At 41.0% G+C, this 60948-nt stretch overlaps 2 long non-coding RNA genes across 2 annotated transcripts; both read right to left on the minus strand.

The window, feature by feature from the left end:
• Positions 1 to 26805: 26805 nt before the first annotated feature.
• LOC107796707 (uncharacterized) lies at positions 26806 to 31860 on the minus strand. Its single transcript, XR_001650468.2, has 3 exons — positions 31242 to 31860; positions 28789 to 28867; positions 26806 to 27043 (listed from the first exon to the last, which is right to left on the minus strand). It is a non-coding gene; the product is annotated as an uncharacterized LOC107796707 (long non-coding RNA).
• Positions 31861 to 56677: 24817 nt separating this feature from the next.
• LOC107775942 (uncharacterized) lies at positions 56678 to 59889 on the minus strand. The gene is made up of 2 exons (XR_001645839.2): positions 59432 to 59889; positions 56678 to 56971 (listed from the first exon to the last, which is right to left on the minus strand). It is a non-coding gene; the product is annotated as an uncharacterized LOC107775942 (long non-coding RNA).
• Between the last annotated feature and the right edge of the window lie 1059 nt (positions 59890 to 60948).

The following is a 60948-nucleotide window of genomic DNA, read 5'->3' on the forward strand; positions in this document are numbered from 1 at the left end:
GAATAGCCGGTAGACGATAGGAGCTCTTTGGACTGGCACTGAAATAGGGTCGTACTGGAGAACCCCGAGAAGGCGGCAGTGCTGGATATGTGGTCCTGCTAGATTGGCCCCTTACAAAATTACCTCTGCCCTCAGACGGAGCATCACTAAACCCTCTAAAATATCGAGACCGGTTATCCCTCGGCGCCTGCTCTCGACCCCACTGACGAATACCTTCGATCCTCCGAGCTATCTCCACAACCTGCTCGTAAGGAGTCCCTATCTCAATCTCTCGGGCCATAGTGACCTGGATACCATAGTGTAAGCCCTCAATAAACCTCTGCACTCTTTCTGCATCAGTGGGGAGTATCATAAGTGCATGGGGAGACAACTCAAAGAATTTTGCCTCATAGTCAGCCACAGACATCTGACCATGCTGGATCCGCTCGAACTGACCCCGTAACTCTTCCCTCTGAGAGGGTGGGATATATCTTTCCAAGAAGAGACGTGTGAACTAGTCCCAAGTCAAGGGAGGAAAACCTACTGGTCTGTTGAGAAGATAGGACTGCCACCATCTACGGGCCCTAACCTCAAGCTGAAAGGTGGTAAAGTCCACCCCATGGGACTCCAATGCTCTCATGTTGTGCAGTCTATCCCTGCAATGATCAATAAAGTCTTGGGGGTCCTCATGTCGCTCACTGCCAAAGGCAAGAGGATATAGCCTGGTTCATCTATCCAATAGCTTCTGCGGCTCACCAGTTGCGACTGGTCTGGGCTCTGGTATAGCCACTCTAAATGGCTAAGCCCCGCCCACGGGTAGTGCACCTGGGGTTTGATAAACGGCAACAACATGCCCTGGAGCCTGAGCGTCATAGAGTCCATAAACTGCAACATGCGGCCCATAACCTCCTGGAATCCTGGTGCTGACATGAAATCCGCTAGGGCCGGCTCAGTTGCAAGTACCTTGCCCTACTCATCAATAACAGGATCTTCCACTGGATCCACTGGTGGCATGACTGGAGCAACTCTAGGACTCTCTCGCCCTCTAGCAGGAGCTGGAGCCCTCCCTCGGCCTCAACCTCTAGCAACAGGGGAGAAGCTCCTCTACCGCCGGGCACATCTGCCCACGCGTTCTTACCATCTATGAGAGAATAAGAAAAATATACTTAGCACAACATCAACTGCAGGATAGGAGATGAAGAAAGAGAAATTTCCTAACATCCTATAGTCTCTTGAAGATAAGTACGGATGTCTCCGCACCGATCCGTAAGACTCTATTACTTCTTCTTATGACTTGTGAGACCCATGTGAACCTAGTGATTTGATACCAAGCTATCACGACCCAATTTCCCCTACAGGCCATGATGGCGCCCAACATTGCCGCTAGGCAAGCCAACGGCAAACTAGCCATGTTTTCTTCTTTTTAATAATTTCAAAGTATTTGATTTTTTTATTTATTAAGAGAATTATTAGTAGGAATTTTATAGAAAAGTAAAGCATAAACTAAGGAAAGAGTAAATACAATTAATCTAATGCTCAAAATCATAAAGTATCTAGTAGAATATTCCCAAAACCCGGTGTCACAAGTGTATTAGCAACTAGTAGAATCTACAAAATCACTTATACTACTGCCTGGAATAAGATAGACAGAAAATAAATACAAAAGAGAGAGTGCGGGTGCTGCAGAACGGACACATAGAGTAGCTTACCACTATGCCTCGGGGTAACGAGGTATGCGCCTAAATAACTGCCAGATGCACCTGCCTCAGATCCTGCACGATTAATGCATAAGTGTTGTGTAAGTACATAAACAACATGCACCCAGTAAGTATCTAGTATAACCTCGAAGAAGTAGTGACGATGAATCGACATAGACACTTACTATGGGCCAATAAATAAAGTACAAAAATTCTCAATAGGCTTGGAATACATTAATAATAATAAAACAATAATGGATAGTAACTAAGTGATTCTTTAACTAGATGTCATTTAAAATATCCAATTAGCACGTACTAACTTCAACGAATGCGAGCCATCAAGTAAATTATAATTTCTCAAGTCATGAAAGAAATATCAAGTGTAATCAGACTCCGAGCATTATCACACACGATTTATGCCGAGGTCATACGACCCGATCCTGAATAAAATGTACACTGCTGAGGGTCGACCGGCGCGAACCATAGATGCATCTATTATACTACCGAGGCGTTCGTCCCACTCCACAAGAAGAGAGAATACTCTACGAACTCCGATTTAATGGCTACTATAAGACTAATACACAAGGAGGCACAATTTCTACTAACGGTCAAGTAACCCACCAAAACTCAAAGTAAATGAAGTTCGGTCTTTACAGTTCCTTTATCAAGTTTAAATATGATTTAAGCACTTAAATTAACAAGTATAGTGCAATTAATACTAGTATTACATGATAGAGTCCTAAAACTACCCGGATATAAGCATGATTGATAGCTACGTACGGACTCTGATCACTTCGTGCGTACGTAGCACCCACAATTAGTAGCAAATAGTAATTTAAAATACCTATGGGGTATATTTCCTCTTACAAGGTTAAGCAAGAGACTTACCTCGATTCCAAGTCCTTAATCTAGCTCTTCAACCTCACTAGAATTCTTCAAACGACGTTGAGGATTCTGAAACAAACCAAAAGGCTTATAAACTAATAAATATATGCTCAAAAGTTTATAATTTAGCTATTAGAGTAATTACCCAACCCAAATTGGAAGATTCCTAAAATTCACCCCAGGCCCACGTACCCGGATTTCGAAAATTTTGAAGATAAAGGTTATCCATGACCTCCCGAATCCAAATATATAATTTATTTCAATTTCCACCACCAAAACAATTATCATATCCCAATGTTATCTAAACCCTAGTTTCTACACAAAATTCCATTAATTTTACCATTTTTTCATGTTTAATCTACCTATAATTCGCGTATTTAGATAAAGAATTGATAGGGATTACTTACCTCTTGATGTTGATGAAATTCCCCCTAAAAATGCTTTCAAAATCTCCTAAGACCAAATGGGAAATGAGGAAAATAAAGCTAAGTCCGGCAATAAAAAGCCGTTGCACCAGTCGCAGATGTCACATTTGCGACATTTTGTTTGCAATTGCGATGGTCGCAAATGCGAAGACTGGCCATCTCTGCCAAGGTTGCAATTGCAACCAAAAACTTTGCAAATGCGAAGATGGGCAGCTCGCAAAAGCAAAAAATGTTTGCATATGCGAACCCCTTGGTGTTTTCCCCAACCTTGCAAAAGCGAATGCCTCCTTGAAAATGTGAACAAAACCTCGCATTTGCGAGATCTGCAGCCCAGAACAGAAAACAAGAAAAACTAAAGTTCTCCAACACTCCCAGCGCACTTAAAACTCACCCGAGCCCCCCGGGGATCCACATCAAACATACACACAAGTTTAAAAACTTCATACGAACTCGCTCGCATGATCAAAATACCAAAATAACATCTAGAATCACGAATGGACACCAAACACATGAATTCAATCATGAAACTCAAAAACCTCTAGAAACACTTCCGCGCATCCGATTCCTATCAAATCAACTCGGAATGACGCCAAATTTTTTGTACAAGTATTAAATCACCATACAAAATTATTCACAGGCTTAGAATCCTAAACAGACCTTAATAACACCAAAGTCTACTCTAAACCAAATTTAAAGAACTAGAAAACCTTCAAGGTGCCAACTTTAAACGTTAAGCGCTGAAACGCTCCTGGATCATCCGAAACCCGATCCAAACATGCGTCTAAGTCCAAAATTATCATACGAACCTATTGAAACCATCGAATCCCAGTTCTGATTTCGTTTACTAAAAACGTTGACTCAAGTCAAATTTGGCCATCTTAGGCTACTATTAAGGAATCAAGTATTCTGATTTCAACCTGAACCTTTCTAAACCTAAACTAACTATCCCTGCAAGTCATAAAATAGTAAAGGCACATACAAAGATTCTTAATTAGGGGAACATAGATCTAAAAAGTAAAACAATTGGTCAGTTCATTACAATAATATTAGAAATGAACGTTTCTTTCTTCGTTTCAAAGTGTCTTCTTTAGGTTCATGAATGAACCTATTTATAGATACTATTGCATTGTTACATAATTTCCTAAATCTACTTATGAATCTTAAAATCAACACAAATCTAGACATGAAGACAAACAAGATTTCCAAATCTCAAGTTGGACATCCACCTTCTGTGCAAGTGAATTTATAACACTCCCCCTTGAATGTCCATTAAAAGATAATAGTGCTTCGTTAAACCGTTCTAAGAAAAATCCAGTGGGAAAAGTCTAGCGAAAGAAAAAGAGTATATATCCTGTAATATTTTGTAATACGTATTGAGATCTGCCTCATTAAAAACCTTATCAGGAAAACCCAATTGAGACAAAACCTTGGTTAAGGAAAAAAGTCCAAAGTGTATTTCTCTCCCTGATGAAAATTCTATTTGATATCTTAGAGACAACACATTCCAATTCCATATTTCAACTTCTTAAATGTTGATGTCGGTAATGTCTTAGTAAACAAATCTTCCAAATTATCACTTGAACGAACTTGTTGAATATCTAATTCACCATTCTTTTGAAGATCATACGTGAAAAACAATTTTGGGAAAATGTGCTTTATTCTGTCTCCTTTGATATATCCTCATTTTAGTTGAGCTATACATGCAACATTATCTTCATATAATGTTATTAAAATCTGCCTTTCTAGAAGAATATCACATATTTCCTGGATATGTTAAATCTTTCTCTGAGCCAAATACTTGCTTCATAAATCATCTTGGCATAATCTCTTATGTATCAATATTTGATTGTTTTGTATATCAATATGAAATGATTGCATCCCAATGCAAATAGATAACTTGTCTATAAAACAAACTTCAGGTAATGAAAAGTTTCCTGCATTTGCATAACCAACAAAACCTTGACAATATTTGTTAGGATAAAATACACCTATATCAATGGTTTTTTTTTTGCAATGTATTATCAATCTCATTCAAATATCTCCACATAGTAATTAAAACTATACCATGCTAGCACATTACCATGTGTTCATAGTTTTAACAAGATAATTAAGTGCAGAAATCGCACTAGATATGATGCTCCAGACCAAGAAATACTTATCATTTCATGAGGTTTTAATAGATTTTTATTTATATCAAGTGTTTTCACAATCATTGGGGTATTCAATAGAATAGCTTTAGAATCTTTTGTAATTTTGGATCTTTTAGAATTACTCATTTTAAATTCATTCTGTAGATAATCTACTGCTTTCAAAACTCTCCAAGAATTCAAGTAATTAGGATACGCAAGATTTTCGTTGAATCATATACAAATCATTTTGTAAAGACACTAGTATAAATTATGTTATTTTTTACCTTCTTTTAAGGCAATTATATCACATGCACCCTTATTGTTTCAATCCATAAGGATTTCTGAAGCTTTATTGAATAAATTTTTTGGGAACTTTTATATGCTTCAAAACAAGATTAATCCTTCAAGAATTCTCATATAAACTTTGTTATCTAGCTAGCAATATTAATAAAGACAACAATCCAAAATGCGCATATTAAAATTTTTATGTATTGCCAGACTCTATCTGAATACAATTACATCCACCAGAAGAGAATTTGTCTCCATATTATCAATACCAAGATATTTGCAAAATCTTGTGCCATAAGTCGTATTTATATCTAACAATTTTTTATTTTATTTTTTATACAAAAACTTAATTGTACCCCATGAACTTTATACTTTCATGTGTTGGGACAATAATCCCAAAATTTTAGATTTTTCAAGTGAAGCAAATATAATTGGATTGCATATTTTTTTTCTTTTTTTTAGCCAACCATTAATCTATCCATATTATCCGACAAATTTGAATTCAAGATCCTAATCATCATTTATGACTGCTACATTATTTCATGATATCGTCGACGATCATTTTATATCAGTTACATCGTCACCCAATAAAGATATAACTTATTGAGATCTTTTTATCTCATTTTTTCAAGTACCCGAGTCTCTGCCAAGAGGTCTTATGAAGTGTTATGTCATGGTGCTCTTCTATAATGACCCGACCGGTTGTTCTGAGCTCTAGTGCATCGTTTGGTAATTTGAGGCCACGAGCAGTTTCACTTCAAGTACTATGACTTGTACGCATGGTCGGAATTGAATTTCAGGAAATTCAGAGTTGATTTGGAGAGAAAATTCTCATTTCGAAAGCTTTAAGTTGGAAGAATCGACTAAGTTTGGATTTTTGAGTAAATGACGTCAGAATCGGGATTTGAAGGGTCCAACAGATTCGTATGATGATTTCGGACTTGGGCGTATGTTCGGATCAGGTTTTGAATGACCCGGGAGCGTTATGGCGTCTATTATGGAAATTAGCATTTGGAGTAATTTACTAAATTTGGTTGGAAGTGCATTTCAATGTTATCGAGGTTCGTTTGAGTTTCGAGTTTGGGAATAGCTCCGTGTGGTGATTCTGGTGTTGATAGGGCGTCTGAAAATGGATTTAGAGGTCCGTAGGTCATTTTGGGGTCATTTGGCGAAAGTTAGAATTTTGAAGGTTTTGAGGAGTTTGACTGGAAGTGGACTTTTTGATATTTGGATCGGATTCCGATTCTGAAAGTTGGAGTAGGTTCATAATGTCAAATGTGACTTGTGTGTAAAATTTGAGGTCAATCGGACGTGATCTGATAGGTTTCGGCATCGAATGTAGACGTTTGAAGTTTTAAAGTTCATTAAGCTTGAATTGGAGTGCAATTCATGGTAGTTGTTTGATGTGATTTGAAGGCTCGACTATGTTCGTAATGTATTTTGGGACATGTTGGTATATTTGGTTAAGGTTCTTGGGGCCTCGGGTGGGTCCTAGATGGTTAACAGAGCATGTTTTGGAGTAAGGGGTGCTGAAGGGCCTGAGTTCTGCTGTAATCGCACCTGTGCAAAAAGGGCCGGAGGTGCGATGCTGCAAAAGAGGAAAAACAATCACAGTAGCGGAGGATGGCCAAAAGGCCTGAGCCGCAGAAGCGGACGCAAATGCACAGGTGTGCAAGAGCAGAAGCGCACTAGGACCGCAGAAGCGGAAGCGCAAATGCGCTACATGGGGCGCAAGTGCAAGAACTGTTGGTAGAAGCTGGAGCCGCACCTGCGATGGAATTTCCACAGGTGCGGAGCCGCAGAAGCGACTACTGGACCGCAGGTGCGAAGGTCGGGCTGGGCAGTGTGTTTCTTTAAAATGAGGGTTTGGCTCATTTTCACTTCATTTCCTCCCTGGGAGCTGGTCTTGGAGCGATTTTGGAGCTCCATCTTCATCATCTACATCAAGGTAAGTGATTCCCATCTATTGCAAGTTAAATACATGGTTTATATATAGATTTAAACATGGAAATCTGTAGAAATTTGGAATTTTGAAGAAAAACCTAGAAATTGGTATTTTTGAATTTTGACCACGAATTTGGGCATGGAGATAGAAAAAAATTATATATTTGAGTTCATGGGGTTATGAGTAAATTTTATCTTTGAAAATTTTGGGAATCCGGACACGTGGGTCCGAGGGTAATTTTTATTGACTTTTCGATCGGAGTTGGAAATTGTTGTAAATAGGATTATAATGAGTATTTGAATATATATTTATGAAATCGCTCAATCATTGACTAGTTTTGGAGCATTGGACATCGGTTCGAGTTGTCGGAAGGGATGGGGAGCCGAATATGGAACTTCGGAGCAAGGTAAATCTCCTTTCTAACCTTGTAAGAGGGAATTAACCCCATAGGTGAAATAATTTAATATGTGCTTCTATTAATGGGGGTTACGTACGGACGAGGTGACGAGAGCCCGTGTGTAGCTACTATTATGCTTAAGTTCGGGTAGTCTAGGACCCAAAAGCATGCCATACTTACGATATTTGTAACCTTATTGTCAATTTAAATTGCTTAAATTATATCGAACTTGGTAAATGAATTTCTAAAAGTTTAAACTTCGTTTTCTTGATCGTTAAAAGAAGATTGCCATTTCTTTGGATAATTGCTCCTTGATGAATTCTTAATTGACTATTTGATTGTGTTTTCCTTTTGTGGAACTAGTTGAACGCCTTGGAAGATTAAATAGATGTATTTATGGTTCGCGCCATTCGACCCTCCGACAGTGCACAGTTTAAATATTATATTGGATCTGGTCGTACAACCTCGTCATGATTTGCGCATGACTTAATTGATTGTTTTGGAATTATTGATGATTGATGTAGCCTCCTTGGCCAGAGATATAAATTGTTAAAAGATGAAAATAAATTTGGAAATCTCCTATTAACAAAAGAATTGTTTACCTGTTTCATGTTATTGAGTTTATAGTCGTCTTATAAAATATGTGATTTAACATATTATCGGTATATTATTGTTGGCCATATTAAGTATCGGAGTCGACCTCTTGTCAGTACTTCTTCGAGATTAGACTGGATACTTACTGGGTACACGTTATTTTCTTACTCATACTACACTTGCTATACATTTTGTTGTACATGCACATCGGGCGCAGCGGCATGGTTGACACGGGAACTTAGGTGGGTTGCATTCCATATTACGACCCGCAGACAATAGAGTCTCCTTCAGAGTATTTACATTTTCTTTCCTATTCAAATTTGTATTCCGAACAGTGCTGTATTTTATTTTATTTCCTAGTAAATGCTCATGCACTTGTGACACCGGTTTTTGAGATGATTATGGGATATTCAGTATTGAAATTGGAAAACATTGTTATTTATCCTGTAAAGTTCATCTTTTACTTGTTAAATTGAAGGAAATTTATGATTTCAAAAATATTAAAATGAGAATTTAATTAACTATTTAGTGTTGGCTTGCCTGACAGTGGTGTCCAGCGCCATCACGACCTTTAATGCATTTTGGGCCGTGACAACATTGTATCAGAGCACTAGATTCACTTAGCTCTCACAAGTTATGCAAGTCTAGTAGAGTCTTGCGGATCGGTACAAAGACGTCTGTACTTATCTTCGAGAGGCTACATGGCTGTTAGGAGCACTTCCCTTCTTGATTCCTCACTGTGCGATTTGATTCCTTTAAGGCTTATGCCTTCATTTCCTTCCTATTCAATCTTACGCGACGTTTAGCGCTTGTCATAAATTAGGAATTGAGGAATTTTAATGGTACTACAAATGTGGTGCAGGATGTTCCTCCCTGTGTAATTTATTGGGCTATTGTCATCGACTCGCGGGAAGCCTTGCTGTCGTTTTGGCTCAGTATCAATATTACCTAAGGTTTTGAGACTTTTTCATTGATTGTTATGACGATTCGCGCGTTGCTATCACACAGTGTTGGTGTAATGGTAGGATGTTTGTCTACGCGTCGAAGTAGTGAATGACTTGGAAGGAGGTTTACTCAGTGCATGATTCGGAGATCCAGTGTTTTACTTCCGGTAGAGGAAAGACAATCGGACTATGAATGTTCAGGTTTAGATCGATGGAGTAGTGGGATTGGTATTTTCGATCATGGTAGAATTTTCGTGTGTGATGTGGTGTCGTTGTCCTTGTTGAATGTGTTAGGTTCACCGGTGTCATGGCCTTCTTCAATTCGCCTTTGGGCCAGAGTATTGTGAAGTAGTGTCGGGAAATTGGCTGTCAGAAATCGTGGTGTGCGGTGCTTCAGGAATGAATCAGTGTTCCTAGTATTGATGTCTCGAGAAAGATGCTCTTCGGAAAGGTTAAAGTTGGTAGCGATATATTGGTCCAAGTGCTACAGAGATGGATTTTTTATTTAAGGCAACAACTGGATAGCGAAGGATGAGGAAGGACATGTGGGAAGTGTCATGCGGTGGTCAAATTTCTAGAAGGCCAAGTGTAAGAAGCAGAAATCGAGTAGTTGCTTAAAGGAGAGTGTTTGACCAAAGTGGGATAGTGGCAGAGTAACATATGGGTTCAGTGGTAGGATAACTACACGCCTTGAGGAAAGGTTAAAGTGAATTGGGATTCATGGTGGATAGTGACTAGGTCTACGGGCTTAATTTGGAATATTGGCTATTATATGGAGAAAGGTTGGATACAACAGAAAGGAGTTTGCTTGATATGAAGAGGAATGCAACATGATTTTGGATTGGAATGTATTGACACACCTTTAGTTGATGTCCATGGGAAGTGAACGGACTTGTACAACTGGTGAATGAGCACGGGCTCAGGATGGTTTACTGATTTTGTAGCAATTGTAACCAGTGCAGCGATGTTAGAAGATGACGGCATATAATTGCCATAAGTGGGTTATCTCATGTGATCTGGTTAGCGGTCGTATGGTTTTGACGAAGCTTTTACGAAGAATTCTACTGGCTATCCGGTAAGAGGTCGAATATGTGAATGTGGTTAGTGATTCAGAGTGTTCATGAAATGCTAATAGAAAGATTTCAAGAAATTTAGTGGGTTGATTGTGCAAGATCATGTCAACGATGAAGAAAGAATCTTTGTGGGTTCCAGGTTTATGCAATGGTAGCTTCAAGCTAATTGGGAGAGCCCCACCGCCTACGATTGCATTGTATGGTTATCTACTTGTGAGGTTTCTGGTTATCGGCATATTGATGGGTTATTACGATTAAGGAAAAAGAACATCAGTGATAATTTGAGAAAAGGATCTAAGGGATGTGTGCTATAATTAGCCTTATCGATTCATGTTCAAGCTTTGGAAAGACTCAAGATTTATGCTTCATGTAGAGGTGAGTTACAAGGAAGGTGATTCGGCCAGGTGCTTCTTTGAGAGAGCATTCATGTGATAGTAATGCCTTGGAATTGATGATAGTCGGGACCAAGTCGGAGTGGGTGACTCTCAACAGCGGTCCTAGTGGATTCAAAAGTTAATGTGCGGTGCCTAAGGATTTCGAGTCCGTAGTATGGTTGAGTATCAAGCTTTTGCAGCGGATCATGAAAATAGGCTTGGAGTGTTCTGTGTTATCTTTGTTGTGCAATGTATCATGAGAGGAATGGGAGAAAAATGATTTCGGATTCATAAAGGAAATATCATAATGGGTGTACTAGTTGAAGATGTGAATATGCGCACAAAAAGGGTATGAGATGATTCGTGGGAATTGAGACCGCATGGTCTCGTGAAATAAGGCCACTCAGGATGAGCGTGTATGTGAGTTCATTATGCTTGAATAGAGCTACTATTATTTCTAAGACAAGTCAATAATGAATTGGGAGAAGACGGGTCGGCTAGTAATGGTTGGATTGGCATGGTGGTGGCAATGATCAGTTCCTTCAGCGCGTGGAGTCATGCCTGTGATTTGTGGCGGTACGTGCGAGGCTTGATGACTGCTGTAATTGATTGTATTTGGATGCATTCGAGTATTATGGCCTCTTATGTTTAGGTGGATCCCGGAAGAGTTATGGCAGTTTAGACCACTACTTGAGGATTGTATTTTCTGAGATTATAGGAATTCAGTCGCGTGTTGAAATGATTCTCCTAAAACGAGTAAACTAAAAGGGTTATACAAAATGAAGTGTGTATCCTATTAGTGGTTCAAGAGTTATGATGAAATCCTTGTACTCTTGTGTATTGGCATGATTAAGTGCATCGAGTAGCATGGGATTTGGAAGTTGAGGATCAAGGTTGCAGTTTGGTGTTGACAAGAATGTCACTAGCTCAGATGAGCAGGGAAAAAGGATTCAGATGGTTAGAGTAAGCTGGTATTGTCTTTAGCGTCACCTAAGATCGGTGTCCTGTGTAAGAGGCTTTGAGTACTGATTTTGGATTTTTGATTTGCTTTACCACATTAGTGCCGCTGGTGGTATGGATGTGCAGACTTGTTACCTGGTGCGGAAGGTCGTGGGAGCGTGTCCCACGGGAAGATTGTATAAATGTGACATATAGTCACTTAATTGATTAAAGATTGAAACCAAGTATGGAGATTATGATACTATCGTCCACGAGCACCTTCACTTAAGTTATTATGACTTGTACGCGTGGTCGGAATTGAATTTTGGGAAGTTCGGAGTTGATTTGGAGAGAAAATTCTCATTTCGGAAGCTTTAAGTTGGAAGAATCGACTAAGGTTGAATTTTTGAGTAAACAACCTCGGAATCGAGATTTGAAGGGTCTAGCAGATTTGTATGATGATTTCGGACTTGGGCATATGTTCGGAATGGGGTTTGGATGACCCAAGAGCGTTACGACGTCTATTATGGAAGTTAGCATTTGGATGAATTTAATAAATTTGGGTGGAAGTCATTTCAATGTTATCGAGGTCCATTTGGGGTTCCGAGTCTGGGAATAGCTCCGTATGGTGATTTTGGTGTTCGGAGGTCCATAGGTCATTTTAGGGTCATTTGGTGAAAGTTATAAATTTGAAGGTTTTGAGGAGTTTGGCCGGAAGTAGACTTTGTTATATTGGAGTCAGATTCCGATTCTAGAAGTTGGAGTAGGTCCGTAATGTCAAATGTGACTTGTGTGCAAAATTTGAGGTCAATCGGATGTGATTTGATAGGTTTCGGCATCGAATGTAGAATTTTGAAGTTTTAAAGTTCATTAAGCTTGAATTGAAGTGTTATTCATGGTTTTAGCATTGTTTGACATGATTTGAAGGCTCAACTAAATTCATAATGTGTTTTGGGACATGTTGGTATATTTGGTTAAGGTTCCGAGGGCTTCGGGTGGGTCCCGGATGGTTAACGGAGCAAGTATTGGACTAAGGCGTGCTGAAGGGCATGAGTTCTGGTGTAATCACACCTGCGCAAAAAGGGCCTTAGGTGCGACGCTGCAAAAGCGGCAAAACAAGCATAGAAGCGGAGGATGGCCAAAAGGCCTGGTCCGCAGAAGCAGGCGAAATGCGCAGATGCACAAGTGCAGATAAGAAAGCATAGATGCGCTACATGGGGCGCAGGTGCGAGAACTGTTGGTTGAAGTTGGAGCCGCACCTGCAATGGAATTTCCCCAAGTCGGGCTGGGTAGTGTGTTTCTTTAAAACGAGGGTTTGTCTCATTTTCACTTCATTCCTCCTTGGAGCCGGTCTTGGAGCGATTTTGGAGCTCCGTCTTCATCATCTACATCAAGGTAAGTGATTCCCACCTATTGCAAGTTAAATACATGGTTTATAAATAGATTTAAACATAGAAATTGGTAGAAATTTGGGTTTTTGAAGAAAAATCTAGAAATTGGTATTTTTGGAATTTGACCACGAATTTGGGCATGGAGTTAGAATTAAATTATATATTTGAGTTCGTAGGGTTATGGGTAAAGTTTATCTTCGAAAATTTTCGGAATCCGGACAAGTGGTCCTGGGGGTGATTTTTATCGAATTTTCGATCGGAGTTGGAAATTGTTGTAAATAGGATTATAATGAGTATTTGAATATATATTTATGGAATCGCTCAATTATTGACTAAATTTGGAGTGTTGCGCATCAGTTCGAGCTGTCGGAAGGGCTGGGGAGCCGAATATGGAACTTCGGAGCGAGGTAAGTCTCCTTTCTAACCTTATAAGAGAGAATTAACCACATAGGTGAAATAATTCAATATGTGCTTCTATTTGTGGGGGCTACGTACACACGAGGTGACGAGCGTCCGTGCATAGCTACTATTATGCTTAAGTCCGGGTAGTCTAGGACCCAAAACCATTCTATACTTGCAATATTTGTAACCTTATTGTCAATTTAAATTGCTTAAATCAAATCAAACATGGTAAATGAATTTCTAAAAGGTTAAACTTCGTTTTCTTGATTGTTAAAAGAAGATTGTCATTTCCTTGGATAATTGCTCCTTGATGGATTTTTGATTGATTGTTTGATTGTGTTTTCCTTTTGTGGAACAAACCAAACGCCTCGGCAGATTAAATAGATGCATCTATGGTTCGTGACGTTCGACCCTCCAGTAGTGCACAGTTTAAATATTATATTGGATGGGGTTGTACGACCTCAACATGATTTGCGCATGGCTTAATTGAGTCAGGTGAGGCTAGATTATTGGGCACGGACTTGGTACATGATGTTTTGGAGAAGGTTAAGGTGATTAAAGATAGACTCCGTATAGCCCAGTCCAGACAGAAAAGCTACTCAGACCGGAAGGTTCGTGATGTTTCCTATATGGTTGGAGAGCGGGTTCTGCTTCGGGTTTCGCCTATGAAGGGCGTTATGAGATTTGGGAAGAAAGGAAAGTTGAGTCCGAGGTTATTGGTCCTTTTGAGATATTGCGGCATGTTGGGGAGGTTGCTTATGAGCTTACGCTACCCTCAGATTGCCAGGAGTTCATTCGGTATTTCATGTTTCGCTGCTCCGGAGGTATCACGGTGATCCATCGCACGTGTTGGATTTCAGTTCAGTCTAGTTGGACAAGGATCTATCCTATGTTGAGGAGCTAGTGGAAATATTGGACATGCACGTTAGAAAGCTGAGGTCAAAGAACATTGCATCAGTGAAGGTTCAGTGGCGGGGTCAGCCGGTCGAGGAGGCAATCTGGTAGACCGAGCAGGATATGCGCAACCGTTACCCTCATCTTTTTACTATTTCAGGTATGCCCCTATGCTCGTTCGAGGACGAACAAATGTTTAAGTGTAGGAAGATGTGACGACCCGACCGCTCGTCTTAAGAATTAATGCCCCAATTCCCTATTAACTGCTTTCCCTATGTTTATTTCTGCTATTTTGATTTGCCGGGATGTTCGATTTTGAGTTTCGGAGAGTTTTGGGACACTTAGTCCCTTAATGAGAGCTTAAGTGTTGGAAATTTGACCGTAGTCAGAACAGTGTTAAGCCTGCCTCGGAATTGAATTCCGACGGTTCCGTTAGCTCCGTTGGGTGATTTCGGGCTTAGGGGCATGTTCGGATTGTGTTTTGGAGGTTCGTAGCTAATTTAGGCTTGAAATGCCGAAAGTAGAATTTTGAAGTTTCTGGTTCGATAGTGAGATTTTGATCCGAGGGTCGGAATGGAAGTCCGGAAGTTGGAGTAGCTCCGTATTGTTGAATATGATGTGTGTGCAAAATTTCAGGTCATTCGGATGAGGTCTGATAAACTTTTTGATCAAAAGTGTATTTTTAGAGTTTTGGAGTTTTTAGTCTTGAATTCACGGTTGATTCATCGTTTCGATGTTGTTTTAAGTGTTTTAAGGATCGGTACAAGTTTGGTCAGTGGTATTAGACTTGTTGGTGCCTTTGGTTGAGGTCCCGAGGGCCTCGGGATGGTTTCGAAAGGTTGTCGGAAGAATTTGGAATTTGTTGAGCAGCTTTAGCTACTAGTTTTCTGTCATAACCGCACCTGCGGTTGGGTTCTGCAGGTGCGTTGCCGCAGAAGCGGCATCGCCATCGCATAAGCAGAAAAGGGAGAAGCCGGCAAGGACCGCAGAAGCGGCCCCGCATCTGCATAAGGTTAACCGCAGGTGCGAAAGCTGGGCTTTAAGTGAAATGTCGCAGATGCGACCATGTCCTCGCAGAAGCGGATTAACTGGACAAAAACATATAAATACTTGCCTTTGTGAATTTGAGTTATTTTCACCTCTTTTCAAACGGGAAGAAGCCTTGGGGAGCATTTTCAAGAGAGATTTTCGGAGGAATTCATTGGGGTAAGGTCTTTGGTCCCTAAACTCGTTATTGGAGTGATTTTTATCATTATAAGCATGAAAAATTAAGGAAAATCAGTGGTAATTTTGGGGTTAGGGCTTGACTAATTAAAGGCCTTTGAGTTATTTTTTGAGGGACCAATTGACGTTCGATTTTGGTACTTTTGGTATGACTGAACTCATGAGAGTGTGAGGATTCTGGAAATGTAAATTTTACCTGATTCCGAGATGTGGGCCCGAGTGGCGTTTTGGTCATTTTACCTAATTTCGCGTATTAGCTTAGAATTTCTTTGTAGAATCAGTTGCTTGAAGTGTTATTTACATTATGAAATTGAATTGAATAGATTTGGACCATTTGGAGTTGAGTACTCGTGGCAAGAGCATGGTTTCAGATTGATTTGAGCTGGTTCGAAATAAGTGGCTTGCCTAACCTTGTGTGGAGGACCTTCCCCTTAGGATTTGATATTGTTGTTAATTGAAATGCCTTGTACGTGAGGTGACGAGCGCGTACTTGTGCTAATTGTTGAAAATCTGGTTTTCATTAAGTAGTTACTAGTATGTTTCCTTCCCTGGTTATGTTACTTGCACTTTAAGCCTGTTGTTAGCGTAGGAAATCATGTCTAAGTGATTTAATTGCTTTATTTGCTCAAACTGCTTTACCTGAATTCTGTGCAGCATGCTAGACTAAAACTACTTGATTGCCTTAATATGAAATTGACATTGCTGAATATTTTCCTGTTGCTGCTATGTATTTACATTGGGACTACGGACGTGGGATTCCGATAGATCCCCTTTGTCTGTTTATTTAGGACTACGGATGTGGGATTCCGGTAGATCCCCTTACATAGTTATATGGAACTACGGAACTACCCCCGGTAGATTCCCCCAGTACTGGGTATTTATATTTGGGACTACAGATCGGGATTTCGGTAGATCCCCGCTCACTGATAGTTGGACTACAGGATGGGATCCCGGGAGATCCACTGGATAGGTGTAATTGGGACTACAAGACGGTATCCTGGAAGGTACCCCGGTTGTTATCTCTGTGTTGAGTTGTATTTCCTCTCCGTGATTATCTTGTCTCTGTTCTAGTGGTTGTTGTTCTTTCTATTCTATGTTATTTCTTATCGTTGCACTTAATTATACTGTCTTATTCTACACTGTAGAACTTTATATTTTATTTAACCTCAGTAGGTCCCTGACCTTCCTCGTCACTACCCGACCGAGGTTAGGCTCGGCACTTACTGAGTACCACTGTGGTGTACTCATGCCCTTTCTGTGCATGTTTTTCTTGTGCATATCCAGGTACTTCGACTCAGTCCTATCACCCTTGAGGCGAGACGACTATTCCAGACACTTCGAGGTATATCTGTCGTGTCCGCAGACCGAGGAGTCCCGTTCTACTCTCCCTATTGTATTAGCCCTTCTGTATTTCTTTTCCTTGTTAGATATTCTGGAGTTAGACACTGGTAGACATTCCAAGGCTTGTGGTTTCATGAGATTTCGGGTTTTGGGAAATGTTGTTAGTTTTGAGAAGTTGTATTGTATATGCCGAGCGACATTTTAAATACTGTTTCATTCGATTATTTTGGCTTTTAATTATTTCTTCTACAAGTTTTGTTTACTTTCTGTATTTGTTAGGCTTACCTAGTCGTAGAGACTAGGTGTCGTCACGGCAGTTCACGGAGTGTGAATTGGGGTCATGACAAGTTGGTATCAGAGCTCTAGGTTAATAGGAGTCATGAATCATAAGTCGGTTTATTAGAGTATCGCTGATCGGTACGGAGATGTCTGTACTTATCTACGAGAGACTATGTAACTGTTAGGAAAATTCCACTTCATTTGATTTCCTTGTCGTGCGAGATTTGATGTCACAATTCTAAACTTCTGTCTTCTATTCTCTCACAGATGGTGAGGACACGCGCTACCCGAGATGATCAGGCACCCGCTCCCCCTACTGCAGCCATCATAGGCCGGGGCCTGGGTAGAGGCCGAGGACGCGCACGTGGTGCAACCAGAGCACCTGCACGAGCTGCCACCGAGGTACCGCCAGCAGTTCCAGCCGGAGTCCAGGCACCTGATACGTCTACTGCTACTACTACTCCAGCACTTCAGGAGACTCTAGCACGGTTCATGAGCATGTACACCACTTTGGCTCAGGCAGGGTTGCTTCCCCTTGCTGCAGCTATGTCTCAGGCTCGGGGAGGAGCACAGACTCCCGCCGCCCGCACTCCTGAGCAACAAGTTCATGTTGAGCAAGTCCCTAAGATTATTCCTATATAGTCTATAGTCCGAGATCAGCCCGAGGACAGGGCAGTGGTTTATGAGGATGAGCAGCTGAGTCTTGAGAGGTTCAAGAAGTACAAGCCTCCGATATTTAGTGGTCTAGCATCGGATGATGCTCTGGGATTTCTAGATGAGTGTTATTGCATTCTCCGTACTATGGGTATATCAGGGTCGAGCAGGGTTTCCTTCACTACTTTTTAGCTTTGAGGAGCCGCCTATGAGTGGTGGCGCACCTATGAGTTAGATAGTTCGGATGAGGTTGCTTCACTGACTTGGACTCAGTTTTCAAATCTGTTCCTGAGAGAGTATGTTCCTCAGAGCCTCAGAGACGCATGGCGCGCAGAGTTTGAGAATTTGTGCCGGGGTACTATGACTGTCTCAGAGTATGCTGTCCGTTACACTAGTTTGACTAGACATGCACCAGCCTTGGTTTCTACTGTTCGCGAGAGGGTTCACCGGTTTATTGAGGGCCTTATTCCCAACATCAGGTCTAGCATGGCTCGTGAGTTGGAGATGGATATTTCTTATCAGCAGGTGGTGAGCATTGCTAGAAGTATTGAGGGTATGCCTGCTAGGGAGAGAGAGGTTAGGGAGGCCAAGAGGTCTCGAGAGTCAGACCATTATTCTGGTTCTCGTACCCCAGCTGTAGATCGCCATGGTAGGAGTTATATGAGTCACTATGTTCATTCAGCTCTTCCAGTAGCCAGTGGTATTCCAGCTCCTCCTAGGCCTCAGGAGCCTTATTATGCACCTCCGGTTTCTAGCGCGTCTCCTGCGCGGGGTGCTTTTAGAGGTCAGTCCAGCAGACCTGGCCCGAGCTAGTCATAGCCGCCATGTCCTCCCAGAGCTTGTTTTGAGTATGGTGACACACGCCATATGGTGAGTGATTGCCCCAGACTTGGGAGGGGTGAACCTCCGTAGACTTCTCAGTCACAGCATGCCTCGCAAAGTTCTCAGGCTATGGTTACAGCTCCAGTTGCTACCCCACCTACTCAGCTAGCTAAAAGTGGAGGTTGGGGAGGTAGAAGTCACCCTAGGGGTGAGGCCAGGCCCAATACTATGCCCTTCCTGCCCGTACTGAGGTTGTTGCCTCCGATTCTATCATCACAGGTATTATACTGGTTTGTCACAAAGATGCATCGGTTCTATTTGATCCAGGCTCCACTTACTCTTATGTGTATTCTTATTTTGCTCCGCATTTGGGTGTACCTCGAGATTCTTTGAGTTCCCCTATTTATGTTTTTACTAATGTGGGAGATTCTCTTGTTGTGGACCTCATTTATCGGTCGTGTTTGGTTGCTCTTAGTGGTTTTGAGACCAGAGTCAATTTATTATTGCTCAGTATGGTAGATTTTGAATTTATCTTGGGTATAGACTGGTTGTCGCCCCATTATGCTATTCTCGATTGTCACGCCAAAATCGTGACGCTGGCTATGCCAGGTGTACCGCATGTTGAGTGGATGGGTACTTTAGATCACACTTCTAGTAGAGTTATTTCTTTTCTTAAAGCTCAACATATGGTTAAGAAGGGGTGTGACGCGTATCTAGCTTATGTGAGAGATGTCAGTATTGATACCCCTTCAGTTGATTCAGTCCCAGTAGTACGGGATTTTCCCGATGTGTTTCCAGCTAATCTTCCGAGCATGTCGCCTGATAGAGATATTGATTTTGGAATTGATCTGTTGTCGGGCACTCAACCTATTTCTATTCCTTCATATTGTATGGCTCCTCCTGAGTTGAAGGGGTTGAAGGATGAGTTATAGGAATTGCTTGATAAGGGTTTTATTTGGCCAGTGTATCACCTTGGGGTGTTCCTATCTTGTTTGTGAAGAAAAGGGATGGTTCTATGCGTATGTGTATTGATTATCGCCAGTTGAACAAGGTTACAGTGAAGAATCGTTATCCTTTCCTCGTATTGATGATCTGTTTGACCAGCTTTAGGGCGCACGGGTGTTTTCTCAGATTGACTTATGCTCAGGTTACCAACAGTTGAAGATTCGGGAGCCAGATATCTCGAAGACTGCTTTCAAGATTCGGTATGGTCATTACGAGTTCCTTGTTATGTCATTTGGGCTGACCAATACCCTAGCAGCCTTTATGCATTTGATGTACAGTGTGTTCCGACCATATCTCAACTCGTTTGTCATTGTCTTTATTGATGATATTCTAGTGTATTCCCGGAGTCGGGAAGATCATGAGCGGCACTTGAGGACAGTGCTTCAGACCTTGAGAGAAAAGAAGTTATATGCTAAGTTATCGAAATGTGAGTTTTGGTTGGATTCCGTGGCATTCTTAGGCCACGTGGTATTGAGTGAGGGTATTCAAGTGGATCCGAAGAAAGTAGAGGCAGTGCAGAGTTGGCCAAGGCCATCCTCAGTTACAGAGATCTATAGTTTTCTCGGCTTGGCGGGTTACTACCGTCGTTTTGTGGAGGGGTTTTCATCGATTTCAGCCCCTATGACCAGACTGGCCCAGAAGGGTGCTCCATTCCAGTGGATGGAAGAGTGTGAGGCGAGCTTTTAGAAGCTCAAGACAGCTTTGACTACAACCCCAGTGTTGATATTGCCTACAGGTTTGGGGTCTTACACTGTCTATTGTGATGCCTCGAGGATTGGCCTTAGAGCGGTTTTGATGCAGGACGGTAGGGTGATTGCCTATGCATCCAAACACTTGAAGGTGCATGAGAATAACTACCATGTCCATGATCTAGAGCTTGTTGCCATTGTTCACGCCCTGAAGATCTGGCGCCATTATTTGTACGGTGTGTCGTGTGAGATTTATACTGATCATCGGAGCTTGCAACACCTGTTCAAGCTAAAGGATCTTAATTTGCACTAGAGGAGGTGGTTGGAGTTGCTGAAGGACTATGATATCACTATTTTATATCACTTGGGAAAGGCCAATGTGGTGGCCGATGCTTTGAGTTGCCAGGCAGAGAGTTTGGGGAGTTTGGCTTATTTACCAGCATCAAAGATGCCTATAGCGATGGATGTTCAGGCCTTAGCCAACCAGTTTGTGAGATTGGATATTTCGGAGCCCAGTCGGGTTCTAGCTTGCGTGGTTTCTCGGTCTTCCTTATTTTATCGTATCAGGGAGCGTCAGTATGATAACCCTCATTTGCTTGTCCTTAAGGACAAGGTTTAGCACAGTGATGCCAGAGATATGACTATTAGTGAGGATGGGGTATTGAGGATACAAGGTCGGATATGTGTACCCAATGTTGATGGGCTTCGGGAGTTGATTCTAGAGGAGGCCCATAGTTCGCGGTATTCCATTCATCCGGGTGCCGGGAAGATGTATCAGGATTTGAGACAACACTATTGATGAAGGCGGATGAAGAAAGATTAGTTGGATTTATAGCTTGGTGCCTCAACTGTCAGTAGGTGAAGTATGAGCACCAGAGACTGGGTGGGTTGCTTTAGCAAATAGAGATTCTGGAGTGGAAGTGGGAGCAGATCACCATGGACTTTGTAGTTGGGCTCCCACGGACCTTGAGGAAGTTCGATACCATTTAGGTGATTGTGGATCAGCTGACCAAGTCCGCGTATTTCATTCCTATGTGTACTACCTATTCATCGGAGCGTTTGAAGGAGATTTATATCCGGGAGATTGTTCGTCAGCATGGTATTCCAGTTTCCATCATTTCAGATAGAGGTACTCAGTTCACATCACGGTTCTGGAGGACTGTTTAGCATGAATTGGGTACTCTGGTGGAGTTGAGTACAACATTTCACCCTCTGACGGAAGGATAGTCCGAGCGCACTATTTAGATTCTTGAGGATATGCTCCGTGCGTGTGTGATTGAGTTTGGAGGGTCTTGGGATCAGTTCTTGCCATTGGCGGAGTTTGCCTACAACAACAGTTATCAGTCCAGCATTCAGATGGAACCGTATGAGGCTTTATATGGTAGGCGATGTAGATCCCCGGTGGGTTGGTTTGAGCCAAGTGAGACCAAATCATTGGGCACGGACTTGGTACAGGAGGCTTTGGAGAAGGTTAAGGTGATTCAGGATCGACTCTGTATAGCCCAGTCCAGACAGAAGAGCTACGTGGACCGGAAGGTTCGTGATGTTTCCTATATGGTTGGAGAGCGGGTTCTACTTTGGGTTTCGCCTATAAAGGGCGTTATGAGATTCGGGAAGAAAGGAAAGTTGAGTCCGAGGTTTATTGGTCCTTTTGAGATATTGCGGCGTGTTGGGAAGGTTACTTATGAGCTTGCCCTACCTCCCAGTTTGGCAGGAGTTCATCCGGTATTCCATGTTTCGATGCTCCAGAGGTATCACGGTGATCCATCGCATGTGTTGGATACCAGTTCAGTCCAGTTGGACAAGGATCTATCCTATGTTAAGGAGCCAGTGGAAATATTGGATATGCACGTTAGAAAGCTGAGGTCAAAGAACATTGTATTAGTGAAAGTTCAGTGGCGGGGTCAGCCGGTCGAGGAGGTGATCTGGTAGACCGAGCAGGATATGCATAGCCGTTACCCTCATCTTTTCACTACTTCAGGTATGTCACTATGCTCGTTCAAGGATGATCAAATGTTTAAGTGTAGGAGGATGTGATGACCCGACCGTTGTCTTAAGAATTCACGCCCCAATCCCCTATTAACTGCTTTTCCCATGTTTATTTCTGCTATTTTGATTTGCCGGGATGTTCGGTTTTGAGTTTCGGAGAGTTTTGGGACACTTAGTCCCTAAATGAGAGCTTAACTGTTGGAAATTTGACCATAGTCAGAATAGTGTGAAGATGATTCTGACGGTTCCGTTAGCTCCGTTGGGTGATTTCGGGCTTAGGGGCATGTTCGAATTGTGTTTTGGAGGTTCGTAGCTAATTTAGGCTTGAAATGCTAAAGTCAAATTTTGAAGTTTCCGGTTCGATAGTGAGATTTTGATCCAAGGGTCGGAATGAAATTCCGGAAGTTGGAGTAGCTCTATAGTGTTGAATGTAATGTGTGTGCAAATTTTCAGGTCATTCAGACGAGGTTTGATAGACTTTTTGATCGAAAGTGTATTTTTAGAGTTTTGGAGTTCTTAGGCTTGAATTCGCGGTTGATTCATCGTTTAGATGTTGTTTTAGGTGTTTTAAGGATTGATAGAAGTTTGGGCAGTGGTATTAGACTTGTTGGTGCCTTTGGTTGAGGTCCCGGGGGCCTCAGGATGGTTTTGGAAGGTTGTTGGAAGAATTTGGATTTTGGTGAGACGCTTTAGCTGCTGGTTTTCTGTCATAACTGCACCTGTGGTTGGGTTCCGCAGGTGCGTAGCCGAAAAAGCGGCATCGCCATCATAGAAGTGGAAAAGGAAGAAGCTGGTAGGGACCTCAGAAGCGGCCTCACATTTGCGTAAGGTTAACCGCAGGTGCGGGAGCTGGGCTTTAAGTGAAATGTCACAGAAGCGACCATGTCCTCGCAGAAGCGGGACCGCAGATGCAGTCCCAGGGACGCAGAAGCGGATTAACTGGACAGAAATATATAAATACTTGCCTTTGCGAATTTGAGTTATTTTCACCTCTTTTCAAACGGGAAGAAGCCTTGGAGACCATTTTCAAGAGAGATTTTCGGAGGAATTCATTGGGGTAAGGTCTTTGGTCCCTAAACTCGTTATTGGAGTGATTTTTATCATTATAAGCATGAAAAATTAAGGAAAATCAGTGGTAATTTTGGGGTTAGGGCTTGACTAATTAGAGGCCTTTGAGTAATTTTTTGAGAGACCAATTGAGGTCCGATTTTGGTACTTTTGTTATAAATGAACTCATGAGAGTGTGAGAATTCTGGAAATGTAACTTTTACCTGATTTTGAGACGTGGGCCCGAGTGGCATTTTGGTCATTTTACCTAATTTCGCGTATTAGCTTAGAATTTCTTTGTAGAATCAGTTGCTTGAAGTGTTATTTACATTATGAAATTGAATTGAATAGATTTGGACCATTTGGAGTTGAGTACTCGTGGCAAGAGCATGGTTTCAGATTGATTTGAGCTGGTTCGAAATAAGTGGCTTGCCTAACCTTGTGTGGAGGACCTTCCCCTTAGGATTTGATATTGTTGTTAATTGAAATGCCTTGTACGTGAGGTGACGAGTGCGTACTTGTGCTAATTGTTGAAAATCTGGTTTTCATTAAGTAGTTACTAGTATGTTTCCTTCCCTGGTTATGTTACTTGCACTTTAAGCCTGTTGTTAGCGTAGGAAAGCATGTCTAAGTGATTTAATTGCTTTATTTGCTCAAACTGCTTTACCTGAATTCTGTGCAGCATGCTAGACTAAAACTACTTGATTGCCTTAATATGAAATTGACATTGCTGAATATTTTCCTGTTGCTGCTGTGTATTTACATTGGAACTACGGACATGGGATTCCGATAGATCCCCCTTGTCTATTTATTTGGGACTGCGGATGTGGGATTCCGGTAGATCCCCTTACACAGTTATATGGAACTACGGGACTGCACCTAGTAGATTTCCCTAGTATTGGGTATTTATATTTGGGACTACAGATCGGGATTCCGGTAGATCCCTGCACAATGGACTACAGGACGGTATCCCAGGAGATCCACTGGATAGATGTAATTGGGACTACAGGACGGTATCCTGGAAGGTACCCCGGTTGTTATCTCTATGTTGAGTTGTCTTTCCTTTCCGTGATTATTTTGTCTCTGTTCTAGTGGTTGTTGGTCTTTCTATTCTATGTTATTTCTTACTGTTGCACTTAATTATACTGTCTTATTCCACACTGTCAAACTTTATATTTTATTTAACCTCAGTAGGATCCTGACCTTCCTCGTCACTACCCGACCGAGGTTAGGCTCGGCACTTACTGAGTACCGTTGTGGTGTACTCATGCCCTTTCTGCGCATGGTTTTCATGTGCAGATCCAGGTACTTCGACTCAGTCCTATCACCCTTGAGGCGAGGCGACTGTTCCAGAGACTTCGAGGTATATCTGCCACGTCCACAGACCGAGGAGTCCCTTTCTACTCTCCCTATTGCATTAGCCCTTCTGTATTTCTTTTCCTTGTTAGATATTATGGATTTAGACACTGGTAGACATTCCAAGGCTTGTGGTTTCATGAGATTCCGAGTTTTGGAAAATGTTGTTAGTTTCGAGAAGTTGTATTATATATGTCGAGCGGCATTTTAAATACTGTTTCATTCGATTATTTTGGCTTTTAATTATTTCTTCCTCAAGTTTTGTTTACTTTTTCATTTGTTAGGTTTACCTAGTCGTAGAGACTAGGTGCCGTCACGGCAGTTCACGGAGGGCGAACTGGGGTCATGATATTTACATTTTCTTTCCTATCTAAATTTGTATTCCGAACAGTGCTGTATTTTATTTTATTTTCTAGTAAATGCTCATGTACTTGTGACACCGGGTTCTGGGATAATTATGGGATATTCAGTATTGAAATTGGAAAATAATATTATTTATTTTGTAAAGTTCATCTTTTACTAGTTAAATTGAAGGAAATTTGTGATTTCAAAAACATTAAAATGAGAATTTAATTAACTAATTAGTGTTAGCTTGCCTGACAGTGGTGTCCGGCGCCATCATGACCTTTAACGAATTTTGGGTCGTGACAACTTTTATAGTACTTACCTCCTTATTATGACCATCTTGATCATTTGCTCCTCTCCTTCTTCAAGGAATTTTATCTTTGAGACCGACTAGTCTATTACGATTCATGCATACCATGGACTCTATCCGTCATGAACTTTATTCTATTTGGAGCATTAGTAGCTGAAATATGACATTTAGCTTTGAGTTAGCAAATCTCCTGGCAATATTTTGCAAATGAATTATCACTTGAACTTTAAGTTCACATTTTCTTGTACGAGAATATAGGTGTATAATAATTTATTCTATGTGTTACTTTTTCAACAGCCCATTTTCTCCTCTTAATATTGGGATCACCAACACATATCCCCAACCTTTTTTGGAGACCCATCTTTGTGCATTATGGTGGAATAATTAAATCATATAGTATATCCATATATCTAGATAGAAATTATTTGTTCTTGACCCTGAACCACTAATGATAAGGAGAATTTACCATAATTTGTTGGCTAGATGCGTACAAGTGCTGCTATATATTAAATAATACATATCATACCAAATGTTTTTGGGGAGTTTTGTTCTCATAACCAATGGATTAGCTATAATTGGAGGCATATAATTTCTGTTAAACCAACTTGGATTTAAACCAGCATTATCAAGATAATCATCATAATTTACATTCTGGAACTATGCTTTAATAATTTGAGCAAACAACCTTACAAAAGCCAAACTACAAGTTGATAACAAAACACTTGTGACCATACAATAGATGCATCTATCAAAATCATACAATAGTAAACGGTCCACATGTCAGGTGACTGGGCCCCCTTATATATCACCTTTTATTCGTTTGAGAAATCAAGAGATTCAATCCCAACCTTAATTGGTATATTATGAGAATAATCTAGAGAATTCTTGAAGAATCGTCTATTTCTTCAATATATGCCATTGTGAATTATCAATTAATTTTCACATCATAATTAAATCGCGATGGCCAACCGGTCATGCCAACTAGCATTTGTTTCAGTAAACCTCTAGTTTACTTGTGTCATGTGATTCCATCATCATGCTTATACTTATGTAGTATAAATAGAAGGAAAGTCGGGTAACTTGTTATACTTATCCAGTATGATTATAGTAATATGAAAATATTCAATCTTTCTTTCATTTATAGTTTCAATATGCCAACCATTTTGGCTAATATATTTGAAACTCAAAAATTTTCTTTTGAGATTTACTACAGTATCAATGTCATGAACAATTTCATTCATCCGGGTAGTAATAAATTAGTTCTTTCGGAGCTCTTAATTGATTTTGTTGTCACGACCAAAATTTCTCTATGTTGGGTATCATGATAGGGACTATGTAAGCCTAACATTAATTGAAACAACAATAATATTTAATAACATCTAACAATGTGAAATAGAAATCACTTTAAAATTTATAACCCAAAACCGGTAGTACAAGTCATAAAGCTCTACAGAGTTGCTAGAAAACCTCTAAATACAACTGTCTCGAAATAAGAGTGAACATTGTAAATACAAAATAAGAAGGTGACTATGAAGCCTGGGAACGCGGCAACAGGTTTACGTTGAGTCTCCTCAATAACAATCCACACAACTAGCTAAAGATCAACCGACTTCGAAATACCTGGATCTGCACAAGAAATGTGCAGAAGTGTAGTATGAGTACACCACGATGGTACCCAGCAAGTATCAAGACTAACCTCAGTGGAGTAGTGACGAGGAACAATCAAGACACCTACTGGACTAAATAACCTGAACAAAGTATAATAATTGAAACAACAGAGTACGATATCTATATAATAACTACGCATAATGATAATGATAATAATACGGTAATTGCAGTAAGAAAGGAAAACAACAACTAACAACGGAACACCATAATAATGACACAATAGGGTAAGTTGAACACTGTTTAAATCCGTAAGCACGATTAAAAAGAAGGCAGGTAGCAACCAGATAAAAATAACCACTTTTTCATTGGGATTTAGCCAATAACCTTCACGAGGTCACGAACCTCAATTATTCATAACTTAGAACACTTGGCACCTTGTGCCCTCACTACAACCAACAACTGAATGGACGACGCACATGCCAATAGAACCAGATGAGGATGTGTAGAAATGATCAATAACATCAAGGTCCGTTGTCTACACCAGTAAGAGTGATTAACTACATGTATGCTTGTTCAAGTGTTCTAACATAGTTCATGCCAGCTAGTAAGTATAGAAAAAGGAATGGACAACACGTAAAATATTTTCCCACAAGATAAAACTCACACATGTAAGTGCACCACCACACAAATATCAACAACAAGAATGCCCCTAGGCCATCGCAAGTCATCATAAATCAATCCCTGACATAGCCACCTTGTCTCGCCAAGTGTACAATAATATTATAAATACCCGCCTTGTCTCGCCATGCGTGCATAATAATGTTCCCACCTTGTCTCGCCACATGCACAACCTATATATATATATATATATATATATATATATATATATATATATATATGTACCGCCTTGTCATGCCGCATGTGCAAATATCAACAATAACAATAGCACGGCAGATACTTCGTGCAACCCAATAACACAAGTACGACAGAAACCTCGTGCATCACAATAACAACAACCGCACGGCAAAAACCTCGTGCATCACAATAACAAGTACAATAGCAACAATGATAATAAATACAAAAGTATGGCAAGTAAATCAACTCAAGAACTTTCGATCACAAAGAAATGGTAGAACTAGCTCACAAGGAAAAACCACAATAGAGAATACTAGGCATAATAAGAACAACCCAACAAGGGAGGAAATAATATGTAACAACGATCCCATAATATAAAAGTTAAACAACAAGGGAGCTAATACAAGTCAAATTATTTCAAATAAGGGCATGTCAACTAAGATATAGGATATCTAAACTTCTTTTAAGATTGGGCAATTACGAAGAAGATACAACAAATTCACTTAAGGATAAGCAGCGGAAAGAAAATCATAACCTCAATTAAGACCAAACAATTACAGGAGAGATAATAATAATTTCAACTAAAGATAAGCAGTTATGAAAATATAGCATGACAATAGAAGAGGTAAAAATCTCCGGTTCAGTCAAATAAGCAATGAGAGTGGATCATGAAGCAACTAATTCCACTTAAAGCACGTAGGGGTGAAACTAGTAATTAAGAAACTTTATCATAACAAAAACAACTTCATACTTAGTGAATATAAGGACCCAAGAATCCTAAAAGGCCAACTTTCTACAAATAAGTCCGAGCACGTATTCGTCACCTCACGTACACGGACTACAATTAGCATAGAAGACTCAAATCCTAAGAGGTAGTTCCCCCACATAAAGTTAAACAAGATACTTACCTCAAGAAGACAATTCGATATTCAAAAATGAACTCCTCGGATGAAATAACTCCAGACGGCTCAAATCTAGCGAAACTAACTTCAAAGCATAAATAAAACTTATAAGAAACGATTCCAGATCATAAAGCCTCAATCTTTATCAAACACTAAAAATCATCCCAAAATTGACCCCCAGGCCCGCACCTCGATAACCTGACAAATTTTACAAAATCCGAACACCCATTCCGATACGAGTTCAACCAAACAAAAATCATCAAATTTCGATATCATTTGGTCCCTCAAATCATCATTTTTTATTTTTAAAGTTTTCTTAAAAATTCTCATTTTTCCTCAACCCAAAACAAAAATTAAATAATAAAAATAAAGATAAAATCATGGAATATAATAAATTCTAGGTGAAGAATACTTACCCAATTGTTTTGCTTGAAAAATCCACAAAGAATTGCTCAAAACCGAGCTCTAGAACTCCAAAAATGGTGAAAATGGAAAACTCTTAGAATAGAGTAATATTTATTCGGCCTAGGTGCTAAAGCATCGCGAACGCGGAAGGACAATCGCATTCGCGAAGAAGAAAAATGAAAGCTGCCCAGAAGACCCTTCACGAACACTAGCAAAGGGACTCAAACGCGAAGAACAAGGGACATGAACTTACACGAATGCGTAAGGGGACATGCGAACGCGAAGAGGAAATGATCACCAGTGCCCAGGGCCTGGTTTGCACTACGCGAACGTGAGATGGAGAATACGAACGCGAAGAAGGAAGTGGAAGAACTTTGACAACGCGAGAGGATATGCGAAGATGAAATATTTCATCCTCCAAAATAACACTACGCGAACATGAAGGCAAGGAGGCGAACGTGATAAAGGAAACTAGATGACAGAAAACAACAGTCCAAAAATAGAAGGAAATGGCCCGTAGCCCATTCGAAACTCACTCGAGGCCCCCGGGACCTCATCTAAGCATACCAACAAGTTCCATAACCTAACATGGACTCGCTTGAGGTCTCATATCATATCAAACAATGTCGAAACTACGAATCGCACCAAAAATCGAACTTATGAACTTTTAAATCTTCCAACTTCTAATACTTGTCACACCTCCTTTTTTTACCCCCGAAAGGGGAGTATAAGAGAGTTTTTTCAATTAAAGTGACAATGACCGAAACAGAATTTATTTTATATTAAATCAGAGTCGCCACTTGGGATAATTTATGGTGACCCAAGTTACCGGTTAAAATTCCGAATCGAGGAAGTTTGACTCTGTTATACAGTCTGCGAAACATAGAAATCCGGGTAAGGAATTCTGTTAACCCGGAAGAAAGTGTTAGGCATTCCCAAGTTTTGTGGTTTTAGCACGGTCGCTTTGATCATACTTGGCTTATTAAATTATGTAATTACTTATTTTAAAACCTATGTACATTTACCTCTTACCGCTTTTAATTAAGAAATTATCCTAAAGCGAGTCACGCATACGTATACTCATTTTATTTGGCGCGTAGAAATCATGTCACGCGTAGGTGTCCACAATTAATCATGCTTTATTAATATTAAGAAAGTTTGGTCGAAGTTGCGCGAACTCATACCTCGATTTATTTTAAAAATCGTAATTATGTCACGCGAATGTGTATACAGTTATGATACTTATTTATTAATACGCGCCTAAATCATACTAGCAATTATTCAAGTAAATAAGTAACAAACATTGAAGTTTTGATTTTCATTTCAGTTTAGTTTAATGCCTCCACGGCCAATTTCCAACAAAGAAACACACAAACAGTGACAGATATGAACAGAATAAACGAAGTCAAAAATCCAAGCAAAGAAAGTATCTAAGACAAAATAGTCATCTAAGCAATTAGGAGTAAATACAGAAATCGATGGTAAATAACCAAAAGGGATTAAAACATGATCTCAGTCCACTTTGTAACAATAGGAGACCATTCTGACTCTACTGACCCACAAAACTTAAATGATAAAATACTACTAGTAGTACATAAGCTCAAGATTGATGGGGAAGTCTGCATTTGTTTTGACGTGATGGACCTTGTAGACTTAGCCTTTAGAAACTTTATTAATTGAAAATCTCTTTCACATAAGAGAACAAAACCTTTTATATGTTATGGACACTTTTAAGAAAAGATGACGAGGATGCTTATTAAAGAAATCTAAACTTAAGAAAAGCTCTAACAACAAAACCTCTTACTTAGAACTATAAGAATTTAAACTACTCATGAAAAGCATTTTAAAAGAAAACTAAACACTAGATGACAATTCGGATCTAACATAGCTTAACACAATTAGAGTGTAAGAAATAGCAGAAGAGAAATAAACGAGCCTAAGAATAAACTTGACATTAATCCCAATAATTAAGGATAGTTTCATGGATTTAATAGCACATTTTACTATTGTACCACACAAAAACGAAAATAGTGAAAGGAGTGTGAAGAATAAACCTCATATGAGCTTCTTTAATTTAGTGAAAGATCCAATAGCTACAAGCAAATCTGGATTCTTTGAATAGAATCTTTCTTTATTTTAAACATGAAGAAACTCCATTGAAGGTCTGATCTTTGAATCAACGACCAAAAAACTGGCCAGAAAACTTGAGCTAAATGTACGAAAATCTCGAACCAAGACTGGAGCTCGAACGACGGCGGCGAACTCGACTCGATCCGGACAGAATACCGCAGCAAACGACCGTGACAAGGCCTGTTTTATGACTGGCTTTGAAGGTGGCAATAGGGGTATTTTGAAGAGGGTAGGGTGACTGAAGCTTTTTGAGAGGAGGTGAGGTGAGAATCTGGCTATGGAAACGATCGAGAAATTTTCATTTTTGGGGAGGTGCCGCTGCTCTTCTTGGGGGAGCTAAAATGTCTAATAAAAGGGGTGAAGAAAACGACAGTCCTCAGTCTTAGGTTTAGGGTCTTGGTTTTCCAATCTTCTAGACTCTTCCTATAAAAATGCTCATGGTAGAAAATTCTTGGAACCTAAGAAACGTGTGAGCCCCTTTTAATGTCAGGTGAGATGAATGAAAGGGATCTAAGTTTGTGAGGGTAGTGTGATGTGCCTATTTTCTGAGGGGAAGGGATTAAAATGTGAGTTGGTTAGAGTGAGAGATAAAGGTAATGATATAATAACAACAAAATAGAAAATACTACAAATACTAATATTAATTACAAGCAATATTATTATTAAACATAAAAGAAAGGTAAATAACTACTTAAAGTTATATGATTCCCAAGAAAATTGTGAATGCCACACATTGCTACTTGCAATCGCCAAAGGTCATGACTGAAGCAAAACATTTTCCTTTTTCTTGTTTTTGGGTTTGCTTTTTTTTCCATTCATTCTTTTCTAATTTCCTCTTCTTCTTCTTTTTTGTAAAGATAAACCCCAAAATGCTAATTATTTAAAATAATTGAGAATAGTTAAAAAGAAAAATAAGATATCTATATTAAAAAAAACTTAAATACTACTCAATACTTATATAAGACCTACAACTTAAAATTCACACTACTAAGTAAAAGTATTTTTTGAAACTTTTCCTTTTTTATCTTTTGTAAAAATAAAATAAAACTAACTAGTCAAAATATCAATAAGCTAAACAAAGAAAATATTTTTGTAGTTTTTTAAATTTTAAGATTAAATAAAACAAAAACGTTTAAAAAGGTCAAAATAGTGATATTAGGCCTAAAACCAACATCTAAGCACTAAACGGTATAAAATTTCGGGGAGGGTCAAAAATTACATGTCTATAGCTGCCCCTCTTTGACTGAAAATACAAAGAGTTTTCAGACAAAGAATGACGAGACAGGTTTTTTGACCTGAACCTTATTTAGAGAGACCAAAAACTAAATGAAAAGGGAATGTGACTGAGCCCTGGTATCTGAGCTACCTACATATCCTTGGCTATAAAAGAATCAGGCCACGTGTAGTTCAGAGTGAATGAGGTGAAGGAGTGTGTGGAGAGGATGAGAGAGTCGAGTGAGATTCCGTCGAGATTCCGGTCTGTGGTCCTGTTATTACATAAAAAAACAAAATTAAAAAGACTAACTAAGCCTATCAGCTACGAGTTACAAGATTCCTATCTACGAGTCTTCTGAAGCTTGATCTTGAGTCTTGGTTGGTTCTTTATGCGGACTCTGATCTAAATTTTAATGCTTGTTAGCTGCAGGTGTTAGTTCATTTTTCCACGGCTTCTTCGAATCAAGATCGGACATGCAGTGCTCGTGACTTTAGCCATGTCTTGAGCAGTTCACATCTTTTATCTACTTCTGCATTCACTTTTTTTCCTTTCTTTTATTCTGGATTGAGACTCCTTTTGGTCATCTCGAACTGTCGACTCACATTCTTGAAGCGAACTTCTGCTACTTCTAACTTAAATTGAATTCTGAAATGACTTCTCTCGTTCTCCAAGTGGGCACCTGCTGCTGAATATTTTGAAATGAATTCCCTTGTTTTCCAGGTGGGCGCCTGATTGCCAAAACTTGAATTGTATTCCTTGTTTTTCAGGTGGGCGCCTGATTGCCAAAACTTAAACTTTATTCCCTCGTTCTCCAGATTGCCAAAACTTGAACTGTATTCCCTGATTCTCTAGGTGGGCGCCTGATTGCCAAAACTTGAACTGTATTTCCTTGTTCTCCAGGTGGGCGCCTGATTGCCAAAACTTGAACTGTATTCTCTTGTTCTCCAGATGGGCGCCCGATTGCCAAAACATGAATTGTATTCCCTTGTTCTCTAGGTGGGCGCCTGATTGCCAAAACATGAACTGTATTCCCTTATTCTCCAGGTGGGCTCCTGATTGCCAAAACTCGAACTGTATTCCCTTGTTCTCTAGGTGAGCGCCTGATGGCCAAAACTTGAACTGTATTCCCTTGATCTCTAGGTGGGCACCAGATTGCCAAAACTCGAACTGTATTTCCTTGTTCTCCAGGTGGGCGCCTGATTTCCAAAAGTTGAACTGTATTCCCTTGTTCTCCAGGTGGGCACCTGATTCCCAAAACTTGAATTGTATTCACTTGTTCTCCAGGTGGGCGCCTGATTGCCAAAACTTTAACTGACTTCCCTTGTTCTCCAGGTGGGCGCCTGATTGCCAAAACTTTTAACTGACTTCCTTTGTTCTCCAGGTGGGCGCCTAATTGCCAAGATTTGAACTGTATTCCCTTGTTCTCTAGGTGGGCGCCTGATTGCCAAGACTTGAATTGTATTCCCTTGTTCTCCAGATGGGCGCCTGATTGCCAAAAACTTGAACTGTATTCCTTTGTTCTCCAGGTGGGCGCCTGATTGCCAAAACTTGAATTGTATCCCCTTGTTGTCCAAGTAGGCGCCTGATTGCTAAAACTTGAACTGTATTCCCATGTTCTCCAGGTGGGGGCCTGATTGCCAAAACTTGAAACTGTATTCCCTTGTTCTCCAGGTGGGCGCCTGATTGCCAAGACTTGAACTGTACTCCCTTGTTCTCCAGGTGGGCGCCTGATTGCCAAAACTTGAACTGTATTCCCTTGTTCTTCAGGTGGGTGCTTGATTGCCAAAACTTGAACTGTATTCCCTTATTCTCCAGGTGGGTGCTTTATTGCCAAAACTTGAAACTGTATTCCCTTGTTCTCCAGGTGGGCGCCTGATTGCCAAAAAGTTGAAACTGTATTTCCTTGTTCTCAGCTGGGCACCTGATTGCCAAAAACTTGAACTGTATTCCCTTGTTCTCTAGGTGGGCGCCTGCCATTGCAACAAAACAGATAAAACAAACGAAACTTTTCTGCCCCAGTTTGGTATTGGGAACATCTGCGAGCATTAATCGAATCATGTTACCCAAAAGAGCTCTAAGAATTTAAAATCTAAATCCTATTATCTAGAAAGGCCCTGAAAACTTCAAATTAAATCTCATCTTAATAGTGACAACTTTAAAGCTGAATTATATTTTCTAAAGGTAGAACTTACGGTAAATCTTGTTATCTATGAAGGTCTTGAAATTTAACTAGGTCCCATTATCCAGGAGGGTCCTGAGAACTTTTAAAATTAAATCCCGTTATCCAGGAGGGCCCTGAAATTTTTTAAATTTAATCCCATTATCCTGGAGGGCCCTGAAAAGTCGAGAATGAACTTACGTGGGCCATGCTCTCTTCCTGGAGGGTCTCTGCAAAACGAACAAAATTCCTTGCCCCTGAACCTTGCTTTCCTCATGGAGGGTTCCTGCAGATCGAATAAATTTTCTTTCCCCTTCACAAACTGCCTTTGTGCTGACAAAATTTGGGCACGACACTTGAAAAATTCAATCTTCCAAGCTTTGATTTGGACATAGTTTTCGTCCATGTTTCAAACAAAGAAAACTTGTGAGTTTAAACATGGTGGTTGGTTTGTGGCCTTGACTTTGAGGGCGATTGCTCCTTCACTTCCCATGATAACTTTGATTTCAACTCGAAAGACCTTGCTTGTTTAATGACTGACCACTTTCTCTATCACTCTTATTATGGAAAATACCTCTGATCCATTCAAACCCAATACCATTTATCTGTTGCGTTGTGCTCATGCATTGACATACACCTAACCTTTGTGTTTCACATGAATCCCAAAGCACGTCAATTGTCACCCACTCAGTGCACATACTATTCTTTCCTGACTTAAACCATTGGCCTTGGCCTTGAGGTCTATTGCTCCTTCACTTGCCATGATAACTTTGATTTCCACTTGGAAGACCTTGCTTGTTATTGGTTAACCACTTTCTTTGTCAACCTTATCACAGAAAATACTTTTGATCCATTCAAACCCAACGCCCTCTATCTGTTGCATTGTGCTCATGAATTGATATATACCGAACCTTTGGGTTTCACATGAATCCCAAAGCACGTCGATTGCCACCCACTTAGTGCGCATACTATTCTTTCCTGACTTAAACCACTTTGATGTACTAGCCAGACTCCGCTTTGTGCAATTGGAAAGCTGGTAGCAAATTTTGAAGTCATTTCTCACTTGTTCTGACCAAATAGACTCAGGAAGGGGAAGTAAACAAGACAAAAGGAACAGAGTAAGGACAATGGAAAGAGATGATTCCTAACAAGAAAACTACAAAGTAGCAACTTATCAGATGTGGATACCAACTCTAATAACCATGACATGCACCTTTGGATTAAGTGGCCTAATCTGTTAAGCAAGCCTGATGTTCAACTCCTGTTATACCCATAAATCGTGAAACTGGGCTTCAATGCTCCGATTATCCAATCTGATTCACGATCCTTATTCTATTTGTAGTTTTCACCATCAAGCCTCTCTCATTTTGTTCTTTCTCTGAACTCACCATCGCCTTATGGTGCCTGTGAAGGTTTTCACCAATAAGACTCTCTCATTTTGTTCTTTTCTTCTTATTTCCTCTGATTCTGCAGATGGCAAGGCATCAACCATGGTAAAAATATCATGTGCTCCTGGCATGGCTAAGTCGGCACTCTCAAAGATTATCTGGGAGGTTTTTTTTGGACTGTAATGTGGCTTTTGGACAAGGTTAGAAAGAAAGGATATCATAAAGGCTCAAAATAACTAAGACAACCAGGTTAATTTATTTACAACTTTTGGAATCCATTCTAAAAACTTTGCCCCAGTTTCTAATACAAGGGAATTTAATTCTTTTTTTTCTTTTTCTTTTGATGGAGTTACTAAGAAAGGCTGCCCCACTTTCGACTTCGTAGGATTATGAAATATTTTATTTGGTATGACCGAACCATAATGCTGCCTACGTATCTTGTGGTGACAAGAATCAGGTCAAACGTAGTTCACAAGACTACTTTTTGTTAGTCTCTGTACCGATCCGCAAGACTCTATTAGGTTTGCCCATGACTTGTGGGACCTACGTGAACCTAGTGCTCTGTTACCATGTTGTCACGACCCATTTCCATAATAGGTCATGATGGCGCTCAACACCATTGTCGGACAAGCCAACGCAGAAATTACTAAATCAGCTCTCATTTACTTTTATCCAAAAATAGTTTCAATGATTCCTTAAGTTGAAATAAAATCAGAAATGATCAGTAAAGCCGAAAATAATCATACAACCACAAAAATAATACAGTCTACTAATGTGTGTGCCAAGACCTGGTGTCACAAGCTATGGGCAACTAGTAGAATATACAAAAGAATCACACTATACTACTGTCCGAAATAGAATAGACAACAAAAATACATAAGAGAGACTCCTTCAGGCTGTTGAACGGCATGGGAAGGGAAGCAGCTCACCGTAGAAGTCTCGAATCCGCTCAGTGATGCGCACCAGATTGGTAGCCAGATTCACCTGCCTTAGATCCTGTACAATTAAGTACAGAAGTATAGTATGAGTACATAAATAATATGTACCCAATAAGTATCCCGTCTAATCTCGAAGAAGTAGAGATGAGAGGTCGACATGATACTTACTAGGGTCAAATAATGTGACAAAAGAATTTATAAGAAGCATGGATAGCACAATTTAATAACATTGTATGGCAGGGAATAACAGTTCTTCTTCCAATTAATATCATGGGTATCCATTTACGTTTCAAGGCATACATGAGATTCAGTCCACAGAGAAATACTAAGTACCGCATGCGCAAGTAACACCGAGGGACGTACAGCCCGATCCAACATAAAAGTAAATTGTACACCGTCGAGGGTCGAACGGCTCGAACCATAGATGCATCTATTACCCCGCTCGCGAATCATATGTGCGACGCGGTCAAATTTAAATAAATGCATCAACAAGCAGTCAATAATGTGTATTTGGGAGTAGTTATTCACAGGAATATTAAAATTCTCTTTTAAAAGACCAAGCAAGATAAGGTTGCTCTACTAATCTCATCTACCTTAATCAACATAATTTATACGAATCCAAATTTATCATCAAGTTATATTTTAATATCACGTAGAGCATGCTTTTGGGCCCTAGACTACCCGAACTTAATATAATAGTAGCTACGCACGGACTCTCGTCACCTAGTGCGTATGTAGCCCCCGCATATAATAGAAATTAATTCAATTATTATACCTATGGGGGAATTCCGTCTTACAAGGTTAGAAAGGAAACTCACCTCGCTCTAAAATGCACTTCCAATACCAAGAACGAGCCCGAACTCTCAATTTGGAGCCGAACGATCCAAAACTAGTTAAATGAGGTAGGAACTAGTCAATATAAGCTCACAAGATCATATTCTAGCTATTTAAGCAATTTCCCAACCCTTAACACAAGTTTCCCAAAATCCGACCCCGGGCCCACGTACGCGGATTCCAAAATTTTTCGAAGGAAGTTGTCCTCCATAACCTAAGGATCAATAATATATGATTTCTAATTCATTTCATAACAAACTACGTGGTTAAATCTAACTTTTTGTCAAAACCCTAGGTTTTGCTCTAACCCCTTGATTTCACCTTAATTCTAGTGTTTAATCTACCTAAGACATAAATATTAAACTAGAAATAGGAAGAACATACTTACCTCAGCAATTTCCGCATCTGCAATCCCGCATCTACGAGAAAAGGACCGCATCTGCGAAATGGGCAAAACGGGCTGGGACCGCTTCTGCGGTTCGAGGGCCGCTTCTACGGTTTTTCCTGGCCTTCTCTTGGCCGCATCTGCGATAGATGGACCGCACCTGCGGTCTCGTACCTGCGGTCCACCAACCGCAAGTGCGGTTATGACAAAAGCAGCAGCTTCAGCACTTCTCAAAAATTTCCACTTCACTCGAGCCTCGTCCGATTGACACTCGGGGATCCCGGGCCCCGCCCGAACATACCAACAAGTCTAAAATCATGAAACGGACCTACTTGAACCTTCGAAACACCCGAAACAATGCTAAATCTAAGAATCACTCCCTAAAACCAAATGAATCAAACTTATGAACTTCAAGTTCTCAATTTTCCTCCAATGGGCCAAAACGCCCTTAACTACTCGGATTGACACCAAATTTTGCGGGCAAGTCTTAAATGATATATCGGACCTGTATCGGGCTTCAGAACCAACATACAAGCCCGATACCCATGAAATCAATCATTAATTAGTTTCTTTAAATCCTTAAAACTTCAAATTAACAATTTCTAATAAAAATTCATTACTCGGGCTAGGGACCTCGGAGTTCGATTCCGGGCATATGCCTAGGTCCCATATTTTCCTACGTACCCCCCGGGACCGTCAAATTACGAATCCGGGTCCGTTTGCTCAAAATATTGACCCAAGTCAACTTAGCCTTTTTAAGAAAATCCTAAGGAACCAAATGGGCATATTTCACTCCAAACTCTTCCAAATCCCAAACCAACCGTCCCCGCAAGTCGTAAATTAGCTAAAGCAAGCGCGGGAAGTCTTATTTAAGGAAACGGGGTTCAAAAAGGCAAAATGACCAGTCGGGTTGTTACATTCTCCACCTCTTAAACAAACGTTTGTCCTCGAACGGACATAAAAAAGTACATGAGCTGCTGAATAAATGGGGATATCTGCTCCGCATGTCCTCCTCGGACTCCCAGGTCGCCTCCTCGACTGGTTGGCCCCTCTACTGGACCCTCACCGCAGAAATCCTCTTGGACCTCAACTGGCGATCCCGCCTATCTAAAATTGCAACTGGCTCCTCCTCATAACCCAAACTCACATCCAGCTGAATAGTACTGAAGTCTAACACATGGGACAAGTCGGCATGATATTTCCGAAGCATTGATACATGCAAAACTGGATGAACCCCCGATAAGCTGGGGGTAAGGCAAGCTCATAGGCAACCTTCCCAACTTGTCTCAACACCTTAAAGGGGCCAATAAAACTTGGGCTCAACTTGCCCTTCTTTCTGAACCTCATAATGCCTTTCATTGGCAAGACTTTCAAGAGAACCTTCTCACCAATCATGAATGATACATCACGCGCCTTCTGATCTGCATAACTCTTCTGTCTGGACTGAGCTGTGCGAAGCCTCTCCTGAATCAACTTTACCTTATCCAAGGCATCCTGTACCAAATCTATACCGTATAACTTAGCCTCACCAGGCTCAAGCTACCCGATAGGAGAATGACACCGTCGAACATATAACGCCTCGAATGGAGCCATCTCTATGCTGGACTGATAGCTATTGTTGTATGCAAACTCCACCAAGAGCAAGAAATGATCCCACTGCCCTCCAAAGTCAATCACACATGCTATGAGAATGTCCTCCAAGATCTGTACTGTTCGCTCCGACTGCCCATCGGTCTGAGGATGGAATGTTGTGCTGAGCTCTAAACAGGTCCCCAACTCACTCTGAACAACCCTCCAGAAATGGGAAGTGAACTGAGGGCTTTTATCTGATATGATGAAAACAGGCACACCGTGCAATCGGACTATCTCCCAAATGTAAATCTGAGCATACCTCTCTGTTGTATAAGTAGTTGCCACTGGAATAAAGTGGGCCGACTTGGAGAACCTGTCAACAATGACCCATACTGAATCAAACTTCCGCAAAGTCCGCGGAACCTAACTACGAAATCCATGGTGATGCGCTCCCACTTCCATTCTAGTATAGGCATCTGCTGAAGTAGGCCACCTGACCTCTGGTGTTCATACTTGACCTGCTGACAATTCAAACACTTAGCCACATATTCTACTATGTCTTTCTTCATCCTCCGCCACCAATAATGCTACCTCAAGTCGCGATACATCTTGTAGCTCCCGGGTGAATGGAATACCACAAACTGTGTGCCTCCTATAGAATCCTCTCCCTCAGACCATCAATATTAGGGACATATAAATGACCCTGGAGTCATAAAACACCATCCTCACCAATAGAAACCTCCTTGGCACTTCCCTGAAGCACCGTCTCTCTGAGAACCGCCAAATGTGGATCATCGAACTGTTGGGCCTTGATCTTCCCCAATAATAAAGACTGAGCAACCACACATGCAAGAACTCGGCTGGGCTCTGAAATGTCTAACCTCATAAGTCTGTTAGGCAATGACTGTATGTCCAAATCTAGTGGCCTCTCCTCCGCTGGAATGAATGCCAAGCTATCCATACTTTCTGCCTTCCTACTTAAGGCATCCGCAACCATATTAGCCTTGCCCGGATGATAAAGAATGGTGATGTCATAATCCTTCAGTAACTCAAGCCACCTACGCTGCCTAAAATTAAGATCCCTATGTTTGAACAAATGTTGTAAGCTACGATGATCCGTATAAACCTCACATGACACCCCATACAGATAATGCCTCCATATCTTAAGAGCATGAACGATCGCGGCCAACTCTAGGTCATGCACAGGATAATTCTTCTCATAAACCTTCAGCTGGCGCGAAGCATAGGCTATAAATCGCCCCTCCTGCATCAATACACATCCCAATCCAATGCGCGAAGCATTGTAATATATCGTATACATCCCTGAACTGGAAGACAACACAAGAACTGGTGTTGTAGTCAAGGCTGTCTTGAGCTTCTGAAATATCGCCTCACAATCATCAGACCAATAGAAAGGAGTACCCTTCTGGGTCAATCTAGTCAGAGGTGATGCAATTGATGAAAAGCCCTGCACGAATCATCTGTAATAACCTGCTAACCCTAGGAAACTTCTAATCTCGGTCACCGAGGTAGGACGTGGCCAACCCTGAACTGCCTCAATCTTCTTGGGGTCCATCTTAATGCCCTCTCCTGACACAATATGCCCCAAAAATGCAACTGACTCTATCCAGAACTCACACTTGGAGAACTTAGCATATAGCTTCTACTCTCGCAAGTTCTAAAGCACTACCTTCAAATGCTGTTAGTGTTGCCCCAAGCTACGGGCGTATATCAAGATGTCGTCAATAAAGACGATGACAAATGAATTAATGTAAGGTATGAATACCATGTTTATCAAGTTCATGAATGCTATTGGGGAATTAGTCAAGCCAAAGGACATCACCAGGAACTCATAATGGCCATATCTAGTCCGGAATGCTGTCTTCGGAACGTCCGAGTCCCGAATCTTCAGCTGATAATACCCTAACATCAAGCCAATCTTGGAGAAAACCCTAGCACCCTACAACTGGTCGAACAAATCATTGATATGGGGCAACGGATACTTGTTCTTGATGGTGACTTTGTACAACTGGCGGTAATCAATGCACATTTGCATAGTTCCATCATTCTTCTTCACAAATAACACTGGTGCACCCCACGACGAAACACTGGGTCTAACAAACCCCTTTGCTAATAACTCCTCAAGTTGCTCCTTCAACTTCTTCGGAGCCATACAGTACGGTGGGATAGATACAGGCTGGGTGCCTGGAGAAAAATCAATGCAGAAATCAATATCACGATCCAGTGGCATACCAGGAAGATTAGAAGGAAACACATCGGCAAACTTTCGAACTACTGGAACTGAATCAATCTTCGGAGACTCTGCGGTGGTGTCTCGAACATAAGCCAAATAAGCCAAACACCCCTTATCGACCATTTGCCGAGCCTTCAGGAAAGAGATAACAAAACTAGATGTATCAACTGTGAAATCCTTCTACTCCAACCTCGGCAACCCTAGCAAAGCTAAAGTAACAGTCTTGGCATGGCAATATAGGACGGCATGATATGGGGATAACCAATCCATGCCCAGGATGATGTCAAAGTCGATCATATCAAGCAACAAGAGGTTTGACCTAGTCTCAAAACCACAGAATGTGACCACACAAGACCGGTAGATCCCATCCACAACCACAGAATCACCCACAGGAGTGGACACATGAACAGGAGTGCCCAAAGGCTCAGGAGAAATAACCAGGAAACGAGCAAATAGAGATGATACATAAGAATAAGTAGACCCTGGGTCAAATAATATCGAAGCATCTCTACCGTCGATAGAGATAATACCTGTGATGACGGCATCTGAGGCCAATGCATCTGGCCTGGCCAGAAGGGCATAGAATCTGGCTGGAGCGTTGGCTAGCTGGCCTCCACCCGACTGAGCAATAGCTAGTTGACCTCTCCCTACCTGGCCTCCACCTCTAAGATGGACACTACCAGTCTGCCCTCCACCTCTAGGTGGCGGGGCAGCCGGTGCTGAAATCATAGGCTGTTGGCCCTATTGTATTGCCTTGCCCCGAAGTCTAGGGCAGGTCCTCTTCATGTGACCCGGATCTCCACACTCGTAGCATACTCTTGGTACCATAGCTTGCTTCCCTGAAGTCTAAGCCTGCTGTCCCGAATACCTACTAGAAGAGCCCTGGATAGCTGGTGGGCGATATGAGCTCTCTAGCATGGAACTGAAGTGAGCACTGGAAGAATCCTGATGACTAGAATACCCGCCGGAGGAACCCTGAATAGCTGGTAGGCACTAAGAACTCTCCGGCATCGCACTGAAATAAGGCCTTACTGGAACACCCCGGGGGGGGTGCTGAATACGGGGGCCTGCTGGGCTGACCCCTCCCGAAGTGACCTCTACCCCTAACTGGGGAGCCTCTGAACTCTCCCGAAAATCGGGCCCTCTTGTCTTACTAAATCTGCTCTCTACCCCGCACTCTCTCTGCATCTGTGGGAAGTATCATGAGATCATGGTGGGACAACTCAGAAAACCTCGCCTCATAATCAATCACAGACATCTGATCTGCTCAAGATGCTCAAACTGATACCGCAACTCTTCCCTCTCAAAGGGTGGAATATACTTATCCAAGAATAACTGTGTGAACTGACCCCAAGTGAGGGGAGGGGAACCTCTTGGCCTACCAAGAATCTAAGACTGCCACCATCTACGGGTATTGAAGTCAACCCCATGCGACTCCAATATCCTCATGTTGTGCAGTCTGTTCCTGCACCTATCTATGAAGTCCTGGGCATCCTCATGACGCTCACCCCCGAAGATAGGAGGGTGAAGTCTAGTCCATCTATCCAACAACTTCTGCGGGTCACCGTTCGCAGCTAGTCGGGCTGGGGCACCACTGTAGCAACTGGCTGGGCCCCATCTGCAGGTAGTGCACCCGGAGTCTGATACACTGTAGTTGCATGTCCAGGAGCCTGAGCAGTAGGGGTCTATGCTCCCCCTCCTACCTGTGATGTAGCTGGATCTGCTGGAAATAAGCTAGCTTGAGTCATAGAATAAATGAACCGCAGTATACAGCCCATGACCTCCTGGAATCCCGGTGCTATCATAAAGTCTGTTGGGGTGGGCTCAGTTGCGGGCACCTCGCCCTGCTCCTCGATAATAGGATCTCCCGCATGATCTGCTGGTGGTACTACTGGGATAACTCTAGGATGCCCTCGTCCCTTACCTCGGCTGGTGCCCTCCCTCGGCCTCTAGCAATTGGGGGAGCAGCTCCGCCCGGTCTGGAACATCAGTCGTGTGTGTCCTCACCATCTGTGAGAGAATAGAAGAGGGAAATTTAGCATAACAACCATTGCACGATAGGAAATGAATAAAGAGTAGTTTTCCTAACACCCAATAGCCTCTCAAAGATAAATACAAACATCACCGTACCGATCCGCAAGACTCTATTAGGTTTGCCCATGACTTGTGAGACCTACGTGAACCTAGTGCTCTGATACCATATTGTCACGACCCATTTACATAATAGGTCATGATGGTGCCGAACACCACTGTCGGGCAAGCCAACGCGGAAATTACTATATCAGCTCTCATTTACTTTCATCCACAAATAGTTTCAATGATTCCTTAAGTTGAAATAAAATCAGAAATAATCAGTAAAGCCGAAAATAATCATACAACCCCAAAAATAATACAGTCTACTAATGTGTGTGCCAAGACCTGGTGTCACAAGCTTTGGGCAACTAGTAGAATATACAAAAGAATCACACGATCCTACTGTCCGAAACAGAATAGACAACAAAAATACATAATAAAGACTCATTCAGGCTGCTGAACGGAATGGGAAGGGAAGCAGCTCACCGTAGAAGTCTCAAATCCGCTCAGTAATGCGCACCAGACTGGTAGCCAGATACACCTGCCTCAGATCCTATACAATTAAGTACAAAAGTGTAGTATGAGTACATAAACAATATGTACCCAATAAGTATCACATCTAATCTCGAAGAAGTAGAGACGAGAGGTCGACATGATACTTACTAGGGTCAAATAATGTGAGAAAAGAATTTATAAGAAGCATAGATAGCACAATTTAATAACATTGTATGGCAGGGAATAACAGTTATTCTTACAATTAATATCATGGGTATCCATTTACGTTTCAATTTATACATGAAGTTCAGTCCACAAAGAAATACTAAGTACAGCATGCGCAAGTAACACCGATAAACGTACGGTCCGATCCAACATAAAAGTAAATTGTGCACTGCCGAGGGTCGAACGGCTCGAACCATAGATGTATCTATTACCCCGCTCGCGAATTACACGTGCGACGCGGTCAAATATAAATAAACTCATCAACAAGCAGTCAATAATGAGTATTTGGGGAGTAGTTATTCACAGGAATATTCAATTCTCGTTTAAAAGACCAAGCAAGATAAGGTTCCTCTACTAGTCTCATCTACCTTAATCAACATAATTTATACGAATCCGAATTTATCATCAAGTTACACGAATATCACGTAGAGCATGTTTTTGGGCCCTAGACTACCCGGACTTAACATAATAGTAGCTACGCACGGACTCTCGTCACCTGGTGCGTATGTAGCCCCCGCATATAATAGCAATTAATTCAATTATTATACCTATGCGGGCAATTCCCTCTTACAAGGGTAGAAAGGAGACTCACCTCGCTCTAAAGTGCACTTCCAATACCAAGAACGAGCCTGAACTCTCAATTTGGAGCCAAACAATCCAAAACTAGTTAAATAAGGTAGGAACTAGTCAATATAAGCTCACACGATCATATTAGCTATTTAAGCAATTTTCCAACACTTAACACAAATTTCCCAAAATCCGACCCCGGACCCACGTGCCCGAATTCTGAAATTTTTCGAAGGAAGTTGTCCTCCATAACCTAAGGATCAATAATATATGATTTCTAATTCATTTCATAGCAAACTACGTGGTTAAATCTAACTTTTGTCAAAACCCTAAGTTTTGCTCTAACCCCTTGATTTCACCTTAATTCTAGTGTTTAATCTACCTAAGTCATAAATATTAAACTAGAAATAGGTATAACACACTTGCCTCAAGATGCTAGGTGAAGGTCTTCTCTCAAAAGCTCTAAAATCGCCCAATGGAGGAGTGAAATATGGCAAAAATAGACTTAGAACCCGTAATAAATGAACTCACTGCCTCAGCGATTTCCGCATCTGCGGTCAGGGGACCGCATCTACGAGAAAACAACCGCATCTGCAAAATGGGAAAAAGGGCTGGGACCGCTTCTGCGGTTCGAGGGCCACTTCTGCGGTTTTGCCTGGCCTTTCCTGGGCTGCATCTGCGATAGATGGACCGCATCTGCGGTCTCGCACCTGCGGTCCACCAACCGCAGGTGCGGTTATGACAGAAGCAGCAGCTTCAACACTTCTTAAAAATTTTCACTTCACTCGAGCCTCATCCGATTGACGCTCGGGGCTCCCGGGGCCCACCCGAACATACCGACAAGTCTGAAATCACGAAACGAACCTACTCAAACCTTCGGAACACCCAAAACAATGCTAAATCTAAGAATCACTACCTAAAACCAAATGAATCAAACTTATGAACTTCAAGTTCTAAATTTTCCTCCAACGGGCCAAGACGCCCTTAAACTACTCGGATTGACACCAAATTTTGTGGGCAAGTTTTAAATGATATATCGGACCTGTACCGGGCTTCGAAACCAAAATACGAGCCCGATACCCATGAAATCAATCATTAATTACTTTCTTTAAATCCTTAAAGCTTCAGATTAACAATTTCTAATAAAAATTCATTACTCGGGCTAGGGACCTCGGAATTCGATTCCGGATATACGCCCAGGTCCCATATTTTGCTACGGATCCTCTGGAACCATCAAATTACGAATCCGAGTCCGTTTGCTCAAAATGTTGACCCAAGTCAACTTAGTCTTTTTAAGAAAATCCTAAGGAACCAAATGGGCATATTTCACTCCAAACTCTTCCAAATCCCGAACAACCATCCCCGCAAGTCGTAAATTAGCTAAAGCAAGTGCGGGAAGTCTTATTTAAGGAAACGGGGTTCAAAAAGGCAAAACGGCCAGTCGGGTTATTACATTATCCACCTCTTAAACAAGCGTTCGTCCTCGAACGGACATAGAAAAGTACCTGAGCTGCTGAATAAATGGGGATATCTGCTCTACATGTCCTCTTCAGACTCCCAGGTCGCCTCTTTGACTGGTTGGCCCCTCTACTGGACCCTCACCGCAGAAATCCTCTTGGACCTTAATTGGCGATCCCGCTTTTCTATAATGGCAATTGGCTCTTCATCATAACCCAAACTCTCATCCAGATAAATAGTACTGAAGTCTAACATATGGGACAAGTCTGCATGATACTTCCGAAGCATTGATACATGAAAAACCGGATGAACTCTCGATAAGCTGGGGGGTAAGGCAAGCTCATAGGCAACCTCCCTAACTCGTCTCAACACCTCAAAGGGGCCAATAAACCTTAGGCTCAACTTGCCCTTCTTCTCGAACCTTATAATGCCTTTCATTGGCGAGACTTTCAAGAGAACCTTCTCACCAGTCATAAATGATACATCACGTGCCTTCTGATCTGTGTAACTCTTCTGTCTAGACTGAGCTGTGCGAAGCCTCTCCTGAATCAACTTTACCTTATCCAAGGCATCCTATACCAAATCTATACCGTATAACTTAGCCTCACCAGGCTCAAACCACTTGATAGGAGAACGACACTGTCGATCATATAACGCCTCGAATGGAGCCATCTCTATGCTGGACTGATAGCTGTTGTTGTATGCAAACTCCGCCAAGGAAAAGAACTGATCCCACCACCCTCCAAAGTCAATCACACATGCTCTGAGCATGTCCTTCAAGATCTACACTGTCTGCTCCGACTGCCCGTCGGTCTGAGGATCGAATGTTGTGCTGAGCTCTACACGGGTCCCCAACTCACTCTGAACAGCCCTCTAGAAATGGGAAGTGAACTGAGGGCCTCTATCTGATATGATGGAAACAGGCACACCGTGCAACCGGACTATCTCCCGAATGTAAATCTGAGCATACCTCTCTGAAGTATAAGTAGTCGCCACTGGAATAAAGTGGGCTGACTTGGTTAATATGTCAACAATGACCCATACTGAATCAAACTTCCACAAAGTTCGTAGCAACGGAACTACGAAATCCATGGTGATGCGCTCCCACTTCCATTTTGGTATAGGCATCTGCTGAAGTAGGCCACCCGGTCTCTGGTGTTCATACTTGACCTGCTGACAATTCAAACACTTAGCCACATATTCTACTATGTCTTTCTTCATCCTCTGCCACCAATAATGCTGCCTCAAGTCGCGATACATCTTCGTAGCTCCCGGTTGAATGGAATACCGCGAACTGTGTGCCTCCTCTAGAATCCTCTCCCTCAGACCATCAATATTAAGAATACATAAACGACCCTGGAGTCGTAAAACACCATCCTCACCAATAGAAACCTCCTTGGCACCTCCCTGAAGCACCGTCTCTCTGAGAACCGCCAAATATGGATCATCGAACTGTTGGGCCTTGATCTGCCCCAATAATAAAGACTGAGCAACCACACATGCAAGAACTCGGCTGGGCTCTAAAATGTCTAACCTCATAAGTATGTTAGGCAAGGACTGAATGTCCAAAGCTAGTGGCCTCTCCTCCGCTAGAATAAATGCCAAGCTATCCATACTTTCTGCCTTCCTACTTAAGGCATCCGCAACCATATTAGCCTTGCCCGGATGATAAAGAATGGTGATGTCATAATCCTTCAGTAACTCAAGCCACCTACGCTGCCTAAAATTAAGATCCCTATGTTTGAACAAATGATGTAAGCTGCGATGATCCGTATAAACCTCACATGACACCCCATACAGATAATGCCTCCATATCTTAAGAGCATGAATGATCGCAACCAACTCTAGGTCATGCACAGGATAATTCTTCTCATGAACCTTCAGCTGGCGCGAAGCATAGGCTATAAATCGCCCCTCCTGCATCAATACACATCCCAATCCAATGCGCGAAGCATTGTAATATATCGTATACATCCCTGAACTGGAAGGCAACACAAGAACTGGTGTTGTAGTCAAGGTTGTCTTGAGCTTCTGAAAGCTCGCCTCACAATCATCGGACCAATGGAAAGGAGCACCCTTCTGGGTAAATCTAGTCAGAGGTGATGCAATAGATGAAAAGCCCTCCACAAATCGTCTGTAATAACCTGCTAACCCCAGGAAACTCCTAATCTCGGTCACCGAAGTAGGACGTGGCCAACCCTGAACTACCTCAATCTTCTTGGGGTCCACCTTAATACCCTCTCCTGACACAATATGCCCTAAGAATGCCACTGACTCTAGCAAGAATTCACACTTGGAGAACTTAGCATATAGTTTTTGCTCTCGCAAGGTCTGAAGCACAACCCTCAAATGCTGCTCGTGCTCCCCCAGGCTATGGGCGTATATCAAGATGTCATAAAAAAAGACGACGACAAATGAATCAATGTAAGGCCTGAATACCATGTTCATCAAGTCCATGAATGTTGTTGGGGCATTAGTCAAGCCAAAGGACATCACCAGGAACTCATAATGGCCATATCTAGTCCGAAATGTCGTCTTCGAAACATCCGAGTCCCGAATCTTCAGTTGATGATACCCTGACCTCAAGTCAATCTTGGAGAACACCCTAGCACCCTGCAACTGGTCGAACAAATCATCGATACGGGGCAATGGATACTTGTTCTTGATGGTGACTTTGTTCAACTGGCGGTAATCAATGCACATCCGCATAGTTCCATCCTTTTTCTTTACAAATAACACAGGTGCACCCCAAGGCGATAAACTAGGTCTAACAAACCCCTTTGCTAACAACTCCTCAAGCTGCTCCTTCAACTCCTTTGGAGCCATACGGTACGGTGGGATAGATACAGGCTGGGTGCCTGGAGCCAAATCAATGCAGAAATCAATATCACGATCTGGTGGCATGCCTTGAAGATCTGAAGGAAACACATCAGCAAACTCTTGAACTACTGGAAATGATTCAATCGTCGGAGACTCTACGGTCTCGAACATAAGCCAAATAAGCCAAACACCCCTTCTCGACCATTTGCCGAGCCTTCAAGAAAGAGATAACCCGACTAAATGTATCAATTGTGGAACCCTTACACTCCAACCTCGGCAACCCTGGCACAGCTAAAGTAATAGTCTTGGTATGGCAATCTAGGATGGTGTGATATGGGCATAACAAATCCATGCCTAGGATGATCTCAAAGTTGATCATATCAAGCAACAGGAGGTTTGCCCTAGTCTCGAAACCACAGAATGTGACCACACAGGACCGGTAGATCCGATCCACATCCACAGAATCACCCACGTTAGTGGACACATGAACTGGAGTGCCCAAAGGCTCAGGAGAAATAACCAGGAAACTAGCAAACAGAGATGATACATAAGAATAAGTAGACCTTGGGTCAAATAATACCAAAGCATCTCTACCGCCGACGGAGATAATACTTGTAATGACGTCATCTGAGGCTAATGCATATGGCCAGGCCGGAAGGGCGTAGAATCTGGCTAGAGCGTTGGCTAGCTGGCCTCCACCCAACTGAGCAATAGCTAGCTGACCTCTCCCTGCCTAGCCTCTACCTCTAGGATGACCCCTACCAGTTTGTCCTCCACATCTAGGTGGCAGGGCAGCCGGTGCTGAAATCATAGGCTACGGACCCTGCTGTACTGCTTTGCCCTGAAGTCTGGGCAGGTCCTCCTCATGTGACACGAATCTCCACAGTCATAGCATACTCTCGGTACCATAGCCTGCTGCCCTGAAGTTTGAGCTTGCTGTCTCGAATACCCACTAGAAGAGCCTTGGATGGCTGGTGGGCGATATGAACTCTCTGGCATGGCATTAAAGTGAGCACTGGAAGAATCCTGATGACCAGAATACTCACCGGAGGAACCCTGAATAGCTGGTGGGTGGTAAGAACTCTCCGACATCGCACTGAAATAAGGCCTCACTAGAGCACCCCGGGGAGGGGGTGGTGGTGCTGAATATGGGGGCCTGCTGGGCTAACCCCTCCCGAAGTGACCTTTACCCCTAACTGGGGCGCCTTTGAACTCTCCCGAAAACTGGGCCCTCTTGTCCTGCTGAATCTGCTCTCTACCCCTCTGGCGATACCCCTCAATCCTGCGAGCAATCTCTACCACTAGTTGATACTCAGTACCCATCTCCACCTCTCGGGCCATGCCAGCTCGAATACTGGGGTGCAACCCCGCAACAAATCTTCGCACTCTCTCTAGATCTGTGGGAAGTATCATGAGTGCATGGCGGGATAACTCAAAAAACCTCGCCTCATAATCGGTCACAAACATCTGACCCTGCTCAAGATGCTCAACCTGATACCGCAACTCTTCCCTCTCAGAGGGTGGAATATACCTATCCAAGAATAACTGCGTGAATTGACCCCAAGTGAGGGGAGGGGAACCTGCTGGCCTGCCAAGAATGTAAGACTGCCACCATCTGCGGGCCCTGCCCTCTAGCTAGAAAGTAGTGAAGTCAACCCCATGCGACTCCAATATCCTTATGTTGTGCAGTCTGTCCCTGCACCTATCTATGAAGTCCTAGGCATCCTCATGACGCTCACCCCCGAAGATAGGAGGGTGAAGTCTAGTCCATCTGTCCAACAACTTCTGCGGGTCACCGTCTGCAGCTGGTCTGGGCTGGGGCGCCACTGCAGTAACTGGCTGGGCCCCATCCGCAGGTAGTGCACCCAGAGTCTGATACCCTTCAGCTGCATGTCTAGGAGCCTGAGCAGTAGGGGTCTGTGCTCCCTCTCCTGCCTGTGATATAGCTAGATCTGCTGGAAATAAACCATCCTGAGTCATAGAATCCATGAACCGCAGTATACGGCCCATGACCTCCTGGAATCCCGGTGCTGTCATAAAGTCTGCCGGGGTAGGCTCAGCTGCGGGCACCTCGCCCTGCTCCTCGATGATAGGATATCCCGTGGGATCTGCTTGTGGTACTACTAGGATAACTCTGGGATGCCCTCGTTCCCTACCTCGGGCCGGTGCCCTCCCCCGGCCTCTGCCTCGGCCTCTAGCAATAGGAGGAGGAGCTCCGTCCGGGTCTAGAACATCAGTCGTGCATGTCTTCACCATCTGTGAGAGAATAGAAGGGGGAAATTTAGCATAACAACTACTGCATGATAGGAAATGAATAAAGAGTAGTTTTCCTAACACCCTATAGCCTATAGAAGATAAATACAGACGTCTTCGTACCGATACTCAAGACTCTATTAGGTTTGACCATGACTTGTGAGACCTACGTGAACCTAGTGCTATGATACCATGTTGTCACGACCCATTTCCATAATAGGTCATGATGGTGCCCAACACCATTGTCGGGCAAGCCAACGCGGAAATTACTATATCAGCTCTCATTTACTTTCATCCACAAATAGTTTCAATGATTCCTTAAGTTGAAATAAAATCAGAAATAATCAGTAAAGCCGAAAATAATCATACAACCCCAAAAATAATAGAGTCTACTAATGTGTGTGCCAAGACCTGGTGTCACAAGCTTTGGGCAACTAGTAGAATATACAAAAGAATCACACGATCCTACTGTCCGAAACAGAATAGACAACAAAAATACATAATAAAGACTCATTCAGGCTGCTGAACGGAATGGGAAGGGAAGCAGCTCACCGTAGAAGTCTCAAATCCGCTCAGTAATGCGCACCAGACTGGTAGCCAGATACACCTGCCTCAGATCCTATACAATTAAGTACAAAAGTGTAGTATGAGTACATAAACAATATGTACCCAATAAGTATCCCATCTAATCTCGAAGAAGTAGAGACGAGAGGTCGACATGATACTTACTAGGGTCAAATAATGTGAGAAAAGAATTTATAAGAAGCATAGATAGCACAATTTAATAACATTGTATGGCAGGGAATAACAGTTATTCTTACAATTAATATCATGGGTATCCATTTACGTTCCAAGGCAAACATGAAGTTCAGTCCACAGAGAAATACTAAGTACAGCATGCACAAGTAACACCAAGGGATGTACGGCCCGATCCAACATAAAAGTAAATTGTGCACTGTCGAGGGTCGAACGGCTCGAACCATAGATGTATCTATTACCCTGCTCGCGAATCACACGTGCGACGTGGTCAAATATAAATAAACTCATCAACAAGCAGTCAATAATGTGTATCTGGGGAGTAGTTATTCACAGGAATATTAAAGTTCTCTTTTAAAAGACCAAGCAAGATAAGGTTCCTCTACTAATCTCATCCACCTTAATCAACTTAATTTATACGAATCCGAATTTATCATCAAGTTACAAGAATATCACGTAGAGCATGCTTTTGGGCCCTAGACTACCCGGACTAACATAATAGTAGCTACGCACGGACTCTCGTCACCTGATGCGTACGTAGCCCCCGCATATAATAGCAATTAATTCAATTATTATACCTATGGGGGCAATTCCCTCTTACAAGGTTATAAAGGAGACTCACCTAGCTCCAAAGTGCACTTCCAATACCAAGAACGAGCTTGAACTCTCAGTTTGGAGCCGAACGATCCAAAACTAGTTAAATGAGGTAGGAACTAGTCAATATAAGCTCACAAGATCATATTCTAGCTATTTAGCAATTTTCCAACCCTTAACACAAGTTTCCCAAAATCCGACCACAGGCCCACGTGCCCGGAGTCCGAAATTTTTCGAAGGAAGTTGTCCTCCATAACCTAAGGATCAATAATATATGATTTCTAATTCATTTCATAACAAACTACGTGGTTAAATCTAACTTTTGTCAAAACCCTAGGTTTTGCTCTAAACCCTTGATTTCACCTTAATTCTAGTGTTTAATCTACCTATGACATAAATATTAAAGTAGAAATAGGTAGAACACACTTACCTCAAGATGCTAGGTGAAGGTCTTCTCTCAAAAGCTCTAAAATCGCACAATGGAGGAGTGAAATATGGCTAAAATGGACTTAGAACCCGTAATAAATGAACTCACTGCCTCAGCGATTTCCGCATCTGCGGTCAGGGGACTGCATATGCGGTCCCACATCTGCGATAAAAGGGTCGCATCTACGAAATTGGCAAAAAGGGTTGGGACCGCTTCTGCGGTCCTGGGGCCGCTTCTGCGGTTCGAGGGCCGCTTCTATTGTTTTGCCTGGCCTTTCCTGGGCCGCATTTGCGGTCTCGCACCTGCGGTCCGCCAACCGCAGGTGCGGTTATGACAGAAGCAGCAGCTTCAGCACTTCTCAAAAAATTTTACTTCACTCGAGCCTCGTCCGATTGACGCTCGGGGCTCCCAGGCCCCTCCTGAACATACCGACACATCTAAAATCACGAAACGGACCTACTCGAACCTTTGGAACACCCGAAACAACGCTAAATCTAAGAATCACTCCCTAAAACCAAATGAACCAAACTTATGAACTTTAAGTTCTCAATTTTCCTCCAACGGGCCAAAACGCACTTTAACTACTCAGATTGATACCAAATTTTGCGGGCAAGTCTTAAATGATATATCGGACCTGTACCGGGCTTCGGAACCAACATACAAGCCCGATACCCATGAAATCAATCATTAATTAGTTTCTTTAAATCTTTAAAACTTCATATTAATAATTTCTAATTAAAATTCATTAGTCGGTCTAGGGACCTCAGAATTCAATTCCGGGCATACGCTCAGGTCTCATATTTTCCTACGGACCCTCCTGGACCGTCAAATTACGAATCCGGGTCCGTTTGCTCAAAATATTGACCCAAGTCAACTTAGTTTTTTTAAGAAAATCCTAAGGAACCAAATGGGAATATTTCACACCAAACTCTTCCAAATCCCGAACCAACCGTCCCCGCAAGTCGTAAATTAGCTAAAGCAAGCACGGGAAGTATTATTTAAGGAAATAGGGTTCAAAAAGGCAAAACGACCAGTCAGGTCGTTACAAAATATATTTTTGATTCTTTTTTTTAGGAAGGAAATCCAAAGAATGAACCAAAGAAAAATATTTTGAATTTTCGTTTGATATCCTGAAAGAAAGATTTCGAACCAAGAAATGAAAATGATAAAAAAAAATTTGGATTTCGATTTGATTACGTAAGGGAGAAACTCTGAAAATAAACCAAAGATAAAGTATGTTGTTCTTTTTTTTTCTATGTACAATGTCCTAAAGTTCTAGTAAAAATAAAAAGAAATTTTTTTTATTCATTTTTCATTAATTTCCCAAAGAAGTACCTCAAAAGAAAATCCTAAGGAACCAAATGGGAATATTTCACTCCAAACTCTTCCGAATCCCGAACCAACCATCCCTGCAAGTCGTAAATTAGCTAAAGCAAGCGCGGGAAGTCTTATTTAAGGAAACAGGGTTCAAAAACGCAAAATGACCAGCTAGGTCGTTACAAAAAATATTTTTGATTCTTTTTTTAGGAAGGAAATCCAAAGAATGAACCAAAGAAAAATATTTTGAATTTTTGTTTGATATCCTGAAAGAAAGATTTCGAACCAAGAAATGAAAACGATGAAAACAAATACTTTTTGGATTTCGATTTGATTATGTAAGGGAGAAACTCTGAAAAATAAACCAAAGATAAAGTATGTTGTTATTTTTTTTTTCTATGTACAATGTCCTAAAGTTCTAGTAAAAATAAAAGAATTTTTTAATTCATTTTTCATTAATTTCCCAAAGAAGTACCTCAAAAGAAAATCCTAAGGAACCAAATGGGAATATTTCACTCCAAACTCTTCCGAATCCCGAACCAACCGTCCCCGCAAGTCGTAAATTAGCTAAAGCAAGCGCGGGAAGTCTTATTTAAGGAAACAGGGTTCAAAAAGGCAAAACGACCAGTCAGGTCGTTACAAAAAATATTTTTGATTCTTTTTTAGGAAGGAAATCCAAAGAATGAACCAAAGAAAAATATTTTGTATTTTCGTTTGATATCCTGAAAGAAAGATTTCGAACCAAGAAATGAAAACGATAAAAACAAATACTTTTTGGATTTCGATTTGATTATGTAAGGGAGAAACTCTGAAAAATAAACCAAAGATAAAGTATGTTGTTATTTTTTTTTCTATGTACAATGTCCTAAAGTTCTAGTAAAAATAAAAAGAAATTTTTTTATTCATTTTTCATTAATTTCCCAAAGAAGTACCTCAAAAGAAAATCCTAAGGAACCAAATGGGAATATTTCACTCCAAACTCTTCCGAATCCCGAACCAACCGTCCCCGCAAGTCGTAAATTAGCTAAAGCAAGCGCGGGAAGTCTTATTTAAGGAAACAGGGTTCAAAAAGGCAAAAAGACCAGTCAGGTCGTTACAAAAAAAATTGATTCTTTTTTTAGGAAGGAAATCCAAAGAATGAACCAAAGAAAAATATTTTGAATTTTTGTTTGATATCCTGAAAGAAAGATTTCGAACCAAGAAATGAAAACGATAAAAAAAATATTTTTGGATTTCGATTTGATTACGTAAGGGAGAAACTCTGAAAATAAACCAAAGATAAAGTATGTTGTTATTTTTTTTTTCTATGTACAATGTCCTAAAGTTCTAGTAAAAATAAAAAGAAATTTTTTTTATTCATTTTTCATTAATTTCCCAAAGAAGTACCTCAAAAGAAAATCTTTTTGGAACTTTGGAATTAATATCTTAAAGAAAATTTTAAAAGAGGTACTAAAAGAAAGTTCTCTTTTTTTTTTGAATTTTTAGTCTTAATGTACTAAAAGGAAACATAAAGGCAATTTTTGATTTTGAGTTCTGGATATTAATTCAATAAAGGAAAACCATCTCAAACGATTTTTTTTATTCCTAGAATTAGTATTCTAAAGAAAACTTCTAATGGAAATATAAAAACGCGAAATTTCCTTTTTTGGATTTTTGATTTACAACACATTTTTCAAATACAAGATAGGAAATACAATAACGAAAGACTCGGCAAACTTAACTAGACTATGACAGACTCTAACATCACCTAAAAGACTCAACATTACTGTACAAAGCTAGAAGGTAAAAGATAACATAAAAAGAAAAACAGACTCAAAACATAATAAATAACAAAAATCTCCCTAAGCAACTCCTGAACGAGCGACCCTGACTATATGGTCCTAGGGCGTTTGTCATGCTCAAACTCCGATAAGCAGATCCACACCTGTATGAGAAAATTAAGACCAAATAAGTTAAAGACCTAGAACACTATGTGAGACAATAACACTTCCTGTTGGACATATGCAAGACATGATTGGAGCTATTTTGCTAAAATTAACCTATATGGCTAAAAGTGGCTAAAAATGCAAGATTTGGCTAAGACCACGCGAATCCAAGAACCTAAGACTTACTAGGAAGACTGGACCCTATGTGGGCTGTCTACGTATCCCGCCCCGAAAGACGAGAATCAGGTATGCGTAGTTCGGACAGATTGGATACGGTCGAGAAATAATAAAAAAACAACTAATTAAGAGAAAACATATTTTTGTCTTATTTTTTAAAAAAAATAAAGGGAAAATGCAAAATCTTTTTGGATTTTTTTTCATGTTTTTTTCTTTTGTCTTTTTCTTAAAAAAAATGTAAAAGAAAGACATAACTGGATCTTTCTTGCTTTATTTTCACACTTCACCCTCTTTTCTTTCTCATTTACCCTCAGTCATCATTGGTCCGCCAAATGACCCTTTTACCCTTAAAGAAATGCAACATGTAGCACATAGGATGCATCAGGATGGTCTTTTATTTTTGGGGTACACTTGTCCTAGACGGACCCAACCCTTGTGTTGAGTCCCCTAAGTCAAATGCACGTGATACAACAAACGTTCCTACTAGGGATCCGACATGAGGTTATATTATTCTATGTTTAAACCTGGATTGTGTTCTTGACCTGGCTTATCTGAGCGGACTACTCGAGCCGAAGAGGGGACAGTGTACCAGGAGCACGAAAGTTTACCCGGCCTTGTTGCTGGCCCAGCCTCATTTTATTTGGTATAACTTCTAACAGAAAAAGTGGGTCACGCGAACGTGTGCACCATTTTTTTTAGAAGACTCAGATGGGAAGCGTAAGAAGACAGTTTAATAACTTTCAATAATATCAAAGTGGTAAATAAGCAGCAGTTAGCACATTAGGTCCACAAATACAGTAATATGAACAATAAATAAAGCCAAATAAATATCACAAAACAAGCTCGAATTCTTGAACCCTGAACCAGAAGTTTTGGGTTCTTATCCCCAACAGAGTCGCTAGAGCTGTCACACCTCCTTTTTCTACCCCTGAAAGGGGAGTATAATGGAGTTTTTCCAATTAAAGTGACAATGATCGAAACGGGATTTATTTTACATTAAATCAGAGTCGCCACTTGGGATAATTTATGGTGTCCCAAGTCACTGGATAAAATATCGAATCGAGGAAGTTTGACTCTGTTATACAGTCTGCGAAACACAAAAATTCGGGTAAGGAATTCTGTTAACCCGGGAGAAGGGGTTAGGCATTCCCTAGTTCTGTGGTTTTAGCACGGTCGCTTTGATCATACCTGACTTATTAAATTATCTAATTACTTATTTTAAAACCTATGTTCATTTACCTCATATCGCTTTTAATTAAGAAATTATCCTAATGTGAGTCACGCGTACGTGTACTCATTTTATTTGGCGCGTAGAAATCATGTCACGCGTACGTGTCCACAATTAATCACGCTTTATTAATATTAAGAAAGTTTGGCCGAAGTTGCGCGAATGCATACCTCGATTTATTTTGAAAATCGTAATTATGTCACGCGAACGTGTACACAGTTACGATACTTATTTATTAATACGCGCCTAAAGCATACTAGCAATTATTCAAGTAAATAAGTAACAAACATTGAAGTTTTGATTTTCATTTCAGTTTAGCCCAATGCCTCCACGACCAATTTCCAACAAAGAAACACGCAAACAGTGGCAGATAAGAACAGAATAAACGAAGTCAAAAATCCAAGCAAAGAAAGTATCTAAGACAAAATAGTCATCTAAGCAATTATGAGTAAATACAGAAATCGATGGTAAATAATCAAAAGCGATTAAAACATGATCTCAGTCCACTTTGTAACAATAGGAGACCATTCTGACTCTACTGACCCACAAAATTTAAATAATAAAATACTACTAGTAGTACATAAGCTTGAGATTGATGGGGAAGTCTGCATTTGTTTTGACGTGATGGACCTTGTAGACTTAGCCTTTAGAAACTTTATTAATTGAAAATTTCTTTCACATAAAAGAACAAAACCTTTTATATGTTATGGACACTTTTAAGAAAAGATGACGAGGATGCTTATTAAAGAAATCTAAACTTAAGAAAAGTTCTAACAACAAAACCTCTTACTTAGAACTATAAGAATTTAAACTAAAAATTTAAACTACTCATCAAAAGCATTTTAAAAAGAAAACTAAACACTAGATGACAATTCGGATCTAACATAGCTCAACACAAGTAGAGTGTAAGAAATAGCAGAAGAGAAATAAACGAGCCTAAGAATAAACTTGACATTGATCCCAATAACTAAGGATAGTTTCATGGATTTAATAGCATATTTTACTATTGTACCACACAAAAATGAAAATAGTGAAAGGAGTGTGAAGAATAAACCTCAGATGAACTTCTTTAATTTAGTGAAAGATCCAAAAACTACAAGCAGATCCGGCTTCTTTGAATAAAATCTTTCTTTATTTTAAACATGAAGAAACTCCATTGAAGGTCACATCTTTGAATCAACGACCAAAACAACTGGCCAGAAAACTTGAGCTAAATGTACGAAAATCTCGAACCAAGACCGGATCTCGAACGACAGTGGCGAACTCGACTCAATCCGAACAAATACCACAACAAAAGACCTTAACAAGGCCTGTTTTGTGACTGGCTTTGAAGGTGGCAATAGGGTTTTTTTTAAGAGGGTGGGGTGACTGAAGCTTTTTGAGAGGAGACGAGGTAAGAATCTGGCTATGGAAACAATGGAGAAATCTCCATTTTTGGGGAGGTGTCGCTGCTCCTCTTGGGGGAGCTAAAATAGCTAATAAAAGGGGTGAAGAAAACGGTGGTCCTCAGTCTTAGGTCTAGGGTCTCGGTTTTCCAATTTTATGGACTTTTCCTATAAAAATGCTCATGGTGGAAAATTCTTGGAACCTAAGAAACGTGTGAGCCCCTTTCAATGTCACGTGAGATGAATGGAAGGGATCTAAGTTTGTGAGGGTAGTGTGTTGTGCCTATTTTCTAAGGGGAAGGGATTAAAATGTGAGTTAGTTAGAGTGAGAGATAAAGGTAATGATATAATAATAACAAAATAGAAAATACTACAAATACTAATATTAATTTCAAGCAACATTATTATTAAACATAAAAGAAAGGTAAATAACTACTTAAAGATATAAGATTTTCAAGAAAATTGTGAATGCCACACATTGCTACTTGCAATCGCCAAATGTCGTGACTGAAGCAAAACATATTTATTTTTCTTGTTTTTGGGTTTGCTTTTTTTCCATTCATTATTTTCTAATTTCCTCTTCTTCTTCTTTTTTTTTGTAAAGATAAACCCCAAAATGCTAATTATTTAAAATAATTGAGAATAGTTAAAAAGAAAAATAAGATATCTATATTAAAAAAAACTTAAATACTACTCAATACTTATATAAGACCTACAACTTAAAATTCACACTACTAAGTAAAAGTATTTTTTGAAACTTTTCCTTTTTTTATCTTTTGTAAGAATAAAATAAAACTAACTAGTCAAAATATTAATAAGCTAAACAAAGAAAATATTTTTGTAGTTTTTTAAATTTTAAGATTAAATAAAACAAAAACATTTAAAAAGGTCAAAATAGCGATATTAGGCCTAAAACCAACATCTAAGCACTAAACGGTATAAAATTTCGGGGAGGGTCAAAAATTACATGTCTACAATACTCACGCCGAAACCTATCAAATCAACATCGAAATGCCTCAATTTACCCTACGGACCTCCAAATCCAAATCCGGGCGCACGCCTAAGTCCCAAATCACCATACGAAGTTGTTGAAAGCTCCACAACTCATTCCGGAGTTTTTTACACAAAAGTTAAATTCCGGTCAACTCTCACCGCTTAAACTTCCAAAACTTGAATCCTTCTTCCA

The sequence above is a fragment of the Nicotiana tabacum genome, chromosome 10 (genome assembly GCF_000715075.1).
Source record: "Nicotiana tabacum cultivar K326 chromosome 10, ASM71507v2, whole genome shotgun sequence".
NCBI lineage: Eukaryota > Viridiplantae > Streptophyta > Magnoliopsida > Solanales > Solanaceae > Nicotiana > Nicotiana tabacum.